The sequence below is a fragment of the Pan paniscus genome, chromosome 4, assembly GCF_029289425.2.
Source record: "Pan paniscus chromosome 4, NHGRI_mPanPan1-v2.0_pri, whole genome shotgun sequence".
Lineage (NCBI taxonomy): Eukaryota > Metazoa > Chordata > Mammalia > Primates > Hominidae > Pan > Pan paniscus.
The window spans coordinates 72,488,260-72,560,348 of record NC_073253.2 but is presented as its reverse complement, the minus strand read 5'-3'; the positions used below and the strand labels follow the sequence as shown (position 1 = coordinate 72,560,348).

Below are 72,089 nucleotides of genomic sequence, written 5' to 3'. Positions count from 1 at the left end.
TACAGTTTTATGCCTCCTTATAATCCTTTTACCAAAGGTATATTTTACTTTCCTTATACGCCTTGCACATAAACTGTTTTTTTAATAGTTTTACATTCAGGAGGCCTAGTTACTTTTAAATTATACAACATTTCTTGCATACATTCCTTTTTCATAACTTTTTTTTTCTCTTTCACGGCTTTCACAGACAATTCTTTGACCTGCTTCAACTTTCAGACTTTTTACAGACATTTCTTTATTTAAACAGCCAGTTGATTTATTTCAGGACAAGAATTTACCACGCAACATTCTTTTTACATAAATTCTGTCCCCCTTTTTTTCTCTTTTTTTTCTTTTTGAAGCTAACCATTCTTTTCCAAAGTGAACTTCCTTTATGTCTGTGTACTAGACTGTCTAAGGCCACAAGATTAGAAGTTACTATAATACATGTTACACTGTTAACTTTTAGCAAACTTTACGTTTGTTGAAAACCTTGTAAGTTCGGGATTTCAATTATCCTTTGCTATTAATAAGACCTTGTTTAGTCCAAATTAACTTAGAATTTGGTATAGATGGCTTTTTTTCCCCCTTCAATTACCCAGGAGGAACCATAGATCGTCCTCTCCTGAAGGGAGTTCCTCCTAGGTCCGATCAGACCTTTGTATGGTGATTAAGATTTAGATCCCCTGTTAGGAAACCTGCTGGGTTGCGGGAATTTTCAGTGGTTAATGTTAAATCATCCTTTTTTTTTTTTTTTTTTTAAGGATACTTCTGAACTGGTAAGGTGTACTCACAATGAGGTTTCCTCTAAAAGTTTTTTTTTTTTTTTTACTTTCTTCTGTTAGCAAAGCAGTTGCCGCTACAGATTGGATGTATCTGGGCCATCCGTGGGTTACTGGGTTAAGGATTTTTGATAGGAAGGTCTCAGTGCTTTCAGGACTGACAACAAAGTGGTATTAGAGTGTTATAGGGTTATGGAGAATGCCTTTAATTATCAATTATAGGTTTTAAATTTACCTTGGCCTTTTTTTTTCTTTTGAGTTGGAGTCTCACTCTGTTGCCCAGGCTGGAGTGCAGTGGCATGATCTCGGCTCACTGCAATCTCCGCCTCCCGGGTTCAGGCCATTCTCCTGCCTCAGCCTCCTGAGTAGCTGGGACTATAGGCACTGGTTTTTAAAGGAATAGGGTACACTGTTTTTTTTCTTAACTACTTGTATATCTTTTTCTTTCTTTCTCTCTTTGATTTTCTGTCTCTTTTTCTCTTTGACTTTCCTTTTGCCTCTGTCTCTTTCTCTCTCTCTGCCTCTGTCTTTCTCTGTCTTTCTCTTCTTGAGTCCCTCTTTGTCTCTCTGTCTCTTCCTCTCTGTCTTTCCTCTGTCTCTTTCTCTCTCTCTGCCTCTGTCTTTCTCTGTCTTTCTCTTCTTGAGTCCCTCTTTGTCTCTCTGTCTCTTCCTCTCTGTCTTTTCCTCTGTCTCTTTGCCTCTTTTTCTCTCTGTCTCTTTCCTCTCTCTCTCTCTGCTGGTCTTTCCTTGCCTCTGCCAGCCGCTTATGCTGCTATTCTCTCAACCACTGTTGGGGGGTGTCTAAAACCAGCTGTAACCAAGTGTCTATGTATGGGAACTGGCCTGGGTGCACTGGCTTACAGGTTACCTTGTGCCATACCTTTGAAACAAGGGACCTGTCCAGGCTTCCTTCTGATGGCCAACCCACCTCTAATGCTGACCAGTCTATTTCACACAAAGTTCTAAGTTTTCCTGGTGTCATAGTAACACCGTAATCTCCCTTAAATCCTTTCTTGAAATTTTTCATCATAGTTCCTAGTGGGGTAGGCTTACTTTGTGCCTGACCCATGCTTCTTCAAGACAAAACACCACACTCACACCACATGCACACCACAAAACAAAGAACGGGTAAAAAGGGCACACACAGTTTTACAGTTTACACCAAACCAGAATCAAAACCAAAATCAGAGTGTCCAGAAATCCAAGCCAGGTCAAAGCCAAAACCAAAGTATCAAGCAATCCAAGTCAAGTCAAAAACAAAAACCAAAGTGCCAGTACAGTCACGCTGTGGGTGATCAGGCCACGCTTCCACTCAAATGCAATGGGCAAGTTCCAAAGACTTGTCTTACCAAGTTTCAGATGTCCAGACTCCAAGTGGCAGTTCCTTCCCAGTGTTCAGCCACTGCGTTGATCCTCCACGGGGGCCTGCCACGTGCTGCTCTGGTGAGGCATTCCACTGGGGCAATTGCCTACCTGAGAGCGCTCTCAGGATCTGCATTGCTCAAGCTGGCCAGAGTCCCCCGTAGGGATGTGCCACAGGGCAGGCCTAAGCCACCTAAGGGGCTGCCTCGACCGTCCGTTAATCACCTCACTTCCCAGTCAGGCAACCAAGAAATGTAGCAGGACAAGCCACACAAAAAAACCCCTCAGACACTGAGTTAAAGAAGGAGGGGCTTTATTCAGCCAGGAGCTTCGGTGAGACTCACGTCTCCAACAACCGAGCTCCCTGAGTGAGCAACTCCTGTCTCTTTTAAGGGCTTACAACTCTAAGGGTGTCCATATGAGAGGGTTGTGATTGATTGAGCAAGCAGGGGATACATGACTGGGTGCTGCATGCACTGGTAATCAGAACGGAACAGAACAGGACAGGGATTTTCACAGTGCTTTTCCGTACAATGTCTGGAATCTATAGATAACATAACTGGTTAGGTCAGGGGTCGATCTTTAACCAGGCCCAGGGTGCAGCGCTGGGCTGTCTGCCTGTGGATTTCATTTCTGCCTTTTAGTTTTTACCTCTTTCTTTGGAGGCAGAAATTGGGCATAAGACAATATGAGGGGTGGTCTACTCCCTTAAGGTCATAACAGGAAAGGAGTGGTCAGACATGTGTCTTTACACCCTCTCTCTTAAGGAGTTCAGGCACAGCTAACCAGCAATGACACTAAAACAGGGATCTTAAGACTGATGAGACAGTCTTTTTAGCAATAAGATACCAAATTCCATCCTGATTCTCTGACTCTAGTATAATATCACATGACAGATAAAGAAGGAAATCAAAATATTTTACCCCAAAATATGTTTCTTTGCCATATTTTGAAATGTCCCTGCAATTTTATGGAGGAAAACTGTGTGGGGAAAATTTACATCTGTAAAGAATCTCTGTTAACATAACTAGATCTTACTTTTCCAGGCCCTCTGAATCCAGAAAAGATTAACTGAGAATCTAGCACCTTTTAAAGTCTAAGTAGGAAACATTTGCCATCTATATTCTGCAGGGGGACCACCCAAGGGACTTCATCTACATAATAACAGCCTTAGTTTGCACAACCACTTATCTTAACCCAGACACTCTTTCTATTGATTCCAGGTCTTTAGATAATAACTTAACTCTTTCAACCAATTGCGAATCAGGTAACTCAAAGCTTCCTCTTCCAGTTGTCCTGCTTTTCCTTACCAAACCAATGTATACCTCATATGTATTGATTGATGTCTTCTGTCTTCCTAAAACCCATAAAACCAAGCTATAGCCCAACCACCTCAGGCACATATTCTCAGGATCTCCTGGGCCTATGCCATGAGCCATTGGCCACTTATATTTGGCTCAGAATAAAACTTTTAAAATATTTTACAGAGTTTGACTTTTTTTCATCAATACAGCCTTGGCATGATTGCTGGCATTTTCCACAATGACACTGCTTTCAAGGACCCAAAGCATAGCAAGATCTTCAAGTACTTGGGGAAATCATGAACAAAGAATGAGTCATACAGGGAGAGCAGAGTGAAGCAAGTATGACTAGTAAAATTTCAGTCATTGAATTGTTTAAGAGCTTTGGAAATTGGCTATTGCTTTATGTTAAATTATAGTTCAAATGTATGTGTGACCCTCAAATATGTCTCAGTCATTCTGAATAAATCAGAATATACTATTTATAACATCTTATATTCATTTTAATTCAAGTTGGAAGTTTTCACAAACGCCATTGCATTGGCCACATGTTGAACTCTCACCGTGAGCCAAACTGCATGCGAGAACCATCTTGAGACACTGTAGTGACCACCAGAGCAGCCCTGTGAGGCAGGCTGTTCTCATTGTGCAGATGAGGAACCTGAGGCTCAGACTGGCTGTCAGGCAGCATGGAACTGTGGAAGAGCCTGGCCCAGAGCTTGGGGAGACTCAGTTTCCAAACTTTGACTCTTGTAATTATGGGACTTTAGGGAAATTACTCAACTAAAGTCATTGGAACCAGAATATTTGGAAAGAAATCTATGTTCATCTTGGCAAATCATGCTGGCTTAGTGCATTCAGAGGAGCACTGGTGCATGAATGTCTTGTTTCCTATCAGATACACACATATTTATGTGAACTTTGTGACCTCCTTGTACCCTTTCTTCAGGACCTGGGGAGAGAAAGTGCTAAAGTGTACTTTTAATTGTGTTAGTTCTGGAGTTTGGAAGAGCCTGTCCAAGGAATAAGCTGGAAATGAATAACGTATGACCTGTTCAGCCAAAAGCCCCACCACAAAAACCTCATGGAGCTTGCTACACATTATTTTCCAAATATCAACTCCAATTAAAAGGACCGTCTGGCCCACTGACAATTATTCATTGGCTTCTGTACAGCGTATTATCGTATGGCGCTTCCTCGGGAACTATAGTTAGGTGATTGTGTAAGGAGTCCACAGTGCACGTTTGAATAGTGACTCTGTTTGGATCATGATGTCGCTCACTCACTCTGGTCCCCTCTCATCATATGGCTGTGGATGTGGTGTGGTTGAATTCAATACATGTGAAATCAGACCTTCATTGAGTTTTCTGTGAAGTAATGGTAGCACTTAGGATGAATCACTTGGGACATACCTGGAATAATTATGGCCTAAGTGTCAGGAGTTCTGGGAATCCCTCTTTTCAGCTGTTCAACCTGGACAAGTCACTCAGCCTTTCAGAGATCTTGTTCATCTGGAAATTGGGGTTCATGGCACCAGCAACCCTGGTGGTTATAATATATAATGTGTGAATTACCTCCCTCTTCTTCCCCTCCACACCTAATCAATGCCATGGTTATGAAGTATAAAGTGTGAATTGCTTCCTTCTTCTTCCCCTCCACACCCAATCAATGCCGTGGTTATGATATATAATGTGTGAATTACCTCCCTGTATTTCCCCTCCACAACCAATCAATGCTGCATCCCGAGCATGCCCCATCTTAAGCATCTCTCAACTCTCCCCACTTTTCTCTGGCTGCATGGCCACTTCTCTGTTCCCAGCCTTAGGCAGGGCTCACTGCACCTGTCCCTGCAGCCTCTAACAGACTGGCTGCTTCCATGATTGTCTTTCTGGGTGATCACATGGGACATGTTCTCTAGCTTAAACCCCTCCAGTGGCATCTCTGGAAATTTTCAGCTGTACTGCTACCTGATGCTGTGCTCTTATGAGTCAAATTCCTAATCTTGACCTGTATGCCCCTGTATGATTTGTCCCCATTTATATGTAGAAACTCATGTCTTGCTACTATTCCCCTCACTACCAGCATTCCAGGTGAAGCAGCTTATTTTTAGCAACTGAAATACATAAAGAAACTCTCCTTTTTAAAGACTTTTGCACTGGATGTTCCTTCCACCTAGAACCTTCTTCATCCTCTCCTCAGCCCCCTTGCATGCCCTGCAAATCTAGATCAGCCTTCAAGAACATGCTTGAAGTGTCCTTTCCTTGGGAAATTCTCATAAGGACCACCCCTCTGCCATTGTATAAACTCCCAGTAAACAGTCTTACTCTTTCATAGAACATATCACAACTCCAGTGAAATAATTACCTGGATAAAGATTTCTTTGAAATCTGTCTCCTCCTCTGAACTGTTTCTTGAATCTTGTCTTATTCCCAGCACATCATGTGGCTTTGTCAATACACATAGTAGAAGGAATAAAGTTACTATTCCTCTGTGAGCTTAATTCTGTCATGTTTTGCATTTGAACATCCTTGAGGGACACCTTTGCTCTTTGATCTTCAACTTCCTCTTGGTTGAGAAGAGCCATGGCTCTGTGTGAGGGAACTCCATCCCTGGGCTTTCTTAGCCACCAAGGCCTGGCTGGAAAGCACAGTAGGAGTCAGGAAGGGTCATTGATCTACTGAATGGCAGAGCTGGAAAGAAGCATAGGAGTCCATGAGCCCTATGACCACATTTTACAGATGGGGAAGCTTTGGCCAAGAGAAATCAAACATTATGTCAAAAAGCAGAAGTAAGAAATAACTTCAATGAATGAAATATTATTTTAGCAGGGATACATAGAAAAAATATATATTTATACATGACATGATTTCTGGACAATTTTGTAATTTTCTTTTTCTGAGACAAAGTCTCACTCTGTTGCCCAGGCTGGAGTGCAGTGACACTATCTCAGCTCACTGCAACCTCCGCCTCCCTGGCTCAAGTGATTCTCCTGCCTCAGCCTCCTGAGTAACTGGGATTACAGGTGCCCAGCACCACACCTGGCTAATTTTTGTATTTTTTGTAGAGATGGGGTTTCACCATGTTGGCCAGGCTGGTCTTGAATTCCTGACCTCAAGCGATCTGACTGCCTTGGCCTCCCAAAATGCTGGGATTACAGGCATGAGCCACCACACCTGGCCAAATTTTGTAATTTTCATTTCTATTGCTTCATCGACCTCCATAGCAGCCTTGAGAAAAAGGCATTGTTTATCCTCATTTTATAGATGAGAAATAACAGAGAACATGGGTAACAAATGCAATCAACTCATCTAAGAAGTTCCAAAGCCTGAGTCCCTGCATTTCTGGTTGCTGGGTGACTGTTTTCCCCACAATACTGCTCTGCACCTCTTACAAATAAATACTTGGGCAACTCCACTTCCGGTAAGAAATACTTGGCCAGGGAGCCATAGCTGTGAGCAAAAATATGTTCTGCTTCATTCTCTTCTTTGCTTATTTATGGCTGTGACTTCTGTAACCTGTCCTGCCATCCGTTAAATGAAGCATCCTCGAGTCACAGGGATGTGATGGGAAGAGAGTATAGGCACCTTGGAGTCAGGCTTCCTGGAGTTTAAATCCTGGCTGTGCCACTTACAGCTGGGTGACCCCAGATAGGTCATAGAAATGGGAGACAGAGTGAGGCCCTGTCTCAAAAAAGAAAAGAAAAGAAAAGAAAAGAAAAAAAGTCATACCTGAGACCGGATAATTTATCCAGAGTGAGACAGGGTCTCTCTCTGTTGCCTTGCTGAGCCTTGGGCTTCCCTTTGTAAAATGTGGGGACTAATTGCCTTCCCCTAGGTTTGTTCAGGATTAAATGGGGGTAGTGCTTATGAGACACAGAGAAAACAGAAGGCACCATAAACATTATCTTGACAACAGCAGCATGGAGCAACCCAGTTGGGAAGATGTCAGGAAAGGCCATCCATTGGGTAGAAAAAGTACAGGGATTTGTCAGAAGGGCAAAGTGAACCCCAGGGGTACACCTAAAGGGGAGCAGGCTTGCAACTGATGTGGATTTTCCTTTAGCTGCAGGTCTTATTGGCTGTCTCCTAATTTCAAATCTATGACCCCATCTGTTCTGCCCGTTGCATTCATTCGGGTGCACGTGCATTCGTTTGCGTGCGTATACGTGCTTGTGCATGTGTGCACACTTACTCATGGAGTGGCTGGGAGCAGGGGCCAGGCAACCTCCCAACAGCTCCCCAACCCCCAGCAGCATCAGCACATTTCTACACATATTACATATCCCAGTTCCGTATTTGAATGGGAAAGGTGAAAAAAGTGAGAAAATGTTTATAAATTAATTTTATTGCCAATCTGAAAATGGTTTCATTCCCAAAGCCATTTGGAAGGTTTTGTTTTTCTAAGCTGTGACTCTGCAACATTTACCCAGAAAGGGTCCTTTAAGGAACTCACACAAATGGGCTGTGAATACTATCATTTTATGAGAACCCTTTCCACAATCTAAAAGTCAAAGTCTGAAAACACCATCCCTAAATGTTAAACTAGAAAATATTAATTTAGAATGATTTTTTGTTACTGATATTTAAATTACAATTTCATGGCAGACTGTGAAGAAAGGAGGAGGGGTTGCAGAAAGAGGTGGCAGGTGATCAAAGTAGAACGAACCAGTTGAAAAAAAGAAGAGCCCAAGTCATTCCTGAAGAATATAAAGAAAGCCAGAGCCTGCCAGCTTCTCAGGCAGATGGAAATCATGCCCTGGGGGATTTACCAGGTCCACATGCTGTGCCTCAGCCTGCAGGCTCTGTCATTGCATTTTGCCTACAGATCAAACGCGGGTCCAGGGGCAGACCCATCCTCTTCAACTTCCCAAGACTGAGATGAAAGCAGGAGTTAGATTAGTTCATTTTCAGTGAGAAATCAAAATCACCATGGCAAGTCCTGGAATCTCACATTAGCATAGCAAGCTTTTTTTCTCTGTACATTGAGCCATCTTAGAGGAATCTCCAATGTCTAATGGTGGGCTGGGGGAAGGGTTAGAGGAGAGCATCAGAGTAGACCATGCCCTTGGGGCCCAAAGGCAGGAAGTCCCCAAGCCAAGGCTCTGGTTCCTTGGTAAGTGATATGGTTTGACTCTCTGTCCCCATCCAAATCTCATGTTGAATTGTAATCCCCACTGTTGGGGGAGGGACCTGGTGGGAGGTGATTGGATCATTGTGGCGGATTTCCCACTTGGTGTTCTTGTGATAGTGAGTTCTCATGAGATCTGGTTGTTCGAAAGTGTGTAGCATCTCCCCTTTTGCTCTCTCTCTCTCTCCTGCTGCCATGTGAAGATGTGCTTACTTCCCTTTCTTCCTTCTGCCATGACTGTAAGTTTCCTGAAGCCTCTCTAGAAAAATTATCCAGTCTCAGTATGTCTTTTTTTTTTTCTTTTTTTTTTGAGACAGGGTCTCACTCTGTTGCCCAGGCTGGAGTTCAATGGCATGATCTTGGTTCACTGCAACCTCCATCTCGTGGGTTCAAGAGATTCTCCCACGTCAGCCTCTGAGGTAGCTGGGATTACAGGCATTTGCCACCATGTCTGGCAAATTTTTGTATTTTTAGTAGAGACGGGGTTTCACCATGTTGGCCAGGCTGGTCTCGAATTCCTGACCTCAGGTGATCCACCTACCTTGGCCTTCCAGGTATGTCTTTATAGCAGTGTGAGAACAGACTAATACAGGAGGCCACTGTCCGGACCTGCATCTGTGAGAACTCTCTCTCATCTCATTGCCAGCCAGCCCCATTTGGAGGGGAACCTTCTTTCTAAGGAGAAGACAAAGCTTTCTCTGTGAGGTCATAGATTCCCCAAAGATTGAAAATAATGAATTCAAGGTAATAAACCAGATATTCAGGATGGCAAAGAAATGGAGGCATTTACATATTCCTTAAAATTTCTTGTGTGTGTAAAGGAAAATAAAGCATATGATGATGTTACCATGTGTAGGGGTGGAGAGGGAGGAAGATGGCCTCTGACCTGGCACATTAAATTCTGACTAGCTTTGGTGAGGTCAGTTGTTGAGAAAAGGGAACCAAGCAGTGTCTTAGTGGATTGTGAAAGGCACAGTGCCGGTCAGGATTCCACTTTCCCAGGCTCTGTCTCCAGGCCCCTGTTCTCCTTCTCCTGACATCTCTGGAATCTCATTCACTCTTATGTCTGTGATCACTTGGGTGCTGGTGACCCTGAATTCTCTGTCACACTCCCTTCTCTCCTGGACTTGGGACTGGACTGTCTGCTGTCCATTTTCACCTTCATGTCCCTGGGGCAGCTTGAATGAGCCACATTCACCATGAAGAATGCGTCAGTGAGCAGCAGCACCTGCTGGGCCCATGAGTGGCTGGCCACTCCATTGATGCTATCATCCATGCATAAATCTGGGGATGAGTCACAACTCCCCCTTCTCCTTCTGCCCTCAAGTCTAACCTATTGCCTAATTTGGTGGATTACTTCTGTACATTTGTTGTACTGGTCTTCTCCTCTGCTTCCCACCCCAACTATTTTTGCCTTGGTTCAGATCTTGTGATGGTTAATACTGAGTATCAACTTCATTGGATTGAAGGATGCAACATATTGATCCTGTCTGTGAGGGTGTTGCCAAAAGAGGTTAACATTTGAGTCACTGGGCTGGGAAAGGCAGACTCACCCTCAATCTAAGCAGGCACCATCTAATCAGCTGCCAGTGCAGCTAGAATATAAAGCATGCAGAAAAGCCTGAAAAGGCTAGACTGGCCTAGCCTCCCAGCCTACATCTTTCTCCCATGCTGGATGCTTCCTGCCCTTGAACATCAGACTCCAAGTTCTTAAGTTTTGGGACTCGGACTGGCTCTTCTTGCTCCTCAGCTTGCAGACAGCCTATTGTGGGACCTTGTAATCATGTGAGTTAATACTTAATAAACTTCCCTATATATATTCTATTAGTTCTAGAGAACCCTAATACAGATTTTGGTACCAGGAGTGGTTCTAGAGGAACAGAATATTATGGATAGAGTTCTTTTGTTGGATTTTGGATTTCTGGAGTTGGCTGCTTAATATGATTAGACCCCAAAATGCTAAGGACTCTACTTCTAATAGTGTGGAGAACACTTGATAGTCCTTGGCATGAATTGTTTAGAGTTATGCAAAATAAATGCATTTGACACTCCTGATTCACCACTCCTGAGAGGCAAGGAGTTTAGTGACTCTATACATAACACCTTTGACCATATGTGGAGAACCAAGGAACATAATGAAGCTGGTTGGTTGCTCCTAAGTTCAATGGACAAAGTGATGAAAGAAAATGATGAATTCAGGGATTCTAACTCCTGACTTCAGAAGCAGATACTGAGCCTCAAATCTACTAAGATTGTCCTGAGTGAGAGTCTTATCTCCTGTAGAGAGAGAGCAGAAATTGTGGAAAAATAGAGACAAGCTCTGATCATGTGAGTGGCTGACCTGCAATGAAACGTGCCTGCACAGCCTCACCAGGTGTCTACTGGTAAAGTGAGGGCATTTATTGGAAAAGAATGGGACACTGTGACTTGGAATGGGGATGTGTGGGAGGACCCTGACAAAGCTGGGAACACTGAGTTTGTAAACTCTGATGAAACTTTTTTGCCAGAAGAAACAGCTTCCCCATCCCCAGTAGTGGCAACCACCACTCCCCGACCCTTGCTGCCATCAGCCTTTCCACCTTTGTCTGCGGAGATAAACCCTGCACTACCTGAGGCAAAAGTGATGGCCTGCCCTGAGGCAGTTACCAGGCAAGATAACATTGATTCTCCTCAGGAGATACCCCCAACACCCCTGTTTGCTTCTAGACCTATAACTAGACTGAAGTCCTGGTGGGCCCCTGGAGGTGAAGTTGAGAGTGGGACCCACAAGAAGGTGTGCTACACTCGAAAAGAACTGCTTGAGTTTTCTAATTTATATAAGCAGAAATATAGAGAGCAGGCATGGGAATCGATATTAAGGTTGTGGGATAATGGTGGAAGGAACATAGAGTTGAATCAGGCTGAACTTACTGATTTGAGCCCACTAAATAGGGACTCTGCATTTAGTGTTGCAGCTTGGAGAGTTGAAAAAGGTTCTAATGGTTTATTTGCTTGGTTAGCTGAAATATGGATTGAAAGATTGCCCACTGTGGGTGAGCTGAAATGCCTGATCTCCCTTGGTTTAACATAGAGGGAAGGATCCAAAGGCTTAGGGAGATTGTGATGGTGGAGTGGATTAGTGACTTTAGACCTACTCATCCCAGCTGGGAGGGTCCAGAAGATATACCCTTGACCAATGCCTCATGAAATAGGTCTGTGAGGGTAGCACCTGCATCTTTGAAGGGCCCTGTAGGCCAGAGGCAGTGGCTCACACCTATAATCCCAGCACTTTGGGAGGCCGAGGCAGGCAGATCACAAGGTCAGGAGATCGAGACCATCCTGGCTAACACAGTGAAACCCTGTCTCTACTAAAAATACAAAAAATTAGCCAGGCATGGTGGCACACAACTGTAATCCCAGCTACTTGGGAGGCTGAGGCAGGAGAATCACTTGAATCCAGGAGGTGGAGGTTGCAGTGAGCAGAGATTGCACCACTGCACTCCAGCCTGGGTGACAGAGCAACTCCATCTCAAAAAAAAAAAAAAAAAAAGGCCCTGTAATTGTTCTTCTCTGTATGTCAGATCTAACAGTGGGAACCACAGTCACTCAACTACAAAATTTAAATACAATGGGAATAATTGAATCCCAAGGTGGCAGGGTCCAAGTGGTGGCACGGGCCAAGTGGTGGCACTCAACCATCAAAGGCAAGGTGGGCATAGCTACCATAATGGACAGCAGAGACAAAACAGCAATGAGAATAGTCTGACTCGTGTAGAGCTGTGGCATTGGCTAATTAATCACAGTGTTCTTTGAATGAAATTGACAGGAAGCCTACTGAATTTTTTGTTAATTTATATAAGCAGATAACTTCTAGGTCGAATGGGCAAAAGACTAATTTGAATTATAAAAGCAGAGAATTATGGCCCCTCAATCAAATTCCAGACTTGAGCCAGTTTACAGACCCAGAAATGAATGAAGGGGACACCAGGTCCCCTTGAGGAAGGATCCCATTACACTACTGAAAATTTATGCAGTGAATCTTTCTCCCATCCTTCCCCAAGGAGACTTCTGGCCTTTTATCAGGGTAACTGTGCACTGGGGAAAGGAAAATGATCAGACATTCGGGGGAATACTGGATACTGGCTCTGAGCTGACATTGATTCCAGGGGACCCAAAACATCATTGTGGTCCTCTAGTTAAAGTAGGGGGTCATAGAGGTCAGATAATTAATGGAGTTTTAGCTCAGGTTCAACTTACAGTGGGTCCAGTGGGTCCCTGGACTCATCTCATGGTCATTTCCCCAGTGCCAGAATGCATAATTGGCATAGATGTACTTAGCCGCTGGCAGAACCCTCACATTGGCTGGCTCCCTGACTGGTAGGGTGAAGGCTACTATGATGAGAAAGGCCAAATGGAAGCCATCAGAGCTGCCTTTACCTAGAAAAATAGTAAATAAAAAACAATATCACATTCCTGGAAGGATTGCCGAGATTAGTGCTACCATCAAGGACTTGAAAGACCCAAGGGTGGAGATTCCTATCACATCCCCATTCAACTCTCCTATTTGGCCTGTGCAGAAGACAGATAGATCTTGGAGAATGACAGTGGATTATCATAAGCTTAATCAAGTGGTGACTCCAATTGCAACTGCTGAAACAGATGTGGTTTCATTGCTTGAGCAAATTAACATGTCTCCTGGTACCTGGTATGCAGCCATTGACTTGGCAGATGCCTTTTTCTCCAGGAGCAATTTGCCTTCAGCTGGCAAGGCCAGCAATATACCTTCACTGTCCTACCTCAGGGGTATATTAGCTCTCCAGCTTTGTGTGATAATCTTATTTGAAGAGATTTTGGTAGCCATTTGCTTTGGTAAGATATCACACTGGTCCATTACATTGATGATGTTATGCTGATTGGATCCAGTGAGGAAGAAGTAGCAAACACACTGGACTTACTGGTGAGACACTTGTGTGCTAGAGGATGGGAAATAAATCTGACTAAAATTCAGGGACCTTCTACCTCAGTAAAATTTCTAGGGGTCCAGTAGTGTGGGGCCTGTTGAGATATTCCTTCTAAGGTGAAGGATAAATTGCTGCATTTGGCCCCATCTACAACCAAGAAAGAGGCACAATGCCTAGTGGGCCTATTTGGATTTTGGAGGCAACACACTCCTCATCTGGGTGTGTCACTCTGGCCCATTTACTAAGTTCCCCAAAAGGCTGCCAGTTTTGAATGGGGACCAGAACAGGAAAAGGCTCTGCAACAGGTCCAGATTGCTGTGCAAGCTACTCTGCCACTTGGGCCATATGACCCAGCAGATCCAATAGTGCTTTAGGTGTCAGTGGCAGATAGGGATGCTGTTTGGAGCCTTTGGCAGGCCCCCATAAGTGAATCACAGTGGAGACCTTGGATTTTGGAGCAAGGCCCTGCCCATCTTCTGCAGATAACTACTCACCTTTTGAGAGACAGCTTTTGGAATGTTACTAGGTTTGGTGGAAACTGAACGTTTGACTATGGGTCATCAAGTCACCATGCAACCTGAACTGCTTATCATGAACTGGGTGCTTTCTGAGCTATCTAGCCATAAAGTTGGTCATGCACAGCAGCATTCCATCATCAAATGGAAGAGGTATATACATGATAAGGCTTGAGCAGGTCTTTTTTTTTTTTTTTTTTTGAGACGGAGTCTCGCTCTGTCACCCAGGCTGGAGTGCAGTGGCGCGATCTCGGCTCACTGCAAGCTCCGCCTCCTGGGTTCACGCCATTCTCCTGCCTCAGCCTCCCGAGTAGCTGGGACTACAGGCGCCCGCTACCACGCCCGGCTAATTTTTTGTATTTTTAGTAGAGACGGGGTTTCACCGTGTTAGCCAGGATGGTCTCGATCTCCTGACCTCGTGATCCGCCCGCCTCGGCCTCCCAAAGTGCTGGGATTACAGGCGTGAGCCACCGCGCCCGGCCTTGAGCAGGTCTTGAAGGCACAAGTAAGTTACATGAGGAAATGGCCCAAATGCCCATGGTCTCCACTCCCGCCACCCTGCCTTCTCGCCCCCAGCCTGCACCAAGGGCCTCATGGGGAGTTGCCTATGATCAGTTGACAGGGGAAGAGGAGACTAGGGTCTGGTTCACAGATGGTCTGCATGATATGCAGGCACCACCTGAAAGTGGACAGCTGCAGCACTACAGCCCCTTTCTAGGATATCCCTGAAGGATAGTGGTGAAGGGAAAGAGAAATCTTTCCAGTGGGCAGAACTTCAAGCAGTGCACCTGGTTGTGCACTTCGCATGGAAAGAGAAATGACCAGATGTGCGATTATATACTGATTCAGGGGCTGTAGCCAATGGTTTGGCTGGATGGTCAGGGACTTGGAAGAAGCATGATTGGAAAATTGGTGACAAAGAAATTTGGGGAAGAGGTATGTGGATGAACCTCTCTGAGTGGTCAAAAACTGTGAAGATATTTGTATCCCATGTGGGTGCTCAACAACGGGTGGTCTCAGCAGGCGGGGATTTTAATAATCAAGTGGCTAGGGTGACCCATTCTGTGGAAACTACTCAGCCTCTTTCCCTAGCCACCCCTGTCATTGCCCAGTGGGCCCATGAACAAAATGGCCATAGTGGCAGGGATGGAGGTTATGCATGGGCTCAGCAAAATGGTTGCTTTCAAACACTGTGCCTGGCCCAGTTAATATGAGCTGTTGTAATAATGGTAATGGTGATGGTAATAAGAAAGAGTAAAATGGTGCAGCTGTTGGGGAAAACAGCTTGGTAGTTCCTCAAAAAGTTAAAATTACCACATGACTCAGGAATTCTACTCCAAGATATTTACCAGGAGAAATGAAAACGTATGTCCACACAGAAACTTGTACACAATTGTTTGCAGTAGTATTATTTGTAATAGCCAAAAAATGGAAACAAGCAACATGTCCATCAATAGATGAATGAATAAACAAATTGTGGTATATCTATATAAAGGAATGTTACTTGGCCATAAAAAGAAACAAAGTCTTGATACATGCTACAATATGGATGAACCTCAAAAACATTATATTAAGTGAAAGAAGCCAGACACAAAAAGTCACATGTATGATTCTTTTTATATGAAACATCAGAATAGGCAAATCTGAAGAGACAGAAGGCAGATTTTTTTTTTTTTTGAGACAGAGTCTCACTCTGTTGCCCAGGCTGGAGTGCAGTGGCGCCATCTCGGCTCACTGCAACCTACGCCTCCTGGGTTCAAGTGATTCTCCTGCCTCAGCCTCCCAAGTAGCTGGGATTACAGGCGTGCACCACCATGCCCAGCTAATTTTTAAATTTTCAGTAGAGATGGGGTTTCACCATGTTGGTCAGGCTGGTCTCAAAATCCTGACCTCATGATCCACCCACCTCAACCTCCCAAAGTGTTGGGATTACAGGCTTGAGCCACTGTGCCCAGCTGCAGATTTGTTTTTAACAGAAGATGGAGGGCAGAGGGGCTAGAGGGAATAATTACTTACTGGATTAGGGGTATTTTTCTGCAACGATGAAAGAGTTTTAAAACTAGAGAGAAGTGGTGGTTGCACAACATTGTGATTGCGCTAGATGCTGTTAAATCTCACACTTTAAAATGGCTAATTGTATGTTATGTGAATTTCACCACAATTAAAAAAAAACAATAAAAGGAGATGAGAATTTGAGAGAATGTAACAAAGCTCAAATTTTGTCTCTTTAGAATTTGTTTGAATTTCTTTATTATTACATTTTCCCAAAAGTAAGTTATTGAATTGAATAAAAAGTCTAATGATTTATTGACTTACCCTGTATATATGTATGCAGTGATTATTATGGGCACTGCAGAATCAAAGTTTCTGTTCTCAGGGAGTTTATATTGAGGTGAGAAAAGAGCAAAAAAGAAATGTATACATTATTTTAGCTAGTGCTCAGATTGCTCAGATTAGGAAAGAAAAATAAAGCAGGGTAACAGGATAGGGAGTGATGGGCTAAGGGGGGGTTTTAGTTAGCAGGGTCAAAGGAAGCCCCTTTAATGAGGTGACATTTGGGCAGAGAAAGAAGGAAGTGAGGGAGAGAGCCATGTAGAACTCAAGGGACAGAATTCCAGGTGGAGTTCGTGGTGAATGCCCAGGTCCTGAGGCAGGAGCACACTCAGCTCAGTCAAGGAAGAGACAGTGGGCCCTGGGCTTCTACACTCACAGCATCCCATACTTGATTTAATATTCTGCTGCTACAGAGATCCTGAATGTGTTTTTGAACAAGGGGTCCTGCATTTTCATTTTGCACTGGGCTCTGCAAATTATGTAGCTGGTCATAGTGATAGGGGAGGGAGGCAGAGGAAGCCCCTGTTAAATTAATACAGCAGGAGGGCACTGGCTTGAGGTTGTCTCTATACTTTGAGTTCCTGTGTAAGGAACTGCAACATAACTTAGTATGTAAACAAACTGAAAACCTAGCTTGGGAGTATAACAAACAGTGGAGTCTCAGCCAATCACAGCCAGCCAACTGATCAGACCATGTCCACATAAAGCAATTGCAGTCCTGTAACCAATAAAGCTGTTTTTGTACTTTACTTCCAGTTTCTGTCTATAAATACTCACTGCCCACTTTGCAGAGCAGAGCTGTCTAAACCTCTCCTGGTTCTGAGTGTTGCCCAATTCATGAATCTTTCTTTGCTCAAATAAACTCTGCTAAATTTAGTATGTTGAAAAATTTTCTAACAGCCCTGAACACAACCCTGATAGCTGATTTGCATTTGTCACCTTAGGATTTTGTCTATGTCTTGATGCTGGCACCTCTATCAGAAACCTAGGGATGAGTTTGGGCTTGTAGAAAACAATCTTCTAACAGTTTATCTCCAAAGCTATGTCAGTGAACACAGGCCTGAAATACTAGGATTTGGATAGGAAAGGGGAAAAGTGTTCCCAAGCAATACTCAGTATGAGCAGGTGAAGCAAATACCAGGAAGATGGAGATGGCAGGTGGGGTGGAAATTGGGGGATTCTTGTCTTCCTTGCTCAGAAAGGGGTAGAGTGGAGAGGAAGGAGGAGGAGTGGACAAGGTTCTGTGGCTGCCAGGGTGTGTGACCCATGATCAAGGGATGGCCCTGAAGCCAGGGTAGGGAGTGAACAGTAAGACTCAGAGCAAAGGGCCTCAGGAGAAAAAACATGGGTTTGGAGGATTTTACAGCCGTGATTTAGAAATAGTCAGTTGTAAGAAAAAGGCACCACCATGGGGAACCACAAGACAGTGTGCCCTATGACACCGAAATGAATTGGTCTGTAGGATCCAGTATAGAGTTTCCACCTAAAAGTGGGGGAGCTCCACCAGCCATGGTGTTGCCAGCCCATAGGGAGATGGCAGATGCTAAGGGTGTGTTATACCAGATGCTGGGCTGAGGAGGGGGCTGCCAGACTCCCTTATTCAGGGTGAATCTCTCCAACTTCTACTCCAACTCCAACTCCCAAAGGATTCTAACTGGAAATGTTGATGGAGTCCGCAGGACATTATCTCCTTGGGGTTCCTTCAGTCTTTGGTATCTGCTTCAGTCTTACCTTGTATTTGAATAATCAGCCATGCATTCTTCGCATCTTGAGGGCAAAGGCTGTGTCTTGGTCATCACATGGTACAGGCAGGAAGAATCCACTCTGCTCATTTGGGAGAATAAAATCTGATCATGTAGGGAAAAGGCCTGCCTTCCAGATACAACAGAAAATGAGAATATCTTCCTGGTGGATTTCTAGAAATGGCATTCCTGACTTTTCTAGTGGAGAAAGAAAGAAGAACTAACATCCGTCTTCTAGAGGAGGAGGGACTTAGTCACTAAGAGAGGTCAAAGGGTCTTCTCATTTTTTCTTTCCCTTTAGCTCCTGCATTTTGCACACATTTTGATGTGAGTATTTTTTTGGCATTTTGATGTATCTTGGTGTGAAGCTTGGAAGATCTTTTCTTGAATAACAGGTATGTTTGAGTTAGAAATAAAGGAGACCTGCTATGTGATAACAGGTGAAAAGAACTGGGAAGAGCTCAGCTTGCATGAACTTGCAGTGTAAATGGGCCAGGCCAAAGGCAGTTTTGGCGGTGAGATTGTGATCAGGGAACCTTTACTTAGTGTTACAGACACAAGGCAGTGTCACCTCTGGATTATCTATTCCCAGAGGGCAGCTATTGTCTGCTCTTCTAACCAGTTTTACTTGCCCAATAGGGCTTTGCATACAAAGTATTTAGCCTTCAGTGTTGACTCTGTGCTTGACTATTTAGCCTCATGCTCAGGCCAGGAAGGTATTTGGAACCAGTGCCACCTTATTAAACGTGTATCTGGATGACGGTTCTTCTATTGCTTTCACTGTCTTCCCTCTGTTCAAACATCTCCAATGGACTGCCTCCTTACTATCCAAATCATGGTTTAAGGACCAGCAGCACAAGCATCATCTGGGAACTTGTTAGAAATGCAGAATCTGAGGCTCCATCTCAGACTTGCTGAAACAGAATCTGCATTTTAACAAGTTTCCTGGGTGCTTTGTATGCACATTGAAGTTGAAGGAGGTCTGCTTGGCATTATCAACTGAGAAAAGCACAACTTCTTAGCTGACCCTATATGACTCATTACACCTCCAAATTAATATTCACTCCAGGGTATTATGGTCTACATAAGCTTGGTGCCCTTAAAAGCTGTCTCCTAATGTGTGTGCTCTGGCTTTTAGTTTCAGACTTCATTCATATTTTTGTGTCTTTCTGAACACAAATATTTATCTAGTACTTATTCTTCCATAACCTATTTCTTCCGAGATGCTGCCTTTATTTCCCCATATTTCATGTCCCACAGCCAATCCCTTGCCTTTTCTACTTCCACACCAAGTCTGAAATTCCAGAATTCTAGACCAGCTCAGAGCCCAGAGTCCTTCTTACTGACTGGGAAAGAAGTTTGGACAACTTTCAGAACATGCCATGATCAGTCATTCACATTTCTGTATCTTTGCTCAGTTGGGGTCCCCTATGGAGTAGGGAACTAGCTGAAGTTCTAGCTGTAGCCACATCACTTGGCCTGAACTTCTTCCCAGAGACATCAAAGGTACCAAGGCCACACTACTCCCTTCTTCCTCTAAATTCCAAAAACATTTGTCTGCACCTATGATCCAGGCACTAAATCCTAGGAACCTTTGATTTGTGGTGGCAATACAATGGTTCATAACTAACTAAGGACCTACATAATGGTTTTATGTTTTAAGTTTTAATTTTGAAATAATTTTAGACTGACAGAAAAGTTGTAAAATTAATGAGAAGAGTTTCCATACACCTTTCACGCAGCTTCCTCTGTTAACATCTTTCATAATGATGGTACAATGAATACAACCAGGAAATTAACTTTGGATCAATGCTATTAACTAAACTACAGACTTAATTACAATTTTACCATTTTTTGGCCAGGAACGGTGACTCACGCCTGTAATCCTAGCACTTTGGGAGCCGAGGTAGGTGGATCACTTGAGGACAGGAGTTTGAGACCAGCCTGGCCAAAATGGTGAAACCCTGTCTCTAGTAAAAATACAAAAAATTAGCCAGGCAGGGTGGTGGTAATCCCAGCTACTCAAGAGGCTGAGGCAGGAGAATCACTTGAATCTGGGAGGCGGAGGTTGCAGTGAGCAGAGATTGCGCCACTGCACTCCAGCCTGGGCTGCATAGCAAGACTCTATCTCAAATTAAAAAAAAGAGAGAGAGAGATTTCACCATTTTTCCACTAATATTTGCTATGGTCTGAATGTTTGTGTCCTCCCAAATTCATATGTTAAAATCCCAGCCCCCAAATTGATGGTATTAGGAGGGAGCCCTTTTGGGAGGTGGTTAGATCATGAGGGTAGAGTCCTCATGAATGGGATTAGTGCCCTTATAAAAGAGACTCCAGGGAGCTGCCTTGCCCCTTCCATCAAGTGAGGACATAATGAAAAGGCACCATTCTATTCTGTGAACCAAAAAGTGAGTCCTCACTGGACACTGAATCTTCCGGTGCCATGATCTTAGACTTCCCAGCCTCCAGAACTGTGAGAAATACATTTTTGTTGTTTATAAGCCACCTAGTGTATTTTGCTAGAGTAGCCCAAGGATTAATGCATGTTATTTTCCTCCTCTGGGATCCAATCCAAGATCCCACATTGATTTAATTGTCGTGTTTCTGTAGTTTCCCCCAATCTAGGAACATTTCTTTTGTCTTGTCTTGTCTCTCATATACTTCAGTGCTGGTCAGTTATTTTGCAGAATGTCTCTCAATTTGAGTTTGTCTGATGTTTTCTCAAGACTAGTTTGAGGTTTTGCATTTTGGGTAAACATAACACAGGAGTGATGTTATGCCCTTCTCAGTGCATTATTATATCAGGGAACATGATATCAACATATCTTATTACTGGTGATCTTAGCAATGATCACTTGGTTAAGGTGGTGCCTGTTGGGTTTCTCCACAATAAAGTTATTATTTTTCCCTTTGTGATTAATAAGTATCTTAGGGGAGTTATTTTGAGATTATGCAAATATCCTCTTCTCCTTAAATATTTGCCCACTAATTTTAACACCCAGTGGTAGGTCTACCTGCAAAAATTATTTCTGTGACATATAACAGGTGTATGTTAGTAAATGTTTATTTATGTGAAAAAAGTAAACCCTCATTAAGCCACTGCAGTAGGATTTCCTATTAATTGAGCCTTCTTTGAACTGTCTTTATAATGCAGTCCATTGTAACAGGATTTTAATCTAAATATAATGGCAAAATTAAATAAATAGAACACTGCTTCATTCATCCATCTCTCCAATCATCCATCCAGACATCCATCCACCCATTCATCCAATGCTTCTTTTCTTTGTAAAATGAAACTGAAGTGCCAATATTCATATTTCTCCCAATTATGCCTAACCATGCTACCTACTCCCTACTGCTCTGTTTGAATTGTTATGTGAACTTGCTGTTATGGCCAAATAAGTCAGCCAAGATGGGAACATTAATTTCTTTGAGCAGATGGTTGTAAAGGTTGACCTGTAAAAAGAGGTGCCAATTTGTTTTGCTGTAGTGTGCTGTCACAAAAAAAGGACTCTGTTAGGGACATCTGTTGTTCTTGCTTGCCTGGCATCCCTCATCCCTTCTTTAGGTCACGGCACCTAAATTTCCATTTCAGTATCTCACCTTTCATGTTCTTAGTCCATGCAGTTTGGATGAGGTCATTCCACCTGCTGGCACCAGAGGTGGGCATGTGCCTAGGACAGAATTATCCATCCCCTACACCATAGTGATTGGTCAAGAAATTGGCATTTGGCTTTAGTTGACCAATCAGAGTTCCCAAAAGATTTTTGCTGGAATTGTCAAGTAAGGAACACAGTTCTTCTTGAGAGTGGGTTCTAAGCCTGTAGCTTCCACTGCACATCTTTGCTACCATGTGGGGAAAGACAGTCTGAGAATGAAGCCAACAACAGAGGCAAACAGGAAAGTGGGAGCGAGGAAGAGGTGGCTGTTCTTCATAACATCAACTGGTAATTGGCATCTAGCTTTTTCTGAAGCCAGATCCACCCCAGGACTTTTCCATTACACAAACCAATCAATTTCCTTTCATTGTCTCAGGCACTTTGAGTTGAGTTTCTGTTACCTGTAAGCCAGGGATTCCCAGTGGTCAGGCCGCAGACCAGTACTGGTCCATGGAAAAATTGTCTTCCATGGAACCAGTCCCTGGTGCTAAAAAGTTTGGAGACTGCTGCTGTAAGCCAAAGTCCTGACAAATACAGATGCTTTCTGGGCATCTGCTACCTAATTCTTCCATTAGAGATTCATTCCTTTGGCTCTAGAATAGCATTTTCCACATTTTGTCCAGCAGAACACTTCCGTTAGATGCCAACAGGTGCTCTTTGGTCAAATGAGGAGGCAGGTGCTCAGGGCTCTTCAGGATTTAAAGGTGAGCCAGACATGGCTCCTGCTCCTGCACTCAAGGAGCCCCTCAACTTAGCAGAGATCATAAGATCGGTGCATAACTTATTTACATATCTACAAAAAAAATCTAAAAGAAAAAGTTCTCATGTCATCAGCCTGACCCACACATAAAGCACTTTGGCTATAGAATCACAGTTAAGTGAGTGATAAATACCGCCACGGGAGTATTTGGAGCATTGAAGATGTGAGGGACAGTATTTCCAGCAGAGAAAATGGCTGGGTCAAGGGTACAACACTGAGAAATTGCCACAAGCTCAACATGTATTTTGAAGTTCTGTAGGACATTCACAGTGACTGAAGGGTTGAGTTTTGGTGTAAAAGGAAGATTTCGGGGACAAAAACCAAACAAGAACTAGAGAAAAGTTTTGTTTGGAGCAGATTGTGGAGGTTCTGATTGGCAGTCTGAGTGATTTGATTGGCAGCAAGATCAGGTAACCCTGTGAGGAGGCCAATGCCGTGGTCTGGTCAAACCTTACTGCAGGACTGGGAAGGACTGGGTGGAAAAAGAAGGCTGGAGGTGGTTGGAATCCCAGCCTCCGAGAACATTCTGCAGAGAAACTTTGGCCATATTTGCTCAAGAATCTTCCTCGTGGTATCATTTGAAAGCCATACTTTTTATTTCATGCTAAACATTGTCAGAGGGAGCGGTGGCAGATTCATCCCGGAATGTGAGCCAACGCACCGGGCATGCACTTTAAATGGCATTCCAGACCTCGGGCTGGCAGGCTCCCTCAGATCCTCGCCCTGCACTGGTTCCTGCCTTACCCTGAGTTAGGATGTCAGGAGAGAGGGTCTGTTTTCTTACCTTCCCAGCAGAAAACATCCAGAATGAGACACCAACCCTCCCTATTTCACCTCGTAGAGATATCACTGCACTGGCGTCAGCCTCGGTGCTGTTCTGATGATGCATTTTCTCTTCTTCTCTCCTGTCCTCCTTATGCCTGATCTTTGGGCACACTGTGTCAGCACTGCTATCGCTACACCCCAGTCCAAGTCACCGTTATCACCCACGTGGATTCTCACTTGGGCCTCCTAGCTAGTCTCCATGCTTCTGCTTTTGCCCCTGTACAGTCTGTCCTCAACAAAGCAGCTAGAATAATCCTTTAAAAACACACCCAGATCCTGTCTCCCTTTGTCTTAAAACCTTCTGATGGCTTCCTGTCTGATTCAGAATGAAATCCTAAATTGCTACCACGGCCGGAAAGACTCTACGTGATCTTGGCTGCCTTTTCAGCTTTATTTCTTCCCGCTCCCCCATCATTTTGGGCCTCTCTGCTTGCTTTTTTCCCCATCTCTACGGGACTGCTCTCTTCATGGCCCATAATGCACCTCTTCACAATAGAAGCTTGTGCCTGTCAGAATAGGCTAATATAGGCTGCAGTAACAAACAACCTCCAAATCTAAGTGGCTCAAAATAACAAAGGTTTATTCCTCAATTACCACGTTGTGCTGTGCCTGTTGTGGGTTGGCAGAGGGGCTCTGTTTACCATCAGCACTTGAAGTAGACAAAACTGCCGCCATCTTGAATATTGCCAGCTGCTGTCTCAGAGGAAAAGAAAGAGGCTTTGGAGGATCTCATAGTGTCCACTAAACACAAGGCTCAGAATGTCACATTTCACTGGTCACTTCTGCTCATGCTCTTTGGCCAATCATTGGCCTCAGTCAACCACAAGGGAACTGAAACATACAATCTTACTATGTGCCAAGAAATGGACAGGATCTGTAATTGTGAAGTGAACTGCACTAATGATGACCACAACTGTGCCATGGCAGGGTCAGCCGGGTGGAGTGAGGGTAGAGGATGGTGGAGAGTGAGTCTGAGGGAGGAGGGTTGGTCATCGCAGCTCAAGCTCAGGGGGAAATGAGAACATGGTGGGAGAGATGTGGAGATGGTTAATGGGTATGAAAAGTAGTTAGAAAGAATGAATAAGACCTAGTATTTGATAGCACAATAGGGTGATTATAGTCAATAATAATTTAATTGTACATTTAAAAATAACTGAAAGAGTATAATTAGAATGTTTGTAACACAAAGGATAAATGCTTGAGGGGATGGATACCCTATGATGTGATTATTACACATTGTGTGCCTGTATCAAAGAATCTCTACCTTATAAATATATACACTTACTATATACCCACAAAAATTAAGAATTAAAAAATGTTTAAAAAAAAGAAATGTGAACATGCCTGTGTTTAACGCTCACTGGCCCAGTCTGATGAGCCATGTGTGAAAGAAATGATGTGTGAAAGAGAACTTGGCCGTTTGTCGAGTCCTTCTGGCCAAGTGTGCCTTTCCACAAATGGTGGGTTGGGAAGATCCCCCTGGCCAGAAAGAATTCTGATGTGTGTAATTCTTCCGTTACAGATTCATTCCTTTGGCTCTAGAATAGCATTTTCCACATTTTGTCCAGCAGAACACTTCTGTTAGATGCCAACAGGTGCTCCTTGGTCAAATAAGATTGGGAGATGCTGGGTTAGACAAGATTAAACAGGGCTTCCCTCCACAGGCCTTCTCAGATCCTTGCTTCATATGGAATGTGTGATGTCGTTGCTGCTCCGTGAGAGGGGACTGAAGTATGTGACATTTCTCCCATGTTTAAGATCAAGGAATTCCAGCCTACACGGATGCTTCCTAGGGTTCCACCGGGCAGCTTGGGAAACGCTTGCAGCTTGGGAAACAGCCTTGCAGTCCTACTGAGTCTCCTGTGGGAAGCAAATGTTCCTGGTAGGCCAGTCTGTAGGAGAATGAGATCAGTGCAGACAAGGCCTTGAAAGCATGGGCTCGAGAGGGGCTGCAGAGGTGGTGGGTCTGAAAGGGGGGGGTGGATGTGAAGATCCAAAGTGATCCTTTTCCCAAGGAGCTTGGAGCCTGGCAGAGCAGAGCTCCCTGGTCCCCCACCTCATGGCTGCCTTTCTCCACGAGAGGCCTCTCTCCCCTCTCATTCCTCCCAGTGAAGCTTAGCCGCCCTGCCATCCAGAGCTCTGTCCTCTCCCCATCTCCACCTTCCCAAGCCAACAGCACCCCAGGCTGTGTCTGGGTGTCACGGCTGAGCTCTCAGTGTCCCTTCAGCCTGGAATGCCTTCCCCTCCCTCAAGCCCTCTCTGGGAAATTCCTACTCATCCTTTAATAGTTTAGGCAGCCACTTCCAGGAGGTGGTCCCTGATAGCATCACCCCGCCCCGACCTCCCCACCCGCCTCCCCTGCTCCCCAGGGTCAGCAGGATTCCTTGTCCCTCCCGGGAGCTCCATGACACCCTTCACTGCACGTCTTCATCGCTGCCCCTCCCCACGTTCTTATGCTCCATTTCTGTCCCTCTAATCTGGGAGCCCCTTGCAGCATTGTCTCTGTATCTTTCCATTCTCCCCTGGCAGGAGATAGCTTCTCAGAAATTAATTGAATGAATGAGACCCAGACCCGGAGCAGGTGAGCAGGGAGTGGGTTAAAATCCCCTACATGTACCACTTTAAAGAGTTTCCCAAGTTAAAACAATCGATTCCACATGTTCTGAAACCTCATGCTTCTTCACCATTGCTCGGCTCTATGGTTCTCTGGTTTCCTGGAGGCTGAAGTCTTCTCTCCATCTCTCTCACGGTCTGCCCACCCCGTCCACTTTCCATCTGACGTGCTCTTCCCTCTGTTGCCATGCCCTTGGGCCACTGATTCATATTGTCGCTTCTCAGAAATCATGAATGAGCATTGGAATATCAATGGCATGGCCTTAAGTTTATGCTTCCCTAAGTAGAAAGTAAATGCAAATATCTTGAGAAAACAATCTAACTTGAAGAATGGAAAGAAGGGTTGTTTTTCCATCTCACTCTGTCGCCCAGGCTGGAGTGCGGTAGCACTATCTCGGCTCACTGCAACCTCCGTCTCCTGGGTTCAAGCGATTCTTGTGCCTCAGCCTCCTGAGTGGCTGGGACTACAGATGTGCGCCACTATGCCTGGCTAATTTTTGTATTTTTAGTAGAGATGAGGTTTCACCATGTGGGCCAGGCTGGTCTTAAACTCCTGACCTCAGGTGATCTATCTGCCTCGGTCTCCCAAAGTGCTGGGATTTTTTTTTTTTTAAGGACAAAGTTGGCTTTAATAATTCATGAAAAAGAGAAAACTAGAAGGAAACTGGAAGCAGAGGACACAGAAAATTTGCTGTTAGCAGCGCACCCAGGGCTGCATGATGACTCTTCATGGGCTCTGGGCTTTTTTGCCTCTGTGGGCCCCTTCTGCATTAAAATATATAACTGCATTGCTATAGACAAGTACAATCTAAGCTGGGTTAATTATTATATATGCATTATTGTTATATTTATTTTTCTTTTGATTTGAAAAATGTTTAAAAAGTTTTTGGGCCCCTAGGCACTGTGTTTGCTGTGTCTAATAGCTTAGCCCACTCTGAGCCCACCACCCTGCCCTTTTGACACTTTGGGTTGCACTGTTCCTCCGGCTTGGAGTGTCTGTCGTCCATCCCAGCCTGTGTTGACCTGGCCCACGTGACAGATTCCTACTCACATGCAAGGTCCAGCTCCAATGTAACTTTCGCCAAATTTAGCAAATTAAAATACAGCATGCCCACTTGGATTTGAACTTCAGACAAATTACAAATATATATTATTTGTTATAACAAGCATGAGTATGTTCCACATGTCTCATGTCCCACATGTTGCATGAGACATGCTTGTACTAAGAAATTGTGCGTGCTTATCTGAAATTCAGATTTAACTAGGTGTCCTGTATTTTCTCTGGCAACACTAATCTGTAGCTGTTTCTGATTCATTTTCCTTCCGGCTCTTTATCCCACCTGCGGCTGTCTCTGAGGCATTCTAGCGCTCTCGCCACACCTCTCCCTGCACATCTCGCTTTCGGGGTATCACGGACTCCTCCCTGCAGCTGCAGTCCCATCTTCATCCCACTCAGCTGCCGTGGCCAGGGACGTGACAGTGTATTCCTTGTCTTAGATGAGTAAATATGAGTAAATGTGTGCTTGCCCTTCGTTTCCCCAACTGTCTGTTTTCAGGGATGACTTGGCAGCATTTGGTTTTCATTTCATTCAGGATGTTGTGAGGCTGAGACTAAAGATGAGTTAACTATTGCCTGGGATTCCAGCAGCGCTTCTGTTAACAAACGTGTGTCCCAAGAAGACCCTTGGGGCTTTTTCATTACCTGATGGAAAAAAGCCAGAGACCCTCGGCTAAAACCCACGCCCCCTCCTTGGGTGGACTATGAGTGGAGGCAACAGGATTCCCCCTCCCAAGGGATTCTGGTGTCAGCTAGTACATCGGCCGTGGCCAACGGAGGATCTTGTGTTCGAAGGGAAGGGCTTTGTTTTTCAGACGTAGGTTCAGGAAATTCTGATTTTCCACCTCTATCTCGGGAATGGATTGATTCTTTTAAAAGTTCACTTTAACCTACTTCACTCCACACTCACGGTCCCCCAGAGTGCCTCCTTAACACAGCAGAAAGTTGGCCTGAGATGATCTCATGGGCACAAGCCACATAAGGCGGTCGGGACCAGTATCCAAGCTCCTCACCCAGTGCTCTTCCACCCTTCTCTGCAGCGCGGATTTCAGAGCTGGAGGCCAACAGCATGGCCTTCCCTCTGGGGATCGCAGTGAGGGGTGGCGCACACTCAGGGCTGCAGACCAGCAAAGCACCAGCCCAACAAGGACGGGGGAGCACGGTGCAGGCGCCCCCAGGCTGCTGGGGACTTCCCAGCTCTCAGCACATTCTACTTTTCTTGGTTGAGGGAAGTTTCTAAAGTTGACCACTGGTTAATCGTTTTGCTATTCATGCTGTGCAAGAAACCAGGGTCCAAATACCGTGTGTGTGTGTGTGTGTGTGTGTGTGTGTGTGTGTGTGTTGTGTGTTTGGGGAGGGGTGCCCTCCCAGTAGGGAGCTGCCCAGTAGTTTCTGCCTCTTATTAATCTCTAGTACAGCTCGTGACTCACCATGAAACTCATAGGAACAGGCAAGATGGCCCAAAATAGTTTCCAGGGTGGTCACCAGGTGTGATGAGAAAGAAGACAAAACAATGAACCCATGGATCCATGGTCACGTCTACATGGGGAATTCTGCACACGACACCCTCCCCTGGACTGTGAAACAATCATTGGCCCAATAAAGGCTCTGATAAGCTCTACAGTTATATTTTAAACCTTAAAGCATGGGTTGATGCTATTTAACTCAGTATTTTCCAAAGTTATTTGATCAGAGAACCATCCTGTCCTCCTCCCTTTTTTTTTTTTTTTTTTAAATTTGAGGAGCATCTCACTGGGTAAGTAATCCTGGACATACTTTGGGAAAATAGCTCTAAAAAGGGAGAGGAGGTAAGCAGGAGTTTTACCATCTTATGTTCCCGCTCCAAGTCACTGACTTTGGACTGGAATTTTGGCTTGGAGAAAACGCAGCTGGCCTCAGCACCACCCTGGAGCCTCTTCCAGCCAGTCCTGGCAGAAGGACTCTGAATGCCTGAATCCACAAGTTGGTACCCGTGACTCCACCAAGTCTCCACGCAGGGACGGCGTGCATCGGGAAGAGGGGGTATTTCAGGCAAAGGCTAGTGCAGCACAAATGCCATCCATGGGGCAGCCTAGGCTGGGGCCATGCAGAAGAGCCATAGAGCACCATGCAAGGCCGCCTTTTGATAGTCACAAGGCAGTCTGTGATGTGACTCAGTTTCATACAAGCTGCTGCTTCTGCCTGGGACGCTCCTGATCTGTTGGCACTGTTTCTTAACTTCGGTCTTAAAGTCATTTCTAATTAAAGCAAGCTCCCCTGTTAGTGTCTATATTATAGGATCCTGTTTGTATTCTTTTAGCGTTTCTCAACACAGGGATCACTACATATTTTACTTTTTTGAATGTTGTCTGTCTCCCCGCAAATAAAATAACTCCAGGAGGACAGCGGTTTTTGCTTTGGTCACCATTAGAGCCCTGGTGCCAGGAAGAGTGCCTGGCACAGTGTAGGCACACCATAAGAGTTTGTTGAATGAATAAGAACAATTTTGCAAGTTTTGTCCCTCCTGAGTGGTGATTGGTTGCTGGGAGTTGATAGGCAAGGCCACTGACCATCCAGTGGGCTGTGTGGTAAGAAGGGGGTGATTCCTAATAAATACTTGTGGATGGCTGCTTGGCCCAGTGCATGCAAGGAAGTACAGAAGTACAGAGAGCAATAGAAATGAGTTTTTATTTGTAAAAAGTTACAAAACGATATTGTACAAAAATAAAGTCTGTAGAGAACTTTGGTTGTATAACACAAACGACCAAAACAGATCAGAGAAGTCAGAACTTCCAAACAAGTGCACTCCTTACTGTATCAGATGGTGATCGCAATGATAAAGAAAAATCACAAACTTTACCCTTTTGTGGATTTGGTGGAGCAACTTGCTTCCATTAAAACCTGCTTGTGGTGTGTAGGTGATGCCGGGAACGAGCTATCGACACCCATTGGATCCTACAGCTTTTTTGGGCAGGGACTCTCCATGGGGAGTGGTTGGGGGGGGGCGGTCACTGAGGTTGAAGCCTGGGAACAGTGGCCATCGCACTGCCAAGGTTCTCTGAATGGGACAGATGCCCCTGGGGCCACATCCAAATTGTGCTCCATGAATGACTGGATGGCTGGGGTTTGTCACTGTTTCGAGCAGTCTGAATTCTCAGCAAGATCCCAAGACAGCGTGAGAGGGAAGGCCTTTCCTCCATTTCCCAGGCGAGCAAGGGGAGCAGAAAGGACAGAGAAGGGCAGAACCATGAAGAATTTGGGTATTTTGGGGGAAGGGGATCAGATGTCTGGTAACTGCTGCTTCTTGTTACTATGATTATTTGATGGAGGCCAGTATTTCATTTAATTGCTAAATCTGTCATAGTTTTATACTAGTAGCCACTAAGGTAGGTAGTAATAGATTATCTCCTTAATGAAAATCCCTTTTATGAAATGTGTAACAAGCTGTAATACAGGGCCTAGTGTGTCATACATGTGTTGGCTGCCCGATAAATTCACAATCTAGGGCATGGAGGAGGTGGCTGTTCCCGCCCCTATGCTTCCTCCTGCTCCAACCTCTTTTTTTTTTTTTTTTTTTTTTTGAGACAGGGTACCGCACTGTCACTTAGGCTGGAGTGCAGTGGCATGATCACAGCTCACTGCAGCCTCGACCTTCTGGACTCAAGTGATCCTCCTTCTTCAGCCTCTTGAGTAGCTGGGACCACAGGTGTGCACCATCATGCCTGCCTAATTTTTAAAGTTTCTGTAGAGACAGGGTCTCCCTATGTTGCCCAAGCTGGTCTCAAACTCCTGGGTTCAAGAGATCCTCCCACCTTGGCTTTCCAAAGTGTTGGGATTATGGGTGTGAGCCGCTGCACTGGCCCCGACCACCTTCATTTAAAGGCAGCACGCTCCTAAGTATGAGGCTCCATGTGTGCGGCTGTGGCTGGTCCAAATATGGCTTCCTCAGCACCCTTCTCAGCCATCTGCTCCCCAGGGAGCTGTCAGGTGTTTGGATATATAGGAGCAGCAGCTGTTGACCCCCGGTGACAGCCCAGGGGTTGTATAGGACCTGGTAGACCCTACCTCTAGAAGGCCCCTGTGTCTCCCGGGCTGCACTGGGCAGCCAGCATATTCTCGGGAGGGCAGTGGGTGGGCAGGGATGGAGGGAGTCGGTAAAACGGTAGCTACCTGACAGCATTGTTGACATTACTTTTAGGTCAGCATTAAATCCAGGACTACCTACTAAAAGGAACTGAACCTTTTCTACATATGGTTATGCATAGTACAGATAGGTATACGTGGAGGGGACTAAGAGCTTAAATACAACAGGAAGTGGAGCCCACGACATTTCTGTTCAGCAATGGAGCAAGGAAGAAATACAGTCAAGTGCCAGTGGTCTCTGCACGCTGCTCCAGGAAAGGGGGCTTGCCTGAGATGCTCCACAAATAAAAATTGGGAAAAATGCTGAAATCTGGGGAAAATTAATGACAAATTTTCTTAAAAAGGTAAAGTAAGTGATTTTTGCCTAGCAAAAAACTTTTTAATACTTTGAAAAGCATGGACCCTTGTTCCCAATTCAAATTTCCTTTTGTCACCTTTCTTTGCATTTTGCGAGCACATATACTTTGGCACCTTTGAAAAGAAACTTTAATAAATAAGGGAAAAAAGAGAAATTCATTAGTGAACGGTAATAAATAACAATAACTTAAATTTCAATAAATATCTTCTCTATATTTCTGTATCTGAAACAGATGCATTGCATCGAGTAGCTTCTCTGGTCACTGGTGACCACGCATCAACGGAGCTGGGTATGTAACATCTGTCTCTCTGTAAACCAACAGGCCTGAGGGGCTCTCCCTGCCCGGGGGCAGTTCGGGGCCTTCCCCGATTCTCTCCTACAAGAATGCTGGCGAAAACCACAACTCGTTTCCTGTTTCCAAGGACATAAAGGAAATACCTTCAGGTTTGTGTTTAATCATGAGCACAGCCTTTTTGGTTCCTAGCCAACTTCTTCCCACCCCACACACCGTGATGGAAATCAATCACCAACCGTTGGCAAAAATACTGGTTGTAGTAAACCTCGGGCCTCAACTTTCAAATGCAAAGGTGATTATCTCTTGTATCTTTGCTTTTTTTTTTCCCTCTCCTTTCCAGGGTATGTCTCCACTGAGTGACAGAAAAATAAACCTCTTACTTTCAGCAGTAAAACGTAATAACAAGGAACACCACCAGGATCTCTGTTTCCCTGGTGTCTTCGGACACATGAAAACAAATCACAGGAGACACACTGGTTTGGTTCAAGTGCATCCACCGCAACCGCGCCGGTAATCAGTGATGGTGGACTGTATCGGCTGAAATGGTGGCAATAGCCAACCAGGAACATCAGCCCTGAGCTTCTAGTGACATCGGCTGCCATCCTGGAGAATCCAGAGGGCTGTTTTCTCTCTCTCCTGTCCAGTTGTCTGTAGCTGGATCTCCCTCTACCAGGCTCCCATGATGGCTGCCTTCCTCCTCCTCCTCCTCCTCTTCTTCTTCCTCCTCCTCCGCCTCCTTGGTCCTCATCTTCCATTCTGGGCAAACATTTCCTGGGAACCTTGGTCCCTTTCTTTGCACTGTAGCAGGAATGCAATACACAGCAGTCTCTGGAGCCGGAGTCAGATACATCCACACCTTTTAGCGGAATGCTTTCTTAGAATATGGTAAACCAGGTTATCATCTAAAAACGACAGGTCATCATCAAAGGCGATGGGTCTGCAACATGCCTGCCCTACTTTGTCACTCACCAGCCTTCTATTTCTGGATAAGTTTTTCAATATTTTGTCGTACGTTGTCTCAGCTGCATCGCAAGAGCCGCTGCAGTACCTAAAAATCAGTTCCTCCTTGGTTTCATAGCCCAGACCCAAGTCAGTGACATTTAAATGTATTGCAGTTAAGACACAACCCCGGTTTTTGCCCCTCTGGCCTCTCCGACCTTTTCCTCTGGAATTCTCTGGGTTGGCAGCTGCAGCCTGCCGATTCCGCTCTCTTCTAGGAAGCACTGCCATTTGTTTATCTGGTGACCTTTTCAGTCTTTTAATGGTGGCTTGAATAAAATCCATGACATCATCGAACTGATCAGGATAATCCTCTGGCATATTTGCTGTTCAAAAAGAAAAGAGAAAATGGCACATGAGACAAAATGATCATTTCAAGCCGTCTTCAAGATCAAAGTGCCCCCCTAAAGTCAGCAAAAATTGGACCCACAGCAAAACTATCAGCCGATTAAGCTATAGGACCACTGTAATCCCCAGAAACAGAGGCAAAAATGCACAGAAGAAAGATGATTTAGTTGGAAGAGGAGACTAATGTGGTGGTGACATACTTTCTCGAAGAAAACAAATCCTTAGAAGCGTAGTTTTCATTTGAATAACATTCACCATTTTTAACAAGTCCATGCAGAGCTTGCTGTGAGCTGGCCAATCTTCTAGGGGCATTTTTCTTGCCTAGTCACACAACCTAGAGTAGTGGTTCTCAAATGTGAATATGCAGGAAAATACCCTGGATATTGACTACCATGCAGATTCTTGGCCCTACCCTTGGAGACAATGAGTCATTTGGTCTGGGGAGGGACCAAGGAATCTGCATTTCTAACAAGCCTCAAGGAATTCTAATGTAAAAGATCCACACACCAAAGATCCACGCACTAAACTTTGAGAGACACCGTCTTAGAGGGTGAAAAAACTGAGGCCTTCCACTATGGCTACCTTTATCTGGAATACTGAGTGCTCTTCCCTGAAACTTGCTTTGATTCTGTGTGGCTGAGTGGGACAAGAACCATTCTGACAGAACAAATGAAGAGCTCAGGAATGCAACTATAGTTTAAAATTTCCTTAAAAATCATAAAGGAACAGGAAAACAGTTTATATTTTACTAACAAAAAGACTAATTTACCGCTTCCTTTGAACAGCATGACTTTAACAAAAAAGTCCAGTGATAGAGTAAAATGGCATTTATGTATCACAGCAATAAATGAAATGAGATGCTGTTCGTGCATAGAAGCAGCCCTGCCCCCAAGGGTGAGGTCCAGCCTCAGCTGCAAGCTGTCACATGGCTCCCACTGTCTGGCTGTAAGCAGGACAAGAGGCTCATTAGGGAGATCACATGGAGGAAGGATGCAGGGACACTAAGATGTCTGAGACCTTTGGTGAAAGTATAAATCAGCAGTCTCTTAGTGCTTTCTGCTGGATTTCAGTGTTTGCTTTGGCCGATCAAGTCAGCAGAGAAAAGTAACTAATGGAACAATGTAATAAATTTCTAAACGGGGGGGAAAAACAATTCAAACACCTGTTTCTTGGGTATTAGGCCTCTTATGCCCCCCTCACCTCATTTTTCAGGTCATTTAGTATGTTTAGGATTCTAAGTGGCTTAGAGAAATAAACCACAGAAGAGTTGTCAGCAAGAGTAAATGTTTTTTGCCAAGATTGTATTAAAGCATAGAAAGATTACATTATGTCTAACCCATGTCAAATTGTTTTGTCATAAACCTAACCTATTTAATTGTTAAAATATATCAGGTATCCCTCCTATAGAACAAAATCTAGCAAAAGCAACTTAACCACGTGTATGTAGAGTGTGTGTGTGTGTGTGTGTGTAATATATAAAACATATGATATATAATAATGAAAAGACTGGTGATTGGAATCCGTAGAATGCCTAGCTGCTATCTGAAATTTAGCATTGGCAGGATCAGCTGCACGGAAGTCACAAAGCTGTTTCCACACTGGCTGAAGCCCTGTCACCTCTTGCCTGGATAACCACAGTGGCCCCTGAACTGGGCTTCCTCATTCTACCCTTACCCACCTTCGATCTATTTTCTACCCAGCACCCAGAGGGATACTTTAAACGCAGAACATAACCTCCTCTGCTCAAAACCTTCCAATGACTCTCTGTTACTCTTAGAGAAAAAGCCCAAATCCACACTGGCCCTAAAGGCCCTACCTGACCTGACTGCCCCTCTCCTCCAGCCTTTATTACCTCTGACCTCCTCTCTTGTTTCTCCTCTTGTTCCCTCCCGTCTAGCTACCCTGGCTTCCTTACCATTCCTCAAACACGGGGCTCAGTGTCAGCACCACTGACCTTTTCGGCTGGGTCATTCTTCATTGTGGGAGGCTGTCCTGTGCACTGTAGGATGTTTGGCAGCATCCCTGGCTTCCCTCCAGGAGAGGCCTGATATGGTATGGCTGTGTCCCCACCCAAATATCATCTTGAATTTTAGCTGCCATAATCCCCACATGTTGTGGGAGAGGGCCCAGTGAGAGGTAATTGAATCGCAGGGGCAGGTTTTTCCTGTGCTATTCTGGTAATAATGAATAAGTCTCATGAGACCTGATTGTTTTATAAAGTGCAGTTCCCCTGCCTGCCTATGCCCTCTTGCCTGCCGCCATGTAAGATGTGACTTTGCTCCTCCTTTGCCTTCTGCCATGATTGTGAGGCCTCTCCAGCCATGTGGAACTGTGAGTCCATGAAACCTCTTTCCTTTATAAATTACCCAGTCTCAGGTATTTCTTCATAGCAGTAAGAAAATAGACTAATACAAGGCCCATAGCATCCCCCATCCTAGTCATGACAGATCAAGGTATCTCTGGATATTGCAAATCTCCCCTAGGGGCAACACCATCCGTTGAGAACTATAGCTTAAACAGTCAAGAACTCAGGGCCTTTGTGCTGGCTGTCCCCTCTCTGCCTGGACCCTTGGCCTATAGAGCAATTTGCATTTTACCTGCAATATAGGTAGGCAAAGAATACCAGATTAAATGTCTCTCACCCTGTGGCTACTCCCACATCTCCTTCAAGTCTTTGCTCAAATGTCACTATCCACAAGTCCCACCTGACCTCCCTATTTAAAACAAGATTCCTCCCCAGCCCCTAATCCAGATACCCCTGCCCTGTGCCTCCCCCTCCACCATAATTCTTGCTACATTCTAACACACCATCTAACTGATTTCTTAGGGTTGTTATTTATAGTCTGTCTTCTCTAAAAGAATGTCAACTCCAAGAGGCAGGAACTCTGTCCTGCTTGTTCACTGATGGATCTCCAAGTGCTTGAGTAGGCCGTGGAGGCCTACGGTAACTGCTGGCTGAATGAATCGGGTCATTTTACTAGGCGGAAAGAGAGTTCTTAATTTTTCAAGGGGACTCTGGGACTTTAGCTGAAAACTGCATCGTTATGAAATGAAATGCTCCAAAGTAAACAGCCCACATTACTCAGAAAAGCCACTCTCCCCTGAGTGGCACAGTCATTGCCCACCAGAGAGCTGAAGGACTGTCTCCAAACCACCTTTCCTCCTCAGCTTTCTGCAGCTTTGCAGCAGCATTAACTCTCAGTGCCCACCTCCCCTGGGTCTCCTAAAGCTCTCTGCTCCCTGAGTAATGCTTTCTTAAGGGGGCCCAGGAAAGTGCTCTTTTCTTTCTTTCTTTCTTTCTTTCTTTTCTTTATTTATTTATTTTTGGGACGGAGTTTCACTCTTGTCGCCCAGGCTGGAGTAATGGCATGGTCTCGGCTCACTGCAACCTCCAATTCCCGGGTTCAAGTGATTCTCCTGCCTCAGCCTCCCAAGTAGCTGCAATTACAGGTGCCCGCCATCACGCCCGGCTAATTTTTGTATTTTTAGTAGAGATGGGATTTCACCATGTTGGCCAGGCTGGTCTTGAACTCCTGATCTCAGGTGATTCGTCTGCCTCAGCCTCCCAAAATGCTGGGATTACAGGAGTGAGCCACTGTGCCTGGCCAAGAGTGCTCTTAATTTGTTCTTTCCTTTGTACTGCTTTCTCACTGAACTTCCTTTAGGAAGTTTTCTTTCAAAACAAAACAAAACAACAACTTTAAATCACTTTGATTGACAGAAACAATTGACTTAAAAAAAAATGAGCTGCTTTAGCTATTGGTGATTTCTTTCAATAATAAGCTATTAAAGAGGAAATAAATACAGATGTGCCCAGTTTCAAAAAAAAACATGCTTGTATATAAATCGGAACTTATGAAACAGATCTATTAGGAGTGATTAATCAAAATACAGAAGAGTCTTCAAATTAAAAAACAGAGACTCTGTTTTACAAAAGGACTCACATCATAGGCTCTATTCAAGAATTCTAAATAGGTCATTAATTTAGGAACCCGGGCATATAGAAAGTTAAGTTCAATTAACAATCAACTGAAGATTAATCAGAAATGAGGGTAAAACATTACTAAAATTTTAATACAAGCTAATAGGAAAACATTAGAGTCACAGAAGTTTAAATTATGCTGGTTTAGAGACTCATTAATCTATATGACATATAACTTTTTATTACTAGAGTTACAATAAGGATTTGAATCAGCACTTATAGTGTTCTTTTTTAGCCCTTGATACTTGGAAGATCTTGAAAAACATTTTTCTCCCCTTTTTAAGACATTTTGACCACATGGCTTTATCACAGGCTTTGTTTGCCAGGTAAAATACAGAAAGCCTGGTTGTATTTGAATTTCAGGTAAATAGCGAATACACGTCATAGCAAATTTGTCCAAACCCATGGCATGTATAGACCAAGAGTGAACCCCAATGTCAACTATGGACTTTGAGTGATAATGATGTGTCAGTGTAGGTTCATCAACTATAATAAATGTAGCATTCTGGTGGGGGATGTTGACAATGGGGGAGGCTATGCATGTGTAGGGGTAGGGAGTATATGGGAACTCTCTGCCTTCCTTTCAATTTTGCTGTGAACCTAAAACTGCTCTAAAAAATAAAGTCTATTATTATTATTATTTTTTAAAGTCTTCCTGGCATGTGGCTTTTGAAAATTCCTTCCTTTGATGAGAAATCTCTTTCACATTTTGTTGCTAATGTGGAAATATTATTTAAACCCCAAGTTCAGGCCATAGGCAACTCTTATTAAGCTGAAGGTTTTTTTTTTCCTTCATACTCATGAAAAATAGAAGAAACAACAAATATTTTTGCTGAAAAATTTACATGGATATGAATTCTGGAAGCCAGGAAAGGGCAACATTGTATTTTTCAAACCACAGGGCAAATAGGCCTGCATGTTCCGACTAAATGAGTTCATTCTTAGAGCCAGCCTCAATTTATCGATGCGAGGCACTTGGGGGCATTAGGAGCCATACTCCTCTGCAGAGGATGCTGGGCAGCCTCACTGAGCCTGTCCTTAATTCTTCTGCAGAGGCCTCTCACCCAGCCCAGACAAGAAACTCCTGGTGATGAGCTGAGATGCCCACAGCTGCCTCCATTTTCCAGGAATTCACTGAGCTGAGGGAAAAGAAGAGGGGTCTGGGTTTGGATTCGTTCCCTAAATTAAGACTTACTGGCGCATCTCTGTCTTCATCCTTTAAAAGGCTTGGCAGAATGTCAGATATGCAAATGACCCTCATTTATTAACTTTAATAGTGAAATACTTGCAAACCACAAAAGAGGAGCATCATTAAAAAAAAAAATAGGTCATATCTTTGCTCATTTCCCAGACCTGCTTGGAGGATATATCTTGGAAAACATGTCCATCTAAAAGATAAAGTTTTTGGAAATCCAAAATGCTTAAATGCATTTTGCATTTAAGCATTTAAGCACATCTTTCAGAGTGCAACCAAATGTTTTGGTGTTATTCTATTTAAAATATTTTAACTTTGATGTGTTCTTTGTATAAATAGTGTTACTTAAAGAAATGAAACCTTGTACCGGGGCACAACTCTGGGAACAAACAGTTCACCGCAAAGACTTTGCTGCCCTCGATTATGGGGAAAAAAAATAGTAATGTCATCCCAGGAACAAAGGACTGAGATAGTGACTATTTTGTAAAGTCAACTGAGTTTTAATAGGAACAATGGTGAGGGCTCCAAGTCCTCCCTGTAATAGCTGAACTCAAAATTACATAATCCAAAACATTACATTGGTTAAGCTGGCAAGAGTGGACAAAGTCTTTTCGTAAAATGCCAGATTTGTCTAAAAACAGTACAGGTTAACTATATTTTAATCAAAGGGTCATTTTTCTACTTGTAGCTGGTTGTCCCCTCCTCAGCCTGGCCAGGCAGGGAGTCTAAGCTGACTTTCATTCTAAGTCATCCTAAGTCCCCAACCTGTGGGCCTGAGAGGGAGATGGCACAAAATTGTCTATGAGGGACAAAGTGGTGAGGACACAACTCCTTATCCAGAAGGTGGAAGGAAGGTCTTTGAGGCTCACAGGGACCCAGGAGAGAGGGGGCCTGACCTCAGTACACACAGTGGTCCTGTTCAGGAGATGTCTTCCAGGCCAGGTTTGAGATCTGCATGAGCCGGGCTTGGCTGATGCAGGGGCCCCAGAGAGAAGGCTCAGGGGTTTCTTGCTGTGGGGAGAACAGCCTTGCTACTTCACTATAGTGTCCAGCTTCTGTGCCTGGAAGGGTGAGGGCTAATGGGACCCATAGGGGTGAGCTGCTGCCTGAGCCAAGGCCACACAAGTGAGAGATACATCAGGAACCAGTGGCCAGATGGTGGGGCTCAGTTTTGGGATGGGGCAGGATGCTGAGGATGAGGCCACAGGATGCTGCACCTGCGGCTGCCGAGGTGCAGTGCCATCCATCCTGACATGTAGAGATTCCTATGAAAGGCTGTCTTCAGACAGGAGGAAAATGGAAAAACCCCTAATGGTGGGAGACATTTAATCTGGTATTCTTTGCCTACCTATATTGCAGGTAAAATGCAAATTGCTCTACAGGCCAAGTATCTGAAAAATATAGAGATCTCTCTCGATCTATAAACACATACACATACACATGCGTGCATACATATGTGTCTACACACAGAGACACACATATACATACTTATATGAAAAGAAAAGATCAACTTAAAATTGATACAACTTCTCAAGAAGAGTCCCAGTGAATGTCATTGTTTTGGAATAAGTTATTTTTATCTTTCTATATGATACAAACATGATTTTCTTTCACTAATATTGGAATATCATTACAAGAACTACATGGCTGAGTTTAACCTGTAAAACTTCTTGCATTACAAAATTTCATCAGGCTATAACAGATAAGAGCTTCCTTGAAGCACTTAAAAAACATTACCAGTATAAAGGTGGAATACTGCCTACTTTCACACAGCATTAACTTTAAACCTGACAACCTCCCTTCAAGGCTAAATTGAATACTATCTCCATTTTACAGCTCAGGAAGCTGAGGCTCAGAGAAGACAAATATTTGGTGAAGTCCATAGGACTAATAAATGTGGACCTGGTGGTTCAGTTTCAAAGCTCAAACTTGTTGTCTTTTTGTTTTGAAGTAAAAACTCTACTACCACTGAGCGCTTCAAGTCTTGCGGCAGATGGGAATTTACTCTGAGACAAGAGCAAGACATGCTGGTTTCACCTGTACACATTTACCAAAGTCAGCACAGGAGGTGAGAAACATACTTTCTGTTGAAAAATTCAGTACGAACTCAGGTACGCTAAGTAGATCCTAAAGTTAGGCTGCCATGGGCCACAGAATACAGTAAATTGTCTCCCAAAAAGGAAAAGCCATGCTACTCAGGGGCATTTCTCCTGTGTCCTGGTTCTTGCATATCATGCTAAGACAGCTCTGGCGATTTCCCAGTTAAAACCGGAAAAGCCGCAGCCAGCACAGCAGCAGATCCAGACAGAGAGGCCCCATCTCCGGAAGCTCCTCCAACTCATGCTGGCACCAAATGACCAGGCTCTTGCTGCAGAGTTGGAGACAAGAGAGGCCCGGATTCCAGTCTTGGGTCAGTCCCTGATCAGCTGCGTGACCTTGGAAGTAGTCACTTAACCCTTCTGAGGTCAACTCAGTGCTCTCTGGGGCCTTTTCCAGCTCCAAAATGCTAAAGTGTGGAGAGTCTAAGTCTTGGCTGGAAAGCGTGGCCAGACACGGGTTTTTCAGTCACCTCTGCAAGGGAGTAGACCACCTCTGGCTGACGCCCCAGCAGCATTCAGCTCAGCCAGTACCATCAGGGGCCCCATAAAACCCCACAGGAGGTATTTTAGATCTCTGCAGTGCTTGACCTCTTCAGTTTACCTCTTGGCTGAATGTCTTGGCCACATTTGAAATGACCGTCATCAATCTTCTCTTAAATCATCAAGTCATCTTCCTGTGCCCTATTTAAGAGAGGTAAAAGATGTGTAGAAAGGGCCCTGTATCTGCATCTGAAAGCATCCGGATTCTACTGTAAGGCATTCTTAAACGTCAGTTTCCATCTGTAAAAATAGAGATGGGCCCCATGACCCCTGAGAGGACACACTACAGCCTCACGCTACAATTCCTTCAGTCTCCATCACCCAAAAGTCAAACACTCAATTTACCATTTTCTTCGAATCTCAATTTTATTCATTTCTGTTTTTGCTGCTTCAAGTATGCTTAGGTCATACCCAGCTTATGACTCCAAGGCTAGAATTGCCCACTGCAAGTGGTACAAAATGGATCAGGAGAGCCAAGCAGCTTGTCCTTGAAGCCACTCTCTGGGCTGTCAACTCTTGTTCTTATTTGACCTTCAGGAACCTCTAAAATGTGCAGTCCATGAGAATGGACTCTAAATGTGAGTTTATGAGAATGTTCTAGTTCTCTGAAAAACTTCTGTAAAGTTTTGTTATCTGCTCCTATTTCAAAGTGATGACTTTGACACTTATTTGAACTACTTTTTTAAAAAGTCCCATAGATCAGTAAGCACTGAATGCTGATGCATCTTACATTATATAATGACCTTCCGTGCTTTCCTATTTTGGACACAGAATTCATCTAGTGTTTGGTAGACCGTCCTGATCATAGGCTGCTGTTGGGTTAACTTTCAGAAGTGTCCACAGCATCTATTTTCCTAAAAACAATTACCAGCTGAGGCAATTTACTAAGTCATTTGACCATTTCCAGAGCTACCAGTGCATTCTCTTCAGGACCAGTGGTTTGTTGACAGTAAGGCATGACATCGATTTATTTGAAAAGTATTTGCGTTGTAAAAACACCACTGTTTTGTTGTTTTAAAAAAGCATTTCTGGATTCTCTCAAGGCAGAAGAAAAAGACCAACCAGAATGCAAATCACTTTAGAATATAGAAAAAGAAGCTATGGGTGTACTTAGAAAAGCCACTTTGCCCATCAAAATGCCATCTTATTTACCATCTCCACCCACTCTGAATGACATTGCACATACTAGTTGTACTATATACTAAACTGTTATCCTACAACTCAACTAAGCAAATTTGTAATAAATGGACTGAAAATTACTCCATCAATACAAACAGCCAGAAAACCCCACTCAGGGAGAGACAGACAGTAAATTCCTTTGTTACTCAGGTTCTGATCACCTTGCTCTGATTTCTATGTATGTGGTCCATGCTTTTATTACAGTTATGCTAATAATTTTACAGTAATACAGCACGGTCCCCCTGGGTGGAAAGTGTCCATTCTTCAGCTTTTAAGTCAGGAAAACACCCAACAGGGTGTTCATTTGTCAGCTAATCTATGAACACCTGGTGTGAGCTAAAAGCACTCCAGAGTCGGTAATAAACACCACAAGCTAACGAGCACACACCAGGAGGTCTGCTACTGCCCTTATAAAAAACTTAACAGGGAAGGGTGAGAAAGTTACCCAGTAAAATTAAGTGCACAAAAAGCCACTAGGGCAAATCATCCCTGTGGTGTTATCAGAGGCAGGTGGTTGTGGGGGTGGTGGAGTCTCTCCTTTCTTCTTTCAGCGAAGCCCTGCCCCCAGCCTGAGAGGCTGCAGGACCCTGCAGGATTCTGCACTCAGCATCCCTCAGCTCTTCCCAGGGGACCCACTGAGCAGTAGGTAAAAGGCATGTAAGGGTCTCAGTGATTTGAACAAGAAGGAGGGACTAAGAGAAGATGAAAGAAATCTTCTTTATCATTTGAATTTGTTTGGTAGATTCCTGTGGTCAGATATGAGGAGGGAATTTCTACCCCCAGTGAGTGAATTTACGGGAATCTCAAAGACTCTTCAGGTAATGAGATACGGTTATCATTCTAAAACAACTTTACCTGCCAAACCCATTCCCTGATTTTTTTTCCTTGATGACTTTTTGATGCAGTCAGAAGAGTGACATCTGAGTGTCATGGGCTGGCAGGAAGTGATCTTGTGCAGTAGTGACAAGTGTGAGTGCTGGACTCAGGCTGCCCTGTGTCCAGACCCTGGCTAAGCTGCTAACCCTGTAAGCCTCAATTTCCCCATCTTTCAAATGGGGCTAGTCACACCTTTACCTTCAGGTCAAAATTAATATGATAACATAAGAGAAGATTTCAGCTCAGTTCCTGGTCCACAGAAAGTATTTCACAAATGGTGCCTAATGTAGGCCAATATGGTTATCACATCTGGGATCCTCCTTCAGCAATATTTGCACAGAAGGCAGCAGTGTAAAGCCAACTCTACAGTCTCTAGACAAAGCAAGATTGCCCAAAAGGGGATCCAGACACTGGTCCCTACTTAGTCTAGCATGTTCTACAGAGGAGAGACCTCTGTGCAGGGCCTGGAGCCCCTGGCATGGTGGGTTGTGGGCAGAAGCCACAGGCCCGTCTTGGGAGGCTGTGTGAGCTCTTCTGTGTTCCTCAAAATGCCTGACAACTAAACATGCAAATGTCAGCAGACCCCAGAGCCCATGAGGGTTATCTTTGTGTCCAATATGGCTTAGAGCAGTGTCTTCAAACTGAGGCATCTGGCCCTCTGGTGGCACAGGAAGACTTTCTGCAGTGCCTATGGGTGGTTGAAAGGGAATCCATGTCCATTTCCTCAATTTCCACATGTGCCATGTCCTAAAATGTCTGGTCTGCCTGCGGATGCTCCTGCTGTGGTTCTCCTTGCCCATGTCCCCTTTTCCAATCCCTCTTTGTCCTTACTGAGAGATGGTGTGCTTCTCACCTATCTAGCCATTCTATTGTGGGGCCTGTCCCGGGGATAAACACCTTCAGGTGCCATACAGAGGCATTCATGCATGAATGGCTCCTTGGAACAAACTGATATTGGGCGCTTCCTGATGTGAGGACACAGTGCCATGAATATGATATTCCAAGGATGTTTCCCTACATCTAATCATGTGGAAATAATCAGACAGATCTAAACTGAAGGGTAGTCTGGGAAACAGCTAGCAAAAGAGCCCAGAGTTTTCACAAATGTCAATGTCATGGGGGAAAAAAAGACTTGGGAATCATTTTAGATTAAGGAAGTATAAAGATACCAGACAGTCAAATGCAATTTATGGTCCTGGGTTTTAAAAAAAGAACGAAACATAAAGGACATAATTGCTACAACTGGGGACATATGAACACAGACTATCTATTGGATAACAGTATTATATCCATGTTAAATTTCCTGAGACTGATAACTGAATTGTGGCTATATAAGACATTGTCCTTGTTCTTAGAAGGTACATACTGAAATATTTAATATTCTGATGTTTGCAACAAATTCTCAAATGGTTCAGAAAAAAACGAGGCAAAATGCTAAAAAAGAGGTTAATCTTGGTGAAGGATGTATGGGTGTTCACTGTACTACAAACACTTGCAAAGGGAGATAACTTTGTGAATAAACCAAGAAATCCTGAAGCAAGTTGCTCCATATTTCCTCCTGGCCAGGCCCCTTGGAAAGCCTCAGTGCTTTCTTTGCTTATCTGACTGTTCACCTATCCATCTCTTTACCTTACAATTGGGATCCAGAAGTGTGACAGTTGTCATGGGGTGTATATTAACATGTACATTTGAATTGAAAATGAAGTCAGACCTTTTCTGACCAAAAAGCCAATTGATTTGGGCTGATTAGTTTGATCATTTTCCATGAACTAAATAAACTACATAGGCAGGTGCAAAGTTTTGCCAAAAGAATATTTAAAGCATATATACAGTTCCTGAAAGGGCTAGAAATGACATCTGGTGTAACTATTTAAACCTATGATGAAAAATTTTAGAAAGCTTCAAAGTAGGTAATCGTTTTTCAACATTCTTATTTCCAGGTTTGCAGGCAAAAAAATTGGAAGGCCATATTGTTTTAAAACCATGCTTCTCTACTTCAATTTTGTTATTAAAGTTATGCAAAAGTGGGTTTTGCCTCTACTGAGCTAACCAGTTGTTTCCCAGTGATGACCCAAGTCTGCTTACGCATACTCCTATTCCCACTGAGGCCATCGCTCTGGCACTCGTGCAGTCACGCTAGGTTCCCATGTGGATGCCATCCCCTCGCTGGGCAGAATGGGAGAGATCTGAGAACTAGAGTCTCCCACAAGGCCTCCCGAATGCTGTCTGCCTACCAAGCACTTGAGGAGACCTTGCTTTGTTGCAAAGATTTAGGGAGCCTTCTCTCATTGCAAAAAGCATCAATATTATAGGAATACTTAGAGAAATTCATGTTTCTCTTCTTAAAAACATCCTGATCTGGACTTTGAAGTAGTCATTAGTAATACTGGCTTAAGCCTACCGCAGCCCAAATGGAGATTTTAAAAGGGCCAAAAGGAAATTTGATAGTCTCTGCTTCTCTTTTCTCTTTGCTTGCTTAATTTTCCTGGAAATCTGTGTTTCAGGGTTAGTGAGTGCATTTTTAAGCAAGCCAAAGTCTATATTTTCTTAATCCACTAATATGCACACACAGTGTGTGTAAAGTCAAGAAATATTGGCTTTCGGACCAACATGCTGAGGTTTAAATTCTGGCTTCACCACTTACTAGGTTTGTGACCCGGAACAACTCTCTAGGTCTCCTTTCTTCACCTGTAAAATGGGGATAATAATATCTCCTCTTCTATTGTAGAGCTCAAACTTACTTGATTTCAGGACAAGAACTGTGTTCATCATGTGGATAGTTAAAAGGATAGTTAAACACTTTAATATTAAGTGTTTATTTGCAGATATTCACTTACTTGGGGCTAATAGTTTGGTTCAATTGTGCCTATGTCTAGAAGATTTTTAAAAGTAAAAGCACAACACCTCAAAATAAAAGACATGCTTACGGCATAGGCCCCACTCAAAAGCAGTCTGGGTATTTAGGTAACTTCTCCTGCAAGACAGCTTTGAAGCAAGATCCCGCCTTGTAGTCACCTGCCTGCTCCATGAGTGCCCCACTGCTATCAAAAACAGAGCAAACACCTTTCCTGAATTTTATAGTATCACACAATCTGGTATCACCTGTCAAGACATCTTCAATTTCCCACCACTTCTTAGCACCTCTTTCTAGAACTTGGAGACTGGTCTGTCCTCCTCTTTGTTCCACTGTCCCTTCCCCACATCATGGTCACAAATTTTCCCATGCTACTCCCTAGTATGGAATGTCCCCCTTTCCTTTTCCCTTCCCTTCCAAACATCCATCTTTCAAGTACCAGGTCAAATCCTCCCTCTTCCCTGAAGTCATCCCTGCTATGATACCCAAATCCCAGTGAGCTCACTGCTAGGAATTTTTACCACACATGCGTACAGCTCACCTAAACCCTACACAATAGACATATCTATCTGACTGACATTCTATTCATCCATCCAGCCATCCGCCCATCCACCTAGCAATAGTTTACAGCTAGATCACAAGCAACTTTATTAACAAATTTAGCCTTTTTGAGGCCGCATGGCACCCAGTACATGAAAGATATTTAATATTTGTTTCCTGATTAAGCTCAAGTAATTAACTAAAAAACAAGTATTTTAATCAAATGAAGGTGCTATGGTCCATGAGTGTTAAATAAACAAAGATCAAAGAGATATTAGGAGGGGAAAATATCAGGGAGCTTTAATTTTTATATCTGTTGAAGAAGAACCTGTTGAGTACATTGCTCACGCCCTGGGTCAGCCTAAGGTCCTGACTGGCCAAATCAATTTAAGCCTTAAATAGATTTCTCTAAGCAGTAACAGTTTGAAATGGTTTTCCAGACTGGGGCCAGAATGAGAATATTGGTCTCAGATCTCAAGTAAAGAATCAGTGCCTCCTACAAGAGTCTGATGTGCAGTTTTTTGATTCCAAGAGACCCATCCCAAGTGGCAGAGCTCCTTTCCAGCTTAGGTAGTTACTTTGTTAAAGTATTGTTCATTCATACAGTCCCTAAGCGATAAGACACAACAGATAGATGGTGTTTGTTTATTCTAAATTCTGTATTTCATAACATTAGATTTGAAAGCTTAACATTTACCCAGCTTGTTGCACTAGAAGCTTCCTTAGCTCTATAGAGGTGGTCTCACAGTTTACTAAGTTTTTTTGCTAGGGTTATGAAACTTCTTAAATTAAATGTCCAGCTGGGATGGATCATTTACAAAGATATGCTCCATCTCCTTACAGGTAGCCTCCAACTCACAACCCTCTTGTCACTTCCATAGAAAGATCCTACCCTGCCTTGGTTCCCTCCTTCCCATGACGGAAGAGGTCTCCCTAACATAACCATAGGAGTTTGGTGAGAAAAAATTCCACTGGAAATATATGGGCTTGGAAACTGGGGAAGGGACGGAGCTGTGAAACCTGGGAAGAGCCAGGGGCAGCTGACCCAGGGGCAGAATCCCAGGCAAGCCTGGCCTGCCTATGTGCTGACCAACCAACAGTGGGGCCCAAAATAGCCTGCCCACAAGGCCTGCATTTCTCTCACTCGCTGTACTCTGTTGTGCTGCTGAAATCCCACTATTTAGAGCAGCATCCTGGCAGATGTCGTAGCGGAAGAAGTGAATTCACTGGGTGCCCAGGGAGGGGCCATTGCAAGCAGGAGGGTGGCAAATGACAACTATGATCCCTATTTATGGAGCAGAGGCTTTACAAAGCAATATCTAAGTTAACCCTCACATCAACCCATGAGACAGATTTACTCTTATGCCTATTTTACAGGGAAGAAAAAACAAAGCTTAAGGGATGTTAAGTAACAGCTCAACATCTCAGTTAAGTGGCAAGGCTGGGGTCCAAATCCTAGTCTGGTCTGAATGTGTTACCTTGAGCTCTTGCTTGCTGAAACCTCCCTGATTTCTTGTTCTGTGCCCTCCTTTTGCAGATTATGGGATGTGCCCCCCAGGGCAGAGACTCTCACTTAGTAATATTGTGAATGACAGTTCAGTTATATCGTGGTTTACATAGGTTTTTGTGGGCTAGCCTGAAAACTTGATAGCTTAATTTAAAAAATTGTTTCCATAGGAAATTTTGTGAACTGCTACCAAACTGGTAGAATATAATCCCATTATATTATACTAAATTAGGAATTACTTGTAATTACAACTTAACGATGCTCAATGTCATTTTAGTTGGTTTCCAGTTGCACAAAAAATTCAGCCCACCTTACTGGACTGAGGTTCTTTCACGTTGATTTTTTCATACCACCACACATGTGCATTTACTAGAAGCTATGTTCCATGAGGGCAGCGACTTTTGTTTATTAGGTGTATCAAGGTATCCCTAGCACTTAGGACAGTGCCTGGCACAGACAGGCATACATGTAACTATTTGGTGAATGTATATGTGCATTTAGATGCAAATTTTTAAAACCACATGGATTTTATGCTTTTACTTATTAAATACATTTAGAGTTGAGATAAGGAATATGACTATGATGAACTAACCTTCAATAAATTCAGACAACCTTGTGCACCATGGTCTAAATCATTAGTTCAAGACCTTCCTCCCATATAAAGTATCCTCCCCTTCCCATATAAAGTACATTTCAGTAGTTCGGGGGAAACTCTGGTCCCAGCTTCAGACCTGCCTCCTGTGATCATGGAACTGTGGTGCATTATAGACAAGTTGCTTTGCCTCTTTAGGTTTCAGGACTAGAGGGGTTTCCTTTCAGCTCGAAAATGCTATGACATTTGCAAGTTTCAACTTGCAGATTCCTCATGCCTGCTCTAATTGCCCTTTGGAAACTGGCAAAAAGCAAAATACTGGCAAAATACTGGCAAAAAAGCAAAATAAACAAACAAAGATAGCCAAAGAGAAAAGTCTTGGGTACCCCAAAAGTCAAATCACAAGTCCTTGAGTTTAGACAGGCTAGAAGTTGCTACAGGAGGCAGCCCTGAGCCATTTACTTTACAGCCAGCCTCTAGGCAAGCCCGTTGGCCAATTATGAATTCCATTTGGTTATCTCACACTGAGGGCATACTAGTAATAGAATTCTGGATGTTTTATTTACATTGGAGCCAGCGGAACACATGCAATCTTAAAGGTGAGTGTGCAAGCTGTGTATATTCTGGTCCGCCTGTGAAAAGCGCAGAATGACGTTAATGTGGCATGAAAGCTCTTTTGCTCAATCATTAAGTTACAAGTATTTGGATGGAACTAGAGGAATCAGAATTTATGATACTTTCTATTTTTAAATGAAATGTGGTGACTTAATGTTTTTCTACATAAGCCTTAACCAGTTGCACCGTGTACAGTGCAGGATATAAATGTCAGCGCTGTGACAGAGGCGTGTTGACACTGGTTGAGTGTTCAAAGTCTGCATACTGTCATTATTTTGCCTTCCCTGCACTTGACAGCTTGCTACCGAATCAAACATATCTGGAAAGAAGTCAATTTGGCTTAGAATGCAGCTCAGTTTCTCTTTGGGAACGTTTCTTTTTCAGGTTTCCTCTGGGATCTATTGGGTCTTCCCACAGACAAAACACAATGGGGTGTGTTTTGCTGTTCAAATGTAAATAGAGTAGTGAGAATCTTGTTCACTGATGACACAGCATCAATTTTGGAAAAGGGAAGCAATCCCTCTTCCCTACAACATGCCCTTGTCCCTGCAATCTGTGTTAACTCGCTTGCTTTGTGACTATTTGTACCTTATATGAGCCAAAGATTTTCTTGGGTATTATCAAGCCATGGTGGTTCAAGTCTGGTTGCACATTAGACTCATCTGGGGAACACCTAAAAACTCAGATGCCTGGGCCACACCCCAAACCAATTAAATCAGAATCTCCTGGGGTGAGACCTAGCATCAGTAGTCTTTAAAGTTCCCCAGGTGACTCCAATCTCTTCTTAGGAGATTCTTCCCAAAGGACTTTAGGACAAACATAAAGGCCAAGGGGCAAATCTCATAGCCACTGGGATTGTGGAGTAGAAAGGCCTCTCTTTATGGTACAGTTACAGACTATTCATTGAGCTCTAAAGTAACTTGCCTGAAAGTCACAGAGTTAGTTGAAAGCAGAGCCAGGAGCCTGAGCCAGAATTAAATGAATCTAGTTGAACAGGGCACTAATACGGCAATTAAACCTCCATGAATTAATCAGCTTTGTAATCAGGCACAGTCATTTTTCTCTTGGCAACGTCTGGGTTAGAGAACTATTATCTGCCACTGTGTTCCTGTCCCTCTTGTCTAGACCGTTTGAGTGAATGAATAGCCAGTTTTGGAAGACCCGGCACTAAGGGGCATTTTAAAGTTTCTGTTGGAGAAACGTTTATATACACTAAATTTGTGATGGAAATAAAAGCCTTTAAAGTAGGTTTATACAGTTAATTGACAGACACTCTTGGAACAGGTACTTTAGTTTCAAAGGATTAACCATGTTCCCTAACTTCCTTTTGAAGTCTTAATTTACCTTATAAAAAAATCCACTTTCTATCTTTCTTGGGACTTGTGGAAAAAGGTGCTTTTGTTGCTATAATTAAGCATAAAATAAGCATATTGCATTTACTGGGTTGTTTCCTAGCCAAGGCCATTGGGTTTGGGGGACTCAGCGCACAGCTGACTACTGCAGGACTACTACTGTGGTTATGACCATAGTAAGTTTCAAGCGCAAAGTTACTAGAGGGATAATTCTGGGGGTGGGGTTAGGGAGGGAAGAGTAGCCAGGGTGGTATCCTAGTTACACACAGCTCATTCCTGCTTTATTTTGGGGTTGTGTGAAATTTTCTATTGCTATCTTTGTTGACATTATGCCTCTGCAACAGCCTCTATCACATGTAATGTAGCCTCTCTCACTTCATGCAACAAGCTTCTGAGGAGTGGAGGGAAAACGAGATCACATCACAGCTGATATGCCCTAATTGACTTGCTTCTAAAACATGTTAATTTTTGAGAGGTAAATCACAGACTTATTTTCTAATAAGAATAACCTGGGTTTTTTTTCTCAAGAGTTAGCATTGTCTCACGTGGAGTGAGCTACAGTCTTTGTCCCTAGTCCCAGCCAGCACTATTTATGGTTAAGTCTTTCTAGAACCGGAACTTTTCTGAACAGAGGAACTTTTCTGAACAGATTTGACATTACCCAGACGCTTGTTCTGGAAATGGAGGCCCTTCTGTGTTTTCTCTGCCTCTGGCTTGCTTTTGTGAAAAGCCGGCCTCTCGCCTTGCAGGCGCAGTTTAGGATGAAAGTGCAATAGTTCTCAGAATTAAGCACAGCCAGGCACAGACACACAGATAAAGGGCTTTGGAAGCAAAGAAAAACTGGGAGTGTGTATAGGTGAGGAAACAGAAAAGGGGACAGCTGTGTGTGTGTTTCTGAGGTGGTGGTGCTGGTGGGGAGGATATTTGTTCATCAGAATGCTAAAGGAGCAGCATAAAAATTCCATCCCCTCTGCGCTGGGCAAACCAGCGCGTGTCACTTTCAGGCCAGGCGGGCGGGCAGCAGTGGGCAGCCAGGCACCCCTGGGGGCTTCAGCACCCGCACCCCTTGCCCACGGGTCGGTAGGCCACACAGCCATCAGGCTGGCTTGGGGTACGTGCGGGGCTGGCTGCGGGTGGGGGTGCGAGGGGGTCCGCCGGCGGCCCCCCCGCGGGGAGGGAACGGTTCTTACAGTCACTGCTCAGCGCGAAGGGCGCGCGGCGGCGGCCGAGGGAGCGGTCTTCGGCGGGCGCCTCGGGAGGCCTCTTACCGGCGGGCAGCGGGAAGGCGGACGCGGTGTGGAGCAGCACCAGGCAGACAGCCACGACATCCCATAACTTCATCTTAAAGTCCCGTCCGGCGGCGGCACCTGCGCGGGCAGGCGGGAGGTGGGGGAGAGAACCGCAGAATGCACGTTAAGCCTGGGCTCCCCGCGGGTCCCTGCGCCCCTCTCCAACCTCGTCACCGCCCTCCTCCGGCACCGCTGCAGGCCAGCGGCTCCTCGGGCACTCCTGCCCTCCTTGCAAGTCCCCAGTTCGCTTCTCCCTCCTCAGTGCGCCCCAGGAGCAGCTCGCACTCCTGGTTCAGGTTGCAGCTGCCCTTCTCCACCACACGGTCTTAGGGGTCAGAGTTTCAAGCAGGGCTGCTGTCCCCTCCAGTTAACCCCCCACCCCCACCACCACGATTCCTGTCCAGTCCCCTCTACTGGTGCGCAACATCCCCCATTCCTGGGGGGCAATCGGGTAGTTCCCACCCTTCGTCCTCCACCCCAACCAGAGACCTCCCCTTCTTGTCCCGGTAGCTCCTATAGGGCCCTGAACGAGCCCTCGGCCCAAGCAAGGACCGGTGTTTCTCTTTGGGAATAAAATCAAGCGCATTCCCCTGCCTCGGGTCCCAACCGGGCTTCTGGCTAGTCGAGGGCAGGCTCGGGGGCACCACTCACCCCGCCTGCCGCCCACACCTCATTCTTCCCACCTAAATAGGTATTCTGTTGCCAGAACAAGAAGTTAGCAGGGACTTGGAGACTTTTGGCCTGTATGGGATATCTGGTTTAAGTTACTTAACTTCCCAAAGCACTGATTCGATTTAAAATACTCGTCCCACCTCTTAAAGTTATGAACATTAAATCACGCATGACAAGCTCTAGCGGAACATGTAGTAAGAGCTCAGTAAATGCTTTACCATTGCTGTTAGGCAAAGACTGCATTTGTCTTGAAAGTTTTAATCCTCCGTGGTATACCCGAAAACCCTCTCTTGACTGGATTTTTGCACCTTTGAGAGATTCTGGCCCTAATCCCTTCCCCTCCCAGAGGAATCACTGGCTCCCCGCGCCCCCGTCACGCCTGGACGATTGTACCCAGTCTCGGACGCTTTGGAGGTGCTCTGGCACTGGAAGGCCTAGACCGTGGTACGGCGCAGAGTAGGGGGTTCAGCTCTTTTCAGCCCGAGGTGGGCTCTGTTTGGCTTCTCAATCCTCACACCCCTACAAAGGAGGGCCACGCAGCTGGGGGTGGGTTAGAAAAAGGTGCTGTAAATTTGGGGGCGAGTTCCAACCAATGAGGAGACGGGGAAGAACCGAGGCATCTTGGGGTGCAGTGTTATCCAGTGCCTTCCTAATCCCAGGGTTCGTCTTCAGAGCACTAGTGACCTAGAGAGAATCTCCTCAAGCGAAATCTGCGAGATTCATGCAGTCGATTATCCTATCCCTTCGACCGGCTCCATAAAACGGATTCTTAGGAAAAACTCGATTTTTTTTTTTCCCATGCGGGAGGGAAATGCAAAACCCAGGTTAATGCAAAAACCTCAGTGCCTTTCCTAGCCATTAGTTCACAGGCACCCCCGCCTCCATTCCAGGGTTCCAGTCCTCATCTCTACCCGGAACCCCACTCCCTGTCCCGGTGCAGGCAACCCGGGGAAGCCTTAAATTCGGCCGCCACCTCCCACCTCTGCAGAGACTAATGCATTTTACATCTCCTGAGCGTCTGTTTGTTCGCTATGCAGCTGTTGGGCTCGAGAGGGTGTAGGGACTAGAAACTCCTAGTGACCTGCAGCACCGAGCGCCTCTTGCCTCGCGGGCTGGTTTGCAAACTCGGGAAAAAGCTAGGTTCTGGGTCGCGATGTGCAGACACAGGAAAACTGCACCAGGCCATGCAAAATGAGCCCAGAAAGGTACTTTGGCAGCTAGGACCTGGGGAACGCGAGCTTCCCCCCTCAAGCCCCCCGCCGGTGCCAGCTCCCGGGTGCGTGCGAAATGGCTGGCGGTCCGACCGGAGGAGCATGGAGGCGCGGGGTTAACGCGCCATTCCAAATCGCGGTGCCCGCCAGCAGGAAGCCACAGAGGCACTAGATTTCCCTTCCGTCTTAAGAGGGTTTTCCCTTTTTTCCTGCTTGGCCGACGGAGGGCTTTTTTTAAATTGGACGTGGAGATCCTCAATTAGAAGTGTGGCGAAGCTGGCAAAAGACTACACAGTGGAAAACTCCCCGCCTCGCCAGAGGAGGCTCCCGGCTGCGGTTCCCGCCCTCGGCCGAGCGCCGCCAGCGCCCGGATCGAGCTCCCCTCTTCCCCCGGGACAGGGATGGCGCATTCTTCCCTCTGAGCGCCGCCGGGACCGGCTCCAGTCCGAGGGGCTCTTTCGTTCTCGGTATTTGCTGGGCGGGGGAAAAGGGGGGAGGTTGGGGGACTCGGCACACACAGCGTCTACTAGGACGTTTTTCTTAGAGTCCGTGTGGGCTCCACCCCTCGGCTTCTCAGTTTGTCTCTCTATCGCTTTCCCAAAACACATCTACATCTGCCCGACGCGTTTCTCCTCAACCATGGGCCTTTGCCCGCGGTGCAAACTGCTTCACGCGCCGCCACGTGCGAGAACCAAGCTCTGCTCCTCAAGTGACGGGGGCTCTGCTCTGCCAGGTGACCGCGCACCATTTCTCGTGCCTGGCAAGCTGGTCCCCTTCTGGGTCCGGGACCACCACGCCCCGGCAGGGCAAAGGCAGCAGGCCGTGGGCACCGGCACCTGGTGGGTCCCCAGGCCTGGGGAGGCAAGGACGCCCAGGAAAGCCACAGAAGTGCTCGCAGAAGCAGCCGCTCGCCGCGAGGCACTTCTGAGTTCCCGGCAGCAGGGGGCACCAGAAACCGCCTGAGCCGTGTCGCGCCCACGCGGCCCGGAGGCTGTGTTATCATTTTAGTTATAAAACCGGAGAACCACCACTGCCTCTACGAGCCTCCCGAAATCCCATTAGCCCGGGAACCTGTGGAGGTCCTTACCGGCATCTCTGCTTTTCAGGCTCCCACCCCTCCATTCTCGCTGGTTTTCCTCTCCCCACTTCACCTGAGCGGGTTTCTTGGCAACCTGCTTTCAGACCATCCCCCACCCCTTCCACGCGTCACCGTGACAGCTTCGCAGGAGGCAGCGCTCCCGCCGTCAGTGCCCCCGCACCTTCTTGTGCCTGGCAGGCTGGGAGGTTTGTTTGGGCTTTGCCTTCAAGATCCAGGTCTCAGAGAGAGAAAAAGGAGGCGGTGGGGCGGGGAGACGGGTTTGCTATAAACTCGGTTTTTTTTTTTTTTTTTGGCGGGGGGAGGTAGAGACAGAAATTGCTGGAAGATCTATTGCTTTTCTTAACTATGCTTCGTGTCCTTGACTGACAGAGGACTTATTCTCCCCTCAACCCCCCATAACTGCGGGGCCCAAGATGAGGGAAGGAAAAAGAATTTGGGACACTTCTCGCAGGCAAACTGGGAAAGCGGTCTGACTGTTTAAAGGGCCGGGTTCCAGGCCCGAGAGCACCCGAATTGCTAGCGGGAAAGGGCTAGGGACACGGCGGACTTCCCAGAGATCGGACACTTGTTACTTGTTGAAAAGGCGCCACCTTCCCTGACAAAGCGAAGGCGCAGCGAAACAGTACGAGTTTGGTCGAGGCCGGCTTTGACGGCTTTGCGGGACTGGGTGCGTGAATGAGGTTGGAAGAAACATCTCTTCCTTGAAATACCTAAGCATATATTCCAAATACTGAGCAAGAGTCGAGCGCGTTCTAACATCTCCGCAGCAGGGGCCGGAAGAGTTGCCTTTGTCCCCGCCTATGAGCAGAAGGGTCGCGAGCTCTGGGATGGGTAAGCCCCCCGGGGGCGCGCACAAGGGTCCTGGCGGCGGATTCTACCAAAGCCGAAACTAGCTGGGCCCCAGGAAGCTGGCGGGAACCCGCGAAAGTCCGTTTCCAGCCCGAAGAGGGTTCGTTTTTCTTCGTTGGGGCAGGAAACAAACCACCAGCGCGGAATTAGCCTCGAGGTGGTGTAAAGTAGTGGCAGTGGTGGTGGGGTGTTTTTGGAAGGCGGCACAGAGTACAGGAGAAAAAGGGGTCCTTAAAATAATAACCTTAATGGCCTAGTGGAGTCTCAAGAATACGTTCGAGACAGAGATTTGAATCCAGGACTGGCAAGAAAGCCCCTCTCCTAACCTCGACGGGGATGGTTAGTTGGGGTGGAGGGCGTTAGGAACGTGCAGGCAGCCGGGTGAGGAATGTAGCTTTGCCAGACCTCGCCCGGAGGAGGTGAGCCCTCCATTTTTAGGTTCTCAGCACCTTTGCAGCAGCCCCTCCCCCGGCCTGCGCTTTTCCTTGGCACAGATCAAAACAAGCTCAATAGTAAGTTGCACTCTTGGCAATGATAGTATCTCTGCACGTCCAGAGAGGACACATTTCGACGGCGGTGGGTTCGAAGATGACCCAAGCCCTGAATCGTTCTGTGACTTGACGGAAGAGCGCCTGGCCGAGTCGGGGAAGGAAACTGCCCCTCTTGGGCATTCCGGGTCCAGGCGCATCTGGGGCTCCACAGATCTTTGCCCACGTGGAAAAGGCAACATGCCCCTCCGAAAGGCCGGCCTCTCTCCGGTTCTACTTTTCTCTCTCCTCGCATAGCTTAGGTTCCCTCTAGTCTTTCCACTTTCTACTCTCACCGTTTGCTCTGGGGTTCAGACGCACCCCTCTGACTAGGGCGCCCTTCAGCCAGCCGCACCCACCCGCGACGCAGGCACCACCCGCTCCCTGCTCCCCGGCCCGCTCCCTCACTTACCTCGGATCGGGTCTCCGCAGACCCCAGGTTGGACATTAACTCCAGGTGCCCCAAGTCCCAGCCAGGAGACCCATCCGGGCTGATGGCTGGAGCGCGGAGCCCCGCCCAACAGGTCAGGGGCAAGAGTTCGCAATCCTGGGGTCGCGCGGGGCAGCAGGGGCGCGCTGGAGGCGGCGGCCAAGACTCCCGCCGCCGCCAACAGGGCGAGGGCTGCCGGCAACTCTCCCGCCGGGCCCCCGCACCCCCAGAAGCCGAGGTCCGAGCAGCCGCCGCTGCTTTGGGTGGGGGGCTGACAGGGCTGCGCGCGCCGCGCTCTTGGCTGGGGCTGCGCGGGCCCGGGGCGCTGCGGGCGGCTCAGCGGCAGCTGCCGCGCTCTGCGCCTCCTCTGGGCGCACTGCCTGGGAGCACGAGACTGGCTTGTCTGATGCTGCTGCCGGAGCTGAGGTCTTGCCTGGAGATCCGAACGAGACACCACGTCAACCGGCGCGGGGAGTCCCGTGAAGACATGAGGGCGCCAGGAGCGCAGGCTGGTCTTCTAGAGCCCGCGCTGGGGGGCCGGGGTCCGGGGTGGGGGAGGGGAGGCGCGGGGCCCCGGGAGGGAGGGGTCGGGAGGCGTCGGCTGGGCCTGGCGGTGGGGGAGGAGAGGAGAGCAGCGAGGAGGCCCTGGAGTTCCCGAGGCGGGGGGCCGGGGTGCGAGTGGGCGACGCGAGGCGCCCCTCCCTGGGCTGCAGGGAGAGCGCTGAGAGCGTGGAGACGCCGCGGGGCTAGCGCCTTCTCCTCTCCGGGTGGATCAAAAATCGAGAGGAATGTGCGGCGCTCTGCGCGGGCCAGCCGAAAGGGGCAATCCGAACTTGACCGCGGCGCCCGCGCCGGGCTTTGCCCCCGCGCGCCGCACTGGGAGGGTGGCGCTCTGCCGGTGCAGGGCAGCGCCGGGCTTTCCTCGCGCCTGTCGAAGGCCGGCCTTCCCGCTCGGGTGTCTCGCCCTCTCGCTTCTCCGCAGGGCAGGAGGCAGTGGCGAGAAAAGGAGCTGCTGGCCGGAGTTCTAGCACCGAGAAGGAGAGGTGCGGAGCGGCCGGGTGAGGGAAGCCGAGTATTTGCCAGGGGACGCTGCGAGTGGGGATGAATTTATAGGGCTCTCACTCCGTGACGTGCCCTCCAGTGGCTTTCCTGATTCGCTTTCTGACCTAAACACACATTAGTTTAGTCCCCATGCTAAGGCCAACACGGTCTCCAAATATCTGCTGGCTGAAGTCAGAGGCTTTGCATATCATGTATTACATGGCAGGCAATGAAGAAGGCTTCTGAGGCTGGCCGGCTCCTCAGTCCTAGGCTCCATTTTCATGCTGTTGTAATCTAATACCAGACATGGGGTAGGCACATACATTCAAAATCCCAATTCCAGAGGCGTAAGATCACTTTATCAGGAACGGGTTAGGGGAGGTTGAGCTAAACCTGCTTTTATCCAGATTTTCGAAAATGCAGATGGGAAACTTCAGCAAGCGCCCACTTGGGTGCTGAGTTTCCAGCGATCAGGGGCCCGGCCCCCATTCCAGAGCTCTGTGGATGGGAGAGGTGAGACCTTCTGGGCATTCCTTTTGTTGGTTAGTTCACCACCAGAAGCTGCCTGAGCCTTCTTTTGTAGAGGACAGGAGGAGGGCAAGTCCTTACACACCCTGTGCATGGCTATAACCATAAATACATTTCATGCACATGGGGCATGGAATTGGCTGTACCTCTAAAATAATGTACTAAATAGGGCATGTCTTTGCTAAGCAGAAACCTGTTTTCTGGAAGCCATTGGACCTGAATTCAGTGGGACCTCTTTTATTTTATTAGCTGGGGCCAGGGAAAGTGTAAACAGGCTCAGTTTACGTCCATGTACCTCTTATTTTATGACTCATCCGGTTGTTGGGGAGTATGTGTTCTTCAAGTAGCTGATACAGACAATAGGCAGGGGAAATGCGTGTGGCAGTGTGGGGGGAAGATCATGTATTATTAAACTTCTTAAAAGTCAAAGATCAGCTACTTTGCAGGTTTGTCAGTGAAGCGAGTGTGGGAGGAAAATTGTTCTTACTAACGTTGCTGTGATTTAAGATTAAGCGAAGTGAAAATCGAGTCATCCAAACATACCTTAGCTGAAATTAGGATGCTCTCTGCAGTTCTGCAGAAAATGACATTTCCCTCTTTGATAGATTTATGGTAGAAATGTAGTTAGATTCAGAAATTAGAGGGCAGAATAAGCTTAATATATTTATTGCCGTTTAGCATTGTTTTTGGAATTTGAAGACGACCCTCATCAATGTTCTTAGTCTGAATGATTTCTTTATTTTTAGAGGGCTTTTTGCTGGGGATGATCAGCCCGTCCAAGCACCTGCAAATATCTAGCACTTGCTGTGTGCCAGGCAAAGTGCTAGGCCCTGGGCATTGTGCTGATTGGGCTTTTTTTTTTTGGGCGGGGGGCAGGGGTTGCAAGGAACAGATACCACTGAGGTTTACCCTCAGTAATGGGAATTTACTGTGGAAGGAAGGCTGACCGGAATCTCCACCATTCCGCCACGTGTCTCCGAAAAGCCTTCCGGAAAGGCCACCCAGCCAGGCCTCACGAAAACTGGATTGAAGTTCAGGAACTGGAAGGTCATTCAGGATACAGCTCTGTGACTGGGTTATCTCGCTGCCCCCTCAGCAGCAGGCATCTGCCGATCCCCACTAACGGCTTAGCCGCCAAGGTGATTCAGCTCCTCTCTCGCTGTTTTCCCCTGGGTGTCCTTTGGCTTCTGCTCCTGCTACCAACTGCTCAGCTCTCAGTTGATCTCACATTTAAACTCCTTTAGTGAAAGGATCTAGTTTGTCCTGCTAGGGATTCACCAGGGGTGAGAGTTGGACTGAGCCTTTGTATCAGTCTCCTTACAGGTTGCAAAACACCCTGTATATCCGCAGACCTGGGGGCAGGTGCCTATTCTGGGCCAATCATTCACGTCCAGGTTGTTGGCATCACAGAGTACACAGCCTGGCCACCTTTGCTTGAGATACTTCCTAGAGTTCCTCCCCACATTCCCTCCACAGCGGATGGTCCCTCAGAAGGAGGTGGGTTAATGGTAGGCACTTTGGGTTTTGACAGTCCTCTCCCAGCCCTTCAGAAACTACCACTACAGAGAGGGAGATATGCCCATGAGTATTGATGGTATAAAGTGATAAATACTCCAACAGAAGTATATATGAGACTCATGTCCTGGAGTCTGATTTTCACGTGGCCAGTGAAACACTGGGGAGATTTCAAAAAATACCCAGACCTGTAGGCTGGAAGTGGTGGTGGCTCACACCTGTAATCCCAGCACTTTGGGAGGCTGAGGTGGGTGGCTCACTTGGGGTCAGGAGTTTGAGATCAGCCTGGCCAACATGGCGAAACCCAGTCTCTACTAAAAATAGAAAAATTAGCTGGTTGTGGTGGTGGGCACCTGTAATCCCAGCTACTTGGGAGGTTGAGGCATGAGAATTGCTTGAACTTGAGAGGTGGAGATTACAGTGAGTAGTGATTGCACCACTGTACTCCAGCCTGGGTGACACAGTGGGACTCTGTCTCAAAAAAAAAAAAAAAAAAAAAAAGTCCCAGACCTAGGCCTTGTTCAGGGCAATTAAATCAGAATCTCTTGAAGGGTGGAGCTCAGGAGTTGATTTTTCAGATGCTCCCAGGTTAATGAATTGGCTTTATCTTTTCCCAGTGGTTGCAATCATCTTATGATTCTTTTTGAAAGCAAAATGAAGAAGCCCTATTTTGATAGGTTCTAAGACTAAGACTCTTCCAAAACATTAAATTCCTTTCAAAATACAAAGTATCTTAAAACAGTAATATAAAGGAAAATGTTAAATTTAATTTAGAATTAAAGCAAATATTTCTAATTTTGAAAGAACATTTATTTACATGGCTACAGCATACAGATGAATTCAGCAAAAGTTCCTTCTGAAGTGACTGCCTTGAATAGAGTTAAGATGGGAAGCAAACATTTGGTGTCTTGGGAACAAGGGGATGGCCTGATGTCACAGTCTCATGCCCCCATAAGCTGAAAGTAGGGAGCCCCACAGCTCCGAGGCTCCAGCTTCTCTGTTCTCAAGGAAACGGAACAGTTTGATTTGAAGCTGTTCCTCAGCGAAGTCCAGAAGGGAAGAATTTGCAGCACCGACTCTGCTCTCAATAGGCAGAACATCCTCTGATAAAGCAACAACAGCAATGTACTGCTAAGGATTCTCACATTGTCCCCAGATCTCAGCTTTTTATCTAGGAAGCCCTGCCTGAGAATCAGAGAGAACAAACATTGTTCAAGCCTCCCATCTCCTCTTTGAGAAAAAAGGTTCGAAGCCCTGCTAATTTCCTATTTCATCGCTATCGTCCTCTTCACTGGGATTTCTTGTGAGTCTCTAACTGAAAGTTGTCTAAATGATCGGTGCAATTTGTGCCCAAGGATCTTACAGTCCTTGGGAAGAGAAAACACAACCATAAAATGATGAAAAATAATACAGGGTATTATAAGGTTATGGAACTCAAACTAGCCCTTGATTGGAGTAAGTAAGCAGAGAGGAGGTGGGGGTGAGGGGACATTCCAGGCTGGCTGAAAGGGTCGCTGGAGGAGACTGGATGCTAGGTACTGCCACATTCTTGCTCAGCCTCTGTGGCCCTGTAGGGCTGCAGCCTGTAGACGTGATGGGGCGGGTGGGTCAGCTTTTGGCCATTCACAGAGTCCTTGGCGAGCTCCCAGTGGGGCTTTGCAGCTGCTTTGACTATGAGGGCCAGGACCCCGGTCCCTGGACTGCCTCATAACTTGGGTCGTGAGGACTGAAACAGAATCCATCACTTAAGCAGGGCAATTTCCTTTTCAAAGTCACAGCTTTATTGGACCGCAATTTGTTCCATGCTTGCTTGCTTTTTAACAGCCATTTTCACGAATGATCCTATTACTCATGAAGGAAAGATAGATTTGCCTTCAGACCACTTAAAAAAAGTGAAAAGAAAAAAAGAAAGGGGAAAAATTCACTGTAATGGCCTTTTTGCAAGTAGTGGGAAGTGACAAATTCTTTGGAGTAAATCGTTTCTCATAAGAAATCAATCCTGACATTGGCAAGGGAGATTTATCAGTGATTTCCAGCAGTTTCTTTCATTAGGATCAAATTGTCTCATTGTCCACTAATTTTGTTTTTGGCTCTTGAAATTACTTTGTGAAATTTCTCTTTTCCAGAGATAAAACTTCAATCAGGTGAGAGTGTTGCGGCAGACTTTCTTACTATGCAAATGGTCTGATGGCTTAGGTCTGGGGTTAGCAAACATTTTCTGTAAAGATAGTAAATATTTTAGGCTTTGCAGGCATACTCTCTCTGTTGCAACTTCTCAACTCTAGCCTTGTGTTGCAAGAGCACCCATAGATGATATGTAACTGATAATATAATTTTTTCCATGGTATGAAATACTTTTTTGATTTTTAAATGTAAAAACCATTCTTAGCTCATGGACCATACAAAAGCAGGCAGTGGACAAGATTTGACCCAAGGGCTATGATTTGCCGACTCCAGTATAGGTTAAAGTTATCACTTTGATGAGACTTATCAGTTCCAGAATTGGAAGGGACCTGAGACTTCTAGTCCAAGCTCCTCATCTTACAAGGGGAGAAAATGGAGGCAGAGAGTGGTTAAGTGACTTACCCAAGGCCACTCTGACAGTCTTACCATCCAAGTAAGTGTGCTATACAATTATTTCACTGGTTTTATATGTGTGTGTGTGTGTATGGAAGGGGGCACACGGGGAGTGTTCTGTCACCTTTCAAATTGTGATTTAGTATATTTTATTGAGGCAAGAAATGAGTCAAAATTCAGATAAATCAACTGGGATCTCTATTGGGGGCAGAGGTTAATGTCAGGCTGAATGGGGAGCAGAACTTTGAACAGAAGTTGATTGCTGCCTTTTGGAACAGCAAAACTCCCAGGCAGAGAGCAGAGCACTAAATACATTTTTTCCCCTTAAAAGGCCATGATGCTTCTGTAATTGGCTTTTAGACAGCCATCACAAAGGCACAGAGATAGGTGGGGGTTGGGGGGAAGAGAGAGATTTGAGTGGGGAGTCAAGATACCAGTATCCTAATTCTTTTGTGGACCACCTAGTTCCTGTTGCACACTTTTGGAACCTTCCTAAAGAATGGGAATTCACAGTGGTCAGTTGACTCTGACAAGGATTCAGTATTTGGACCTTTATTTATTTATTTATTTATTTACTTATTTTTATAAAGAAAATAGGCTGGGCGTGGTGGCTCATGCCTGTAATCCCAGCACCTTGGGAGGCTGAGGCAGGCAGATTGCCTGAGGTCAAGAGTTTGAGGCCAGCCTGGCCAACATGGTGAAACCCCATCTCTACTAAAAATCCAAAAAAATTAGCTGCATGTGATGGTGTGCGGCTGTAATCCCAGCTATTCAGGAGGCTGAGGCAGGGGAATCGCTTGAACCAGGAAGGTGGAGGTTGCAGTGAGCTGAGATCGTGCCACTGCACTCCAGCCTGGGCAACAGAGTGAGACTACGTCTCAAAAAAAAAAAAAAAAAAAAGCAAAAAGAAAATAGAGATGGAATCTCCCTATATTGCCTAGGCTGGTCTGGAACTCCTGGGCTCAAGCTATCTTTCCACCTCACCTCCCAAAGTGCTGGGATAACAGATGTGAGCCACTGCCTCTGGCCAGTATTTGGATCTTTAAGCCAAAATATTCCAAGAGACCTCTATGCCATATATTAATTACGTAGTAAACGGACTTCAATCTAGTCTCTTCTGCTCTTACCTAAAATACATGAATTGTTTGACTGTTTCCAAGAATGGCAACAGAGCAACATGACATCCACTCCTCTTTACTCTTACACCACCTCCTCCATTGCCTTCTCCATTTTTCCTCCATATAGGAACACTAATCGATCAATTCATGAATCCTCAACAATTATTTATGGGTTTAATAGAAGCAAGCGGTGAATGCGAGTGTGGATTTTATGGTCCCTTGAGTGTTTCAAGCTAATACATATCTCACTGATGTAGCAGCAGGGCCAGGACTCAGGTGAAGACACTGAGTCACCTCTCTCACCTCATCCTAGTCCTGGCCCTGATTAGCAGAAACTTCAGGTTGACAGCCCCAAGTCCCACAGCCTCAAGTTGGGAGGAAGGCATGCCAGTGATCAGGCAACTCAAGTTGGAGCTCTGCCCCTGACAAGCTGTGGGAGCTTGGGAAACTTGTAGCCTCACCTATTTTTCTACCTATTTTTCTCTTCTTGCTCCTTCTCTCCCTCCCTGGGAATCTGTGTGAATAGATGAGATAATAAACCAGATTTTCTGAGTTCATAAGTTACTCCCTGGGAATAATTTATATTGCACAAGTACTTTCCGGTCACTGGTGTATTATTTGGTAAATTACTGCCCTCCTGCAATGCTGTAAGTGGAACCCTAGTGACCTGAAAGAGTTAATGCCTCCCTGCAAGCAATTAACTTACTCCTGGGGCATAATTTACACTCTAAGAGGATCTGGTGGACCATATGTGAAGCGCTTGGAATTCTTTGAGAGAAAGGCAGCTCTAGAAATGTAAAGAATTAATATTACACCAGGTGAATTTGCAGACCTTTCTTCGAGCAGTCTATCATGTAACTTCCCAGAAAAGTCCTGTAAGGTAGGTCATTGTTATCCTTTCCAGAGGCATTCTCTAGCCAATGGTAAGTCAGCAGATAATATACCCAGCATGAGGTTAGGCAATACCTATTTGTAGAATGACTTCACTATTTGAAAAATAATGGGTGAAAGATTGGGAGGTACATTTTAGAAATCTGAGTAAAAAACAAAAGCTAAAGTTAAGATAATTGTAATAAGTATCTACTTTACAATCTTGAATAGTAGGAATGTGACCTAAATATAATGGGTCAATTTTCTATACAAACTCAGGGACACCAACATATTAGAATGTGGCATCTGTTTCAAAGTGGTCATCTGAGAAGACTATCTATATATCCTAATATGCACCTGTCACTTGAAACACTTTTATAACCTGCAAACACAATTGTCATCCATCCAACAAATATCATTTAGCCATCTCCCTTCATAAGGCCCTGTGTTGGCAGTTGCTGAGGGACAAAGAAAAAGTCATGAGACAGCATCTCTGTATTCAGGGATGGCAGTTCTCTGGGTTTTGAGGGTGGGTTGAATTTTGAGCAAAGATCAAGCCATCTGAAATCAATTCTAGTGAAAGAGGAGGGTTAAAACCAAGAGAAGATAATTTAGAGACTGCTCATGGCTCAGTGGTAAATTGCAACGATGGCCTCAGTTCTTCACCCTTCTCTGTATCTATGCTCTTTGCTATGTGATTCTGCAGTTCCTCTTGCTAAAGTGATGGTGTCTGTTTCCCCATCCTCTGAATCTGAAGGGGCATTGTGACTTGTCTTGGGCAGTAGAATGCAATGGTAGTGAGAGAGTGCCAGTTTTGAGCCAAGACTCACAAGGTAAACATGTTTCTGCTTCCTCTTTCAAAGCTATGCCATTGCCAGGAGAACATGCCTGGGCTAGCCTGCTGGAGGATGAGAGGCGTGTGGAACAGAGCAGTATTGCTCCATTTGTCACAGGCAAGGTCAGTTTAGATGAGCTGAGAGCCAACTGATTTCCCCTCCACTCTTCATCCCCAGACATGTAAATGAGCCTGTAAAGATCAACAGCGCTGCCTCTTCAACCAGTCTGGAATAAGCAAGGAAGGCTTATTGTATACCCGTGGGATTTTGTGGTTGTTATGCAGCAACATTATGGCAGTAGATCACTCACACAGCTTGTAAACTGATTCCAAAAGAGGAACTCTCAATGCTAAACAATCACAACATTTCTGGACTAAGTGACTGGTGTCTCCAGGTGACTACCAGGAGGCTGTAACATATGTTTGGAGAATAAATGTCCCAATGTTTATTGGGCATCCTTTCTCTGTTCTACTGCACTTCATACTTATTGTATGAAATTGCTTGTATGCATAGCCATGGCTACATTAGACCAAATGTTCTGTAAGGGAAGGAACAACATTTTAAATGTTCACCTCCTTAGTATCTGGCATATAACTACTTGTTAAATGAATGAAAAAATGAAGTCACACCTTGCATTGTGTGCTTTTAGTAACTTTGATCTACTCATGATATGCGTTGGGTGTGTAATATGTAATCTTAAAAACTTAATTAATGCAATTACTTGACAAGATTATATATGCACATTACACCTTTCAAAAGGTGCAAAGGTATTTTCAGTAATAAGTGATTGTTTCTCTCATGCCATCTTCAAGCCATCCACTTCTCTGGTAACACAATTACCAGTTTCTTATCAATTCTCCCAGAGAATATGTAATCATTAAAATAAAGCTATTGTCTAGGAAAGAAATAACATTTTCAGCCATTACTTTTTTATAAGTTTGCACATTTTACTATTCGTTTTCTTTTGGAGGCTGGACTAATTGGATGTAGCCCTTATGTTCTTTGCTAGAATGTTTTGAAAGCTGTTTCCCCAAGTTTGTTCCTTTAACATTTTTTTTTAACTTTTAATTGACAAATGATAATTGTATGTATCTGTGGGGTATAACATGATGTTTTGATACATGTATACATTGTAGAATGATCAAATTAGGCTAAATAACACGCCCATCACCTCAGATACTTAACATTTCTTTGTGATGACAGCATTTAAAATAGTTCTTTTAGCTATTTTGAAATCTACAATACATCATTATTATTAATGGTAGTCACCATGCCGTGTAATAGATCACCAGAACCTACTCCTTAGCTCCAGCCAAAACTTTGAATGCTTTGACCAACGTCTCCCCTTTCCCTCCTTTTTCCTCCCTCCCCCTGCCACTCCTCCTACCCTGGCCTCTGGTAACCACCATTCTAGAAATTCAACTTCTATGAGTTTGACTTTTTTAGATTCCATTTTTGATTCAGCAACTTTCCTCAGGTTGTTTAAGGTTTAAATGCCGCTGGAATTCATGCAGCTGTTTGTTTCTTTGCCTGTGTACTTCTATCACATGAGCTGTTAGGCCAGCCCTGGGAGCCTGGTAATTACCACAGAGCGAGGCGGCAGAGGGAGCAGATAAACTTGAAACATTGGGCTCTCCAGGTGACAAGGATCAGGAGTTCTGAACCCCTAGAAAGAACCTCTATCATGGAGAACCCAGGCTCTCTATTCAATGACTATAGTGGGGTGAGTATAACTTGAATTTAAGACTCGTGAAAGCATCTTTGCAGACTGGCATGTTGTTTCTGTTTTACAACAATGCAAAGATTTATAAAACTGGTGAAACCATGTTGGCCTGCTCTGGAATAAAGCTGGCATTGTATCTTTTAAGGCATGTTTTGGGGGTTCTATGAAGTGGTTTAAACCAAAGCCACAAGAACAAGAAAAAATTTATTTTGAGATAAATCTTCGTAGACTGCCGACTCCTAGAATTTATGTGCTAAAGATGCATACTTTATTCTTTTCTACAATTAAGTGGTTTAAAAATATTCTTCCTCATGGTTCACTGAATTTCAGGTTCAACTAATTTTTAACAAGCACAAAATATGTACTAGGTACTCTATTAAATATTCACATATATATTTTCTTATCTAGTGAAATGTAGTGTTCATTCAATATTATGTTAACAAAGATCAAAGCAAGAAAATGATTAAGAAATAAAATGACTTGTTTTATATCTGCTACATGGTTTGCATAATCTTAGTTTGTGTAACATGGTTGCTCATAATCTCCCTAGAGTGTCTTTTGTGGGTTTGATACCAGATTTAGCATGATTCATTTACATTCAGATGATGGCAAATCTCAGAGAAGAAAAACTGCAGCAGAGCATACATGGGATGTGAGTTTTTTTCTTTTTGATTGAGGGACTGTTTCATCAAAACATTGTTTCAAACAGATGTGTTCTAGTGTTTACTGAAGGGAGAATTCAAGCCAGACTGATTAATTAGCAGTTAGTCAAGCCATTTCCCTGCTCCTATCTGGGTAGTCTAGGGATTATGAAGCTGTCAGTAGGTTATAGTCAGACAATGGAAAAAAATGACAAACAGCAACTAAACCTCAGATCACCATGCTAGGGTGTAAAATACGGTGTTCTAACCACTCTGCATTGTTTTTTATTGGAGCATAAGTTTTTACGAGTGGGTGTAATAGGACTAAGGCAGAGGTTGGCAAACTTTTTCTGCAAAGGGCCTAATAGTAGATATTTTAGGCTTTGTGGGCCATACAGTAGTTTACAACTACTGACTGCTTTAGTGCTGTAATTGCAGCACCTATGTAGGTGGGTCTCATTTTCAGAAAGGTCGGATTAAAAATCTAGACTTGCAAAACACAGATTAGAGGTCAAATAGTGCTGTAATTGCAGCACTAAAGCAGTCATAGACAATATGTTAACAAATGAGCATAGCTGTATTCCAATGCATCTTTACTTATGGACACTAAAATTTGAATTTCACATTTTTATGTGTCATGAAATAGTGCTCTTTTAATTTTTTTAGCTATTTAAAAAATGCAAAAAATGTTCTTAGTTCGCCAGTTGCACATTTGGACCATAGTTTGCCAACTCCTGGACTAAAGCAAAGAGTCTTGAATCAGTGCTAGGTCTGGTTCTTTTGATTTTTTTTTACATGAGATTCATTCTTTCTAAATCTGTTTCTGTATTTGTAAAAATGATGGATAATAATAGTTGCACTTATCTCTTCCCAGGATTGTTGGCAGGATTAAATAAAATAATGGCTTTAAAAGTATTTTGAAGAATGTGAAGTGCCATGCTGACATAAGATATTGATTATATTATTATTTGTGTCAGGAATGTGTTTGGTATAAGTAGCCCAGAGCTCGATTAACAACTGCTTAAGCTATAAAGACATTTGTAGTTCACTTACCTGGATGTACCAGTTCCCAGGGTTGGTGTAGTGGCTTGATGATGTCATTAAAGACCTGATGCTGCTGATGTCCCTGTGTGGGTGATGCCTCTTTTCATGGTGCAAGATGGATGTCATAACTCTCAAGAGTCATGTGCTTACAGGACAATGTCCCAAACAAGAAGGAAGCGGGGAATGGAGTGAAAAGAAATCTCCTTCCAGGCTTCTCTCTTTTTTTTTTTTGAAACGGTGTCTTGCTCTGTCGCCCAGGCTGGAGTGCGGTGGTGCGATCTCGGCTCACTGCAAGCTCCGCCTCTCGGGTTTACCCCATTCTCCTGCCTCAGCCTCCCGAGTAGCTGGGACTATAGGCACCGGCCGCCACGCCCGGCTAATTTTTTTGTATTTTTAGTAGAGACAGGGTTTCACCGTGTTAGCCAGGATGGTCTCGGTCTCCTGACCTCATGATCCGCCCGCCTCGGCCTCTCAAAGTGCTGGGATTACAGGCGTGAGCCACCGCGCCCAGCCTAGTCCTCTCCGATTCAGAGAGGAAAATCCTTCCTAGCATCCCCCTAGTAGGCTTCCCTTCACATACCATTGGTCAAAACTGGTTCACGTGCCTGTCCTAGACCAATCACTGGTGAAAGGAAGGAGGATTGATGTGCCTGGCTTGTAGACTAACCATGAATCAGCTTCTGGGACTGGGCACAATGCTGCCTGGACAGTCGGGGTTCTGCTAGCGAGGAAGAGGGAGGAGAAACTAATGATGTCATCACATTATTATTTTTTCCACCTATTACAAGTTGTGTGTCTGGCATCAGGTTGGGTGAAGAGTTGATGAGCTAATTTCCTGTGAATACTCTAGGTGCCATACAAGCTGTCCACATGGGCACATAACAGGCAAAGACCATGGTAGTTGGCTGGCAGGGTCAGGCTGCGAGTTGAGGCTGCATCAGGATGGAATCGACAATCAACCAGTACCCATCTCAGAAGGAAGCAGAAGAAGGGAGGAATCTGAAGGTCATCTGCATGTGGCTTCTGGAACATACTAGAGAGAACCAGTTTAATCCTCAAATATTCCACATGATAATAACATGCTCCACAGTCATTTTTCTGGGGAATCTCGTCATTGTAAAATCCAGAACCGCAGGTGCCTATATAGGTGGGTCTCATTTTCAGAAAGGTCGGATTAAAAATCTAGACCTGCAAAACACAGATTAGAGGTCAAATAGTCTGAAGTTTAAACTATTCTTCATTTTATGGAATAATTTATCTTAACATTTGTTTAGTGACATGATTGGTGCACTTTAAATGATTTTGTTGATGAATATATGATTTCCACATAGTTTATGTAGTGTGTGTATACACACACATGCACACACCTATTGCATTGTATTGAGTTAGGTAGACCTATAAATTGATTAATTGAAAAATCATGAATAAAATCATCCTTTAGAATAAAATGTGCACTAATATGAACTTAATTAAACATCTCAGAGTTTTAGGGTACCATAGCAAATGACATTTCCCAAATAATTAAATACCTATTCCAAAAATCAAGTTATACACAAATTATACACTCTGTTCATACAGGTCAAATATTCAATGCACATATTCCCACATTGTGTAGGATATTGAACCAAAGGTCCCTCAAAACTCTAAGATTCTTTTATTATATAAGTGCCATTTGACCTTGAAGTTTTCTGTTTTCCTTAAATACTGCAACTTTATGATTATGGTAGAATTATCTTTATATCCAAGTTCCAAGCTCATAGCTCACAGTTCATTCATTCACCTATGCATTTATTTGTTCATTCATTTTTTAAGCTCGTATGTGGTCCCACTCTCACGGAATTTATGGCCTAGAAGAGATGAACGTTAAACATGTGTGTAATCATACTGATGAATACATAACCCCATGTAGCTTAGTGATCTGAAGAAAGGAACACTACACTATGTAAGGACATAATGAAGGAACCTGATCTTGACTGGGGATCAGAGAAAGCTTCTCTGAGGAAGCAATGCTTGAGCCGAGAACCAACATGTGAATAGGAGTTAATTAGATGAAAGAGTATAAGTGAATTGGAAAGAGCATTCCTAAGAGAGGTACAGTGCGTGTGTTAGCCTACTCGTCTGTCCGTCTGTCCATCCATGCATCCAAGCATCTGTGCATCCATCCATCCATCCATCCATCCATCCATCCATCCATCCATCCATCTAGTTTTACAAAACAGTACAGTACCAAGTGATCACAGAGTTGCAAACAAGTAGAAATCATCTGTGTTTTCTAAGTCTGTAAGTCCATTTGGAGAGACTAGAGAAGTACACTGGTAAAAAAAAAAAATTCTTAGAAAATGTTCAGAGGCTATTTTAAGTAACAGTAGATGTGAGGCAATTTCAGCAGTTGCTCTCATTCTTATGGGAATGGGATTTGCAGCTCTCCTGGGTATGGACCTCACTCTACTTTTTCCCCATGAGAAGGGTGCAGAGTGTAGAGGATAAGACTCAGGTGCTAGCAGCATAACCATGCTTCCATGGGAACTGCAATTTGCCATTAAAAAAATGAAGAAAAATCTTGCATTAACAAAGGAATTTGTTTAATTTGACAATGAATTACTTTTTTTTCTAGTGCTTTTAGGATTAACCAAAAAGCAAAATTCTTTTTTTTAAAAAATGGGATTTAAATTAGTATCTATTCTACATAGACTTAATCATCTCATTGTGACTTCCCTGAATATGGTTGCTTATATCGAAATCGGGGTAGTTTGGGGCTCACTTGTAGTGATTAGCAAATTATCCATTTGCATTTGTTATCAGGTTAATGGTAAATGTTCCACTGAGTTCACAGAATCTTGGCATTAAATTTATAAGTGGAATTGAGCTTAGAGGTCAATCAATCTAGTATAACTCTCATTTTACACAAGAAGAAATTGAAAGCCAAATAGGTTAAGTGACTTGTTCAAGCCACTTAAAAATTTATGTCCCAATTCACTCCATAGACTTTTGTGATGGCTGTATAAGTAAACACTGGATCTAGGATCTTCTAACTCTAGGTTCAGTATAAGGGGCTTTGGAGTGTAATTCTCTGCACTCAAATCCCTGCCATTTACTAGTCTTGTGACTTTGGAAAAATTATTTACAGTCTTATCATCTATAAAAGAGGATAATAATTGTACCCCTGTCACTGTATTGTTGTGAAGACTAAAATGCATGAGAAGAGCCACGCTTGCAGTAAATGCTCAGTAAGTGCTTTGCCATGTGTCTTGCTTTGGTCAATAGGAAGGACGGAAGTGACTGTGTGTCAGTTTTGAGTGAGACTTCAATAGGCATGGCAAGTTTCTTCTGCCCTTTTGTGCTCCTGGACACAACCATGTCCTGGGAAGTCACTCATCTTAGAGAAAAGAGACATGAAACAAATCTGAACTATTATGACTGATGTCACCATGAACATTCTTGAACAAGTCTTTTTTTTGTGGACATATACATTCATTTTCTTCAAGTATTAACCTAGGAGTGGAATTACATTAAAAGGGGCCGAACAGTTTTCCAAAGTGGTTGTACCATTCTGTACTCTCACCAGCAATGTATGAGGGGCCCAGTTGCTCTACATCCTCACCAGTGCTTAATATTGTCAGTCTTTTTAATTTTATCCACTGTGGTGGGTGTTTGATTGTATCTCATTGTT

At 44.8% G+C, this 72,089-nt stretch overlaps 1 protein-coding gene across 2 annotated transcripts; it reads right to left on the bottom strand.

The window, feature by feature from the left end:
* Nucleotides 1-29,649: 29,649 nt before the first annotated feature.
* On the bottom strand, nt 29,650-57,036 carry GDNF (glial cell derived neurotrophic factor). Of its 2 annotated transcripts, none has more exons than XM_034960153.4 (3): nt 56,509-57,036; nt 51,718-51,816; nt 29,650-33,096 (listed from the first exon to the last, which is right to left on the bottom strand). In XM_034960153.4, exons 2-3 carry the CDS (start codon nt 51,788-51,790, stop codon nt 32,612-32,614), a joined length of 558 nt encoding a protein of 185 aa, XP_034816044.1. In that variant the 5' UTR covers nt 51,791-51,816; nt 56,509-57,036; the 3' UTR covers nt 29,650-32,611. The 2 variants fall into 2 exon arrangements, with proteins under 2 accessions (XP_034816044.1, XP_003811004.1); XM_003810956.6 differs by having other exon boundaries at nt 51,640-51,816; nt 56,509-57,031.
* Nucleotides 57,037-72,089: the final 15,053 nt, after the last annotated feature.

Coding starts and splice junctions, on each gene's coding strand:
- GDNF (XM_003810956.6), bottom strand. CDS start 51,790: ATGAAGTTATGGGATGTCGTGGCTGTCTGCCTGGTGCTGCTCCACACC. Junction 33,097..51,639: donor CTTCGCGCTGAGCAGTGACT/GTAAGAACCGTT, acceptor CTTTTTGAACAG/CAAATATGCCAGAGGATTAT.